General features: G+C 38.5%; 1 protein-coding gene across 2 annotated transcripts; it reads left to right on the top strand.

Annotated features, from left to right (window-relative positions):
* The first annotated feature begins 9,669 nt into the window (after positions 1–9,669).
* On the top strand, positions 9,670–57,499 carry DPY19L1 (dpy-19 like C-mannosyltransferase 1). 2 transcript variants are annotated; one of them, XM_052692639.1, is made up of 23 exons: positions 9,670–9,955; positions 10,566–10,634; positions 14,850–14,874; positions 16,194–16,281; positions 16,902–17,039; positions 21,969–22,089; positions 23,552–23,645; positions 29,894–29,951; positions 32,776–32,867; positions 34,811–34,910; positions 36,189–36,266; positions 39,055–39,141; positions 40,633–40,692; positions 42,033–42,113; positions 42,678–42,779; positions 43,512–43,583; positions 44,068–44,117; positions 45,764–45,788; positions 47,537–47,656; positions 52,663–52,837; positions 53,684–53,783; positions 54,204–54,329; positions 55,616–57,499. In XM_052692639.1, exons 1-23 carry the CDS (start codon positions 9,703–9,705, stop codon positions 55,770–55,772), a joined length of 2,271 nt encoding a protein of 756 aa, XP_052548599.1. In that variant the 5' UTR covers positions 9,670–9,702; the 3' UTR covers positions 55,773–57,499. The 2 variants fall into 2 exon arrangements, with proteins under 2 accessions (XP_052548599.1, XP_052548600.1); XM_052692640.1 differs by lacking the exons at positions 9,670–9,955; positions 14,850–14,874 and having other exon boundaries at positions 10,579–10,634.
* Positions 57,500–61,615: the final 4,116 nt, after the last annotated feature.

Raw genomic sequence — 61,615 nt, forward strand, 5'->3', positions numbered from 1 at the left:
AGTCAGGTATGTAATAATAGCATTTTCCAAACTCAGTGTTTCCTGAGTGTTTCCTCTTTCTTCTCCTGCTTTCCCAAACAAATGTTGCAGGTTTGGTCCAGATCTGTTCCGTCTGCAATTATTTTCCTTTTTAAATTTCTTTTCAGGTGTTGGCAAAGTTTGAAGGGACTGTCGTGCATTTTCTGCAGATGAGTTGATTCTCTCTGAGTTACATAGAGCCCCCCTGACAAACAGCTATGAAATGGCAGCTCAGAGTAAAATTAGTGTTTTCTTTGGTATGGAGGATCTGGGTGGTCTGTAGCTCACAGCTGGGTCAGGGGATACATGGGATGATTTTTTTTTCATAAAGGCTCACTGGAGGATTAGCTGGTATATAATAATAAAAAGTGGGGCAGGAAAGGATCTTCAGAGGATCATCTCTTAGGCTCAAGACAGGACCAGTTCATAATTAAACCACCTCTAAAAGATGTTTATCTTATTTGTTCTTAAGAGCCTCTAATAATAGAGATTCCACAGGTCCTTTAAAGAGTCTGATGCTTAACTATTCTTTCACTAGAAATCAGCCCTAATGTCTGACGTGTCCATGAGCGTAATTTTAGCCCTTCACTCCATATCCAGTGCTTCTGTCTCTTCTTACATCAACCTTTTGCCTTTTCTGAAAACTGATATTGCATTGCCACTGATTGCTCTTCTCTGGGTTATTTTTCACGTCCTTCTTGTATAGACATCAAGGGTTTTTCTGCTCTGTGTATATGTTTGGAGGGGAGGAATCTGCTTTGCAACTACTGTGACTGATGTAAAACAAGAATGACAGTAAGGGATAAAGGAGATTATGAGGAAAAATCCCTATCCTTCGTGGGTTTACATCTTTCCTGAAGTGCAGCGCTCACTATCAGACACATTCCTTTAACTAAGATCTTACAAGTACTAACTGGAGTCAATAGATGACTTCATGAGTGAGATATGAAACTCCTTCTCACACACCCCAGTGTGACGCTTGCTTTTCCCACAGCTGTGCAGTGATGGTGATTGCTTTCACTAGAATGTAGGAGTTTGGGGTTTTTTTATTTAAATCATTTTACAGTAAAGCAACAGTTTATTCTGTATTCTTCCTTCTGCAACTTTTCTAATACTGCTAGCAATAAGTTTTGTAATAGCAGCTGCAATCGTGGAGGTTTCACGCTGCTTGCAGAATGCACTTCTGCTCGTGGCATGTAAACGTGAAGTTACTTTACACTTGGCACAAGGAATCTATGAGTTACGGGCAACGAGGCTCTTCCTGCTGTAAATTGGGTAGAGTTTTTTCAGGTATTGCTTCAGCAGATAGGGAAAAAGAAACTTTTCTAAAGGAAAAGCATCTTTTAAAATTTCATCGCCTCTCCTTGATTGCCATTTTGCATTTCTCTTCTCCCCTGCACGACCCTTCAGTGAGTTCTTGTCCCAGGAAACTGCACTAAGTATTCATTCCAGCATACTCTTCTGCTCTTTGGCATTCTTTCCTCCATTCACTGAGTGGCAATTTCACAAGCATCCTTCCAGTGAAGGATTTAATCACAGAAACCCAAGATTGCAAGATGGTCCAAGGCTTCTCTGCAGTAGAGCCTTGGCTCTGCTCAGTATCAGTGAAATCATTTGGGATTTTACCACGTGGAAGTTGCATGGCAAAATGGCTAAATAAACTATGTCTGCATCATTTGAAATATGCTTTACTTGCCCAATAGTGCTGTTTGACTTTTAGTATTTTATAGACATGAGAACGTGTGCACAAACCCATCTGTGTACATATATAGATATATGAATATGTGTACACTCAAAAGTGGATTGCTTAGTGAGCACATTTTCCTATCACACTAATGTGAGAAAATGAGTGCTGTACCATACTCAGGATTTAGTCCATCATCAATGTATACATCAACATATACCAACCAGTGCACTCTCTCATCAAGGAAGAGCCTCTGAACTCCTACGTGTCAAGCTATGGGTAATCATCTCCAATATCCCCTACAGGAAACAAGCTGTGGTGCCTCCAGGAGCTGGAGTGGTTGCACCTGCTTGGTGAAACAGTAAGCCAGCTGCTGCTGGCTGAGCACTACTAATTGTTCTTCAAAGCTTTACAATGCTTAGTATACAGAACAAATAGTATATTTTAAAAACAAATGTTTTGCACCTCCAAACCACAGTCCTTCAGTTCTATCTACAGCACGCTTCTTCAGAAGCCTGGCTAGGGATTTTTTTCTTGGCTATTGCTTCTTCCTTCTGTTTAATTTCTCTCTGCTAAAATCATAAGAAAGCAGGATTTCCTGCTTTCTTATGGGAGGAATGGGCGGGAGTCTGGAGTGAAGGTAGATGGGGGTAGTGTGAACATGGGGAGGGGAGGGAGTGTCGGAAGGAGACTGTTGTCACTTGGGAAAGGTGGGGTGGTGGGAAGGCAATGATGGTCCCACTTGCAGGATTGTGTGTAGAGCTCTAGCAAACGCCCACAAGAGAGTGAAGCTTTCTGCAGCATCCTACATCACTTCTAAAAGGGAGACAGAGGAGGCGGACACAAACAGGTGAGGAGTATGTAAGGGACGTCTCTGTAATGGGTCATTTCTATCTGCAGAGCCAGGATGATCACCAGGAGCTATACAGGTCTGTGACTGAGGTAGTTACAGTTTGTATTTGAAACATGGGCCTGATTCTTCTTACTTTGCATGTACAGCATTTCCTTATACAGAATTACTCAGCATTCACAAGTGAGACGTGAGACAAGCTCTGCATAGATCATTGGTGTAACTTAAATTAACTGTGACCCTGACAAAGTGGCTTGTTGCTGCTTGTGGTCAGCAACAAATAAATATGCCCCAGCCAGCCTGCTTTGGTCCAGCAAAACAACAGAGATTTGTCCTCCAAGGCTAGATGGAAGTATCTTGAAACAGAAATTCATCTGTTAATTCTGGGGGAAAAAATAGCTTCTTAGTGACTATGTCTGAACAATTGGTGTACTTCTGGGCTTGTGTTTGTTTTGTGATTTATTTAGGTGTTTATTTCCTTCTCAAGGTGATGCAGGCGATGCCGTTGACAGTAGAGGGCACTGTGACCTCAGAAATAAGCTGGGAAATGCTTCTAGCTAATCGTTGGGATAGAAGGTGAGACAAACAAGTACTCAAACTGGAAGGGAGCACTACCTGTTTCGTGGCAGCTAAAGAGACGAGAGGGATAATGTGGAAAAGCAAGGAAGGACAGAATGACAGGGTGTGTAGTGCCATGATGCCTGTAAGGGAACTCTCTACATGGAGAACAAAAAGCAAGCTGTTGTTACCAAGGTCTCAGAAAGTGTGATGAATGCACACAAATAGTCAGGACCGTTATCTGCGGTGTTTTATATATATATATATATATATATATATATATATAATCTTGATAATCTCTGGCAAAATGACCTGATTTACCAAGAGAGCAGATGTCATGCAGTTCTTGATCACATCAGTCACTTCAGCTTATCACAGAGAATGCCCTTGTTTAGTTGTAAGCAGAAAGAAAGCAACACTCCCAAGTTATGGTCTCGTTTATCATTTAAGGGGTGCTTGTGTAGGAACATCCTGCCTCTAGGCTGGTCTGCTATTTGGTTAGCTTGTCACAAGCACTTTTGATCGCTGTAGATAATTAATCTACCTCTTCTCTGCCTTCATTTATCAGGGCAGGTAAAAGACATAATGAGATCCACGCAGATGTGAATATCGGGGTAAGCAAAAGGGAAACATAAATAAACTTGCTAACATCTGTACAGGCAAGGTTCAACTCCATTAGCGTTTCTGATAACAGCTGTCTGTAAGTGTTTCAACAGTGGGCCACAAGCTTCCCTTGCTCTCTTGCCAAAGTAGATTTGCCACTAAATCCTCAGCAGTGTAGGTTTACTGACAGATACGGCAACATATGTCAGAGCCCTACTGTTTCTCACATCTGGCTGCTCTGCCAGTTGTTAAATGAAAAGCTATTCTGTGAGCACTTCCAGATCACTGCTGTCATGTTACTCAGAAAATTCTAAGTCCGTTGCATGGCTTCCCATATTTCCACCATAAATGGTGTTTGCATCCTCAGTTTTGCATCGAGGACACCTGCAATGAAATATAGTGATGGCTCAGTCCGTGTCCATATGATCTCGTTCTGGTATCGCTTAGCTCCTTCTAGTCACTTCAAGCTGCTTCCCCTGTCTTCTCTGACACATCTTTTGGCAGCAACTGCTTAGAGGTGTGCCAAATACACACCAACTCCACACACACACACACACACACACACACACACACACACACAAAAAAAAAAAAACAGAAAGAAAAAAAGAAAAAAGTGCAATGGCTGGTAAATTCATGTTAGAGTCACCTGGATCCATCACTTCTGCTTTTAATAGTGAGTTACTTGCCCTATACTTGCCCTATAATTTTCCCCTGCAAATAGAGCATAATGAGATGCAGTTGCTGTGGCTATGAATCACTTGATCTATGCCAAGTTAGCATGACTACCTACTGTGGCCAAATGCCACGCAGCGAGAACGTGGAGTGTACAGCAAGGGTTCTTCATTCGGAAAGCTGTAAGGAGATTAAATCATGCAGGGGAGTTAAAAGTCCTCAGAACAGTGAAGTATTACAGAAACATTCCAGGTCCTGGCTGGGAGGAGATGATCAAACTCTGTGTCACATGGAAGGGCGCTGGCATATCTCCCAACTCGGCTGCTTGGCAGAGCAAATGGAAGGCTGTGCTGCTGCGATCACTGTGTCTGCAGCACGAAGGGAAGGGTAATTGGAAAAGTTCCCACTGCAGCTCAAATCTTCTTCCTGATATTCACAGTATTACTTGTTCATTATTCTTTAATTAGTTGTGGAGAGATTGTTGGTTTTTGTTGGTTTTTTTTTTTTTTTTTTTTTTTTTTTTTTTTTTTTTATTTCCCCAAAAGCCACAGTTTAAGGTTGCATGAAAATGGTATTGGAAACTAAAAGCTGAGAAATCAGAAAAAGCCAAGTGGAGAATAACTGAGTCACTAATGTTCTTCAGTGTGGGAGCAGGCAGTTTGAGACTCAGAATCATATCCATAGAAATAAAGGAGGTCAGTTCGGTGTCAAAGAAAGGAGGGTTTTCAGGACCTCTCATTCTAAAAACGTGATTTTGTTTCAGGGAAGGAAGCTGAGTTAATTGTTCTCACTTGTTTATGGTAGAAATGAGCTTTCACTTGCATGAGAAGTTAGCCATAAAGGCACAGATGTTCCAGTTAAAAACACAACTGCAACTTTAAAGGTTAGAGAAGACAGTTAAGAGAGATGAGTAAGCAGAGATCAGATTGCTAACTCACTAGGAGCCCATTTTTCTCTCTTCAGGATACATGCAATGTATGCTTAAGGCAGTTAATTTAAAGGAGGTATTTGTATTCTGCAGAAAGAGAACTGGCCCCAAAGAATTGTTAAAGAGCCCAAAGTACATGCTATGATTTGTTTGCTGCTGCATTCTAGTTTTGTTGTGTGGTTGGGTTTTTTTGGCTTGTTTGCTTGTTTCCCCTGGTGGATTCAAATTCTGAAGGCAATTCTGCTCCTTTAGCCTTGGGAAACTCCTAGGACTCCTACCCTTTGAACTCGCCTTTACAAGAAGAGGTCTCAATGACTTCTGTTCTCAGTGCTTTCCTTAAGTAGGAATTTGTCTGTTCTATGACTGAAGCTTAAGGCGTAATAATTGTCAAACATGGTCATATGTTATAGAGCTCAAAATGCTGTAACTGCCTGGATATTTATTTACCCGAGGCTTTGAGCTCCACATTGCTGTAGCTATGTCACCTTTGGTTCTCAGAATAGCCTGTTCAATGCCAGGTTGAGTATTCCTAACCAGGCTGCAGCCATACATTTGTTGGCTGAAGAGACGTACTTTACACGTTATGCTGTCACTGCATGCTAACCTTGGATTAAATAAAACGAGCAAAGGGAGGCAGAAGTGTTCTATCTTGCTACATTGCAGTCCTGCTATTACTAAGTGTGCTCCTGGATGTGTGAAAGTGTGGGGGCTTAAGGAAAACTCCATAGAAGCAAAGCCCTGTGGTGGCTGACAATGGCAGATCAACCTTCCTGTTGCTGCAAAATCTGCACAGTATGCTCTCACTGGAACAAAGCAGAGCGATAGGAGAAACGTTACTCCGAATATAAAAGAGAATTGTCAACTGGCACTCTCATTCAAATCACCTTGGGAGAGAGAAAGAGCACTGACAAAAAGCTGCAGAGTGAAGGTCTCACTTGAGGGAGAGTGAGATAAGTGGTGTAAGAAACAGTACAGGATGAGAGTGAGTGGAGGAAAAGGGGGTAAGCTGTGGTGACAAAGGTGTGCAACATTCAGTTTGCACATTCAGTGTTCTAAGGAATTTATACTGCCAGAGAATATGTAGGAACTGTCAAGGCAGTGTGTTTTATTTGAGGACTGACTGCGAGTTATCTTTATTTGGAGTGCATCCAAAACGTGATCCAACTTAGCATCTAAAGGCTGCTGAAAAGTGGGATTTTGAAATTAGAAAGGTCATTACAGCGATCCTTCATGGAAAGGTTGGGTAAATAAGAAAAGCTTAGTGGAAACACAAACGTTGTCCACTATGTGCTTTGTTTTGGGACAGGAGAAACCGTGGAATGACGTCTTGCAGATTTTGCTGTTCGTAGGCAAAAGAAGTGAGGATAAGCTGATTAAGATGATGTCTTTCTCATGGCCAAGTGTATTCTTCAGCACCACCAAGAGTTAAGAGGAATCAGATTTACTTGGAGCTATCAAATTTCTTTCTCCCCCCCCCCCCTCCCCCCCCTTCTTGTTCTAAATAACATGTGCTGGCTTGCTGGGATCACTCATCTTTTTGTGATCTGCAGGATTAGGAATGAGCTCCTTCATATGAAAAATGGTGCTGGAAATAAACAGTCCTCCTAGAAAATGATGCAACTCTTGCAGTGATATAAACCAGCGTTTGTTTCATGTTACTGCTGTCTTTTAAAGATTGAATAAAGTGTCACTTTATGTTTAGAGGTGTACTGCAGCTCATTTGAGGTAATGTGGAAGGTTTTCTTTTGCAATTCATAGTTGCTAGAAACAGACACCTCTACGTTCAAGAAAGTAATGTTCTTTCTTGCGCTCTTATAACGTTGTAGATTGAGTTGTTTAGTTTAGTAGTAAGTGCCTTTGTAATCATGTTCTGTGGGTGGTATCTTTTGCTATAAATTGCCTGAAGAGTTTTAATAGCAGAAAACAGCCTGAAGGTAATCGATTTGCTGCAGGCTGGAGCAGGCCCAGTTAATCTTAATAGTCCTGCCATCCCACAGCAATCATTTGAACCTTAACAATCTCAACCCTTCATGTTACTAAGAGCTCCTTGACTATATTGATTTTGGCAAAATTTAAAAATAGGTTGCAGCAGAACAGATCATATTAGTCTTTTTCTATGCCAGTTAAATGCAGAACTCCTTAACTATCTGAAGACAGTACATTTCAACCACTCAGCCAGCTCCTCTGGTTACTAAGTTCATGACAAAGCTGCGTGTTAAAAATCAGACGCGAGCAGATTGTGGAACTTTTTTAGCCACGTAGAAAGAAGTTGGGAATATGGTATGCAGCTTTCAAATGTTCACATAGTGCTCTTTTTACGCTTTTGTTTATATTTAGTATACAATGAACACAGATAAATGTTTATTGTACTATTAATCTGTTACAGTAATTCGCGTTTGAGTGATAGAATCATAGACTATCTCAAGTTGGAAGGGACCCATGCGGATCACCTTGCCCTCCAGACCCTTCCCCATCTTCATAGCCCTTCTTTGAATACTCTCTAACAGTTTTATGTCAGTCTTATTTTGTGGCACCCCAAGCCACACACAGTGCTGGATGTGAGGCCACAGCGGGACAACTTCCTTCACCTGGCTGGCAATGCTCTGCAAACTTCTTGCTCTGAAAAAGGGCCTATGTGTCTGACAGACTGCCTGTTTTGTCCATTTTGTCTGTTTTTATGAAAGATATTTCTTCCCACAAGCCTTGCCTTGCTCATTTTGTGAGGTGAATGTTAACATTTGCTGTTCGTAATTCCCCCCCCTCTTCCCCCCCCCAAATACCTAGGAGTAAAATAATTATTTTTCCTAAGAAATGTGTCATAAGTATCTGTAGACATATAAACCCTAGGGAAATGAATAGGAAAAGGGACAAAGTACAGCATGAAGATGGATGGAAATAAAAAGACAGTGAAGGAAGAAGTAGTAGGGTAAAAAAATTACAGGATTGGAAAGAGTGAAAGGGATCCAACAGGAGAGGCTGCAGTAACGGAGAGGTGTATTTTTCTCTGTTTAATCAACAGTGTCAAAAAGTGGTAATTAAATTGGGATATCACTGTTGGATGAGTCACTGTCCGACCACTGTTGTGTGCCGAGCAGAAAAGCACCGGTGGGAGGAAAGGCAGATTTGCTGTCTATTCATTACCCTTAAGAAAACAGCAGTTCCGGTTGCCTGTGTGGGAGCTGCACTAATTGCGACTGCGATTTACAGAGGAAAACTGCTTCAGAACGTTGTGAAGAAACCTTGGAGAAGCGGAGGGCAGGGCTGCTACCTAGCTGGGCAAGCAGCCCAGTGCACAAGCTGCAAGTGCAGCAGCATGAGACCTTGCCATCTCCGAGTGAGCGCTGCCTGATAGAAGTGCTGACCTCGTGCTATAAATGCAGAGGCTTTATAATCTTCAGCCTGTCAGCCCCTGTTTATGGCCGTTGCAGGCTTGCAACAGTGTTTTGTTTCTGTATAAAGACGTGATTGCCTGCCTTCAATTAGATCTCAAGTGCAGAGCGGTGCTTGATTCCCTCCGTATTACTTCAGATCAGTGCCTCTCAATGCGTTTTTAACCTTTGAACCCTGAGCCGTGTTCTGGAAGGAGCTAATGCTGTTTGTGGCCTTTCTTTGCTGGAGGGAGCCCTGTGGAGCTGCCCTGCTTGTAGGGAAGGAAACTCGGTTGTTGGCGGGTATCTAGCACGTGGCAGCACAAAACCACTTTCAAAGTACAGGATGGGGGGAAGGAGGAGGTGGTTTGTGTGTCTGGGTTTGTGTGTACACAGCCAAGCCACCCTCCAGCAGTTAAAAAGACAGGTATTTAAGGGTGTGAAGCATTCCAGAGAGATCTCTCATCTTTTCGGAGGTATATGTGAATTTCACTGAGGCGATGGCCACGAAACCACTACGGTTCAGCTGCGGGCAACAAAAAGGCAACAAAAGAACGACACCAAGAGGAGTAGGAAACTGCAGGTCGCGCGGAGCAGGCGGCCCTTTATGGCGAGGCGAGCGGGAAGCTCCGCGCTCCCCCGCCTTTCCGGCACCGATCCGCCCGGGGGCTCCAGCGGCCGCAGGCAGAGCGGCGCGGTGAGGGGCGGAGGGACGGAGCGTCTCGGAGCTGCGGGGCGGCGCGTGCGTGCGCGCGGGGCGGGGAGAGCTGTTACCGCCTGCCGCCGAGCGCCGCCCCCGCCCCCACGTGGCCAGCCGGGCGGAGCGGGAGCGGAGCGGCGCGGCGGAGGAGCGCCCGGCCGCCCCCCTCGGCCCGGAGCGCGGAGCCCGCTGGCTGCGGCCCCGCCCCGCGGCCTCCAGGCCCTGCCCGGGGGTGGGGGAAGCTCCCGACGGAGCGCCGCCCACTCCCCCCCTCGCCTCCCCTCCGGCGCGGCTCCCGGCCCCGTCGGGGACTATGCGGAGATGGTCGTCCCGACCGGAGGCGGGAACAAAGAGTCGCCGCCGCTCAAGCCCGGGCAGTGGTCGCCGGGCTCCGGTCCCGGGAGCGGCCGCGGGGGCCCGACGCGCTCTCCCGGCGGGGCCCGCGCCGCGCGGCGGGCGGGCGGCGGTCGGCGGGGCGGCAGGGCGGGGCCGGCGCCGGCGGGCGGCGGGCAGCGGGACGCGCCGGGCCCAGGGCCCCTCCGGCGGCCGCGCGTCGACGGAGAGCGGCTGCGAGGTGAGGCGGGGCGGCGGGCCCTCCCGGAACTCTACCGCCGCCCCCGGGCGGGGCTGAGCCGTGGCGCTGGGGGCTCCGGCAGCCCGCGCCGCTGCCCTGTGCGTGTTCGCGCGGGCAGATCCACGCGGGGTTAGGCGGGAGCGGGGGCAAGGGGAGGGAAGGAGCGCTTTGCTGCCGCGACGCCTCCGGCCGTCCGTGTGAGTAACTCCGTACGGCGGTCCCGCTGACGGGCTGTGCCGAGCGCCTCCGCGTTGCCTGCTTGCCTCTGGGTTGGAAGGATGGAGGGTGGCTCGCGCTGTGAAAGTCTGACCTGCGAGAGCGAATCGCGGATGCGCCCGACTCCCCTTTTCACCAGTTAATTTGTAAAAGTTATCTCAGGATTTAAAAGCACGGTGGTTCGTGTGTTCTCCCGAATAGTCTCCCTGTGATGGGAAGGCTGTCCGTGATGTTTGCGCAGCGATTTCATACTCACTGTATGAAATTCTTGCGGCGCTTTTGAAGTCTGGTCGAGATTTTTTTTTTTTGCAGCACTTTAACGCTGCGAAGTTTGAACCGATTCGCAGAGGCTGGTTCTCAAGCGGTGCTTAAAATACTTGGTTTCTTTTGACAGCGTTTGTTAATGATGGAATGGGTGCCACTATAAGAGCTGACAGCAAGATCTGGCTCACTTTCATCCTGGGTAAGTAGAAGGAATATGCTGGGGAGAAATGCCCTCTCTTTTTTTCTGCAGCTGTAAGTTGTATCAAAATATATTCAGAGTGTGAGTTGAAAAGAAAAAAAATAACCTGGCTCCTGGCTTACGCTGCAAAAGGGAAGGGAAATACCTTCCTTCATCATTTTTTTCTAAGTTTGTACAGCAGTTGATGTGGTGTCAAGACATTTGCTTGAAAATGGTGGTTCACGAGAGATTTATAGATCTCCCCTATGCGGTCGTTAATTACGAAGAAAAAAAAACTGTTGGTAAGCAATTAGTCAGACCAGCTTGTTTTGCAAGGCTGGAAGAACCTAAAGCTGGCAGGGGATGTAAATTTAAATGTTATCTCTGGGAATATTTGGGAGTAAATGACAAAATGGCTAATGGCCAAAATCTTGAAAAAAGCATCCAAAGTGCTTGCAAAATTATATTAAAAATGCGTTCCTGATGTCAGCAAATGTTATTAATGGCATATTTAACAGATGCAGAGTTATCTGTTCTCTGAAAGACTGTCAAGGAATTCCAATGGTGCTGGCAGTATTGATGACACTGCCAGTGGTCTTTGTTGCCAGAGGGAGTTTCTTCAGTTTGATGAATTACCTTGCAAAGGAGTGGCAGAAAGGCAGCACTTAGCTTACAAACTAATTGATGAATAAACTGCTCCTGAATTGCTTTGCTAACTTCTGTTTATTCAGCATTTCCTAGACTAACGCTTACTTGTATGACACAGAAACATTTAACAGATGGTCAGAAGAGGAAGAATGCTTTCAGTTGTTTGAAATTTGAGACCAGATTAAGTAGAGAGCCGTATAATTTCTGGAGTTTGAACTTGGCTGCAAAACTCAGGTAGCCAGCTGAATGCCTCAGGGAGCTATTTGTAAATAGCTCCTTTTAATGGACCAGTAGTAGTGAGTCTGTTATGAATAGCAGCGTGGTATTTGCAGTAGTAAAGGCTGTAAATATACTAAGTTTTAGTGCTATTTGAATATTTGTTTTGCTTTTTTTTTACTTCAAGGTCCAGGTTTTGTAAAGAGAAGCTTCTGCAATTGGAGCTAGTGTTGTTATAGAGTGTTATTTTTTTCCTCTAAAGACTAAGTCTAACATAGGTGCCATGTTAAAGTTGTCAGATTTTCAAGAACATTGTTCTACAATGCTTTTGCCACACTTTTTAAATGTCTCTTGAATTGAGGCCTAATTCTGATTGCGTGGAATCTCAGAATCCTGAGTAAGGGGCAGAAACAGCCCAAGCTGACACGGTTCTTGTTGTTACCTGTTGTCCTTTATTCCAACCGTAGTCCCTTTGGAAATGTGGACAGTATTAATCAGTTTAACTTGTGTTTCGTATCCTTTTGTATTGCTGTGTCTTAGTGGTTATTGTTCTCTTGGTAAACGAATTGTGTATATCACAGCTTTCAAAGAATGGCTTCTTTCTTCAGTATTCAACTTTCAGAACCTGATTGCATCTCTTATGTCTTCACGTTGGCCATTCTTAGAACAGAAAACACAGGATACAGATAAACACAGGAAGACTGAACTATCAGATTTTACGTAATAACCTCAGTCTGCAAAAATCTGATCATATGCTTTGCTTTTTACGATTCTTACGTAGAGAGAAAATGGCATCAGCAACTTCAGCTACACTGTAGTTTGAGATGTCTTTCCAATGTTAGGACTCTAGTTTCCCTTCACTTCCCAGACATTAATGGGATCAGAGGATGGTAATTTTAAGAGAATTGATCTGTGTGCTCTCCATCAGAAACTAGCTTATTGTACATCTGGATGCCATCTGTTGACAGGTGTAGATTTGGACTGGTAATGCAAGTCTATGAATTTTGTGCATTGACTTTAAATCTAAGTAGTGACTTGAATTGCTGAGTGATTGTAAAAGGTCTTCTTTTTATTCATACAAAAGGGTAATAGTGGGAAGTTTCATAAAGATGTTTGATATTAGAAAATCACTCTGATTGAATGTATTTACACTTATTGGATTGATTTTCAAATGCAGCATTTACAGGAATAACATTTGAATACGGTGTTTTCTCTGTGAAATAAGTGGACATTTGTGTTTTGAAATCTCATTTGCTTTATAAATGGATGTGTAAGCTGAAAACACTGTGTATTTGGCATATTTGGAACTGTGTGAATTCTGAGGTCATGAACAGTACCAGCAGCTGACGTGCATTTATTGCACTCCTACTGCACATACTTACTTAACATGTTACTTAATCTGTTTCAAAATGGATGTTTTTTTTTCAATAGTTGAAGTATGTGTGAGTATATATGTAAACTTATTTCAGCATCTGATTTTATTGGGAATCTTAAAACTGTTGCTGAGAAATGAAATGATGCCTTATTCTTCTGTCTGCAAATGTGATTCTGGGTAATAAACAAAAGGTAGGGACTCTTCTGTCTCTTTCTGCATAGTTGTTGCAAAACATGCTTGTTCATCAAGTGTGGTTTGCTCTGTTGCTCTTGTAGCTAATGTGCTTACCTGAAATTCCATGTATCATCTGCCTTTCTGAAAAAAATAATTAACAACTTCTCCATGAGAACTAATGTAGATATTCTTAGCATAAAAAAGAAGACAGCTGCTGAAAGCTTAAGACATTGAATTGCACTTATTGAGGACTGTACCGAGAAATCCTTCTGTTGTTTTATTTTTTTTCCTAGAAAGTATATGTAAAAAAGATACAAATCTAAAAGAAAGCTTATGCTGTTCATTTTTTAATGGATATCCATGCCTCTATTTGAGAAAACAACTGAAGTGGAGTTGAAGTGCTCTTTAAGAAAGTCTGAAAGTGGTATGGTGTAACCTTAGCTAGCATGTAAAAATATGTAGCTTGAAGTAAATGTTTTCCTTTATGATTGTGGAGGCAGGTATTTAAATATATTTTTTCCTTTTAGATTTTTTTTATCTTAGCATTTTTTTCTGTCTTACCCATTTTCATTTCGCTTATCTCTGTATACAAAGCTTTAGCACTAAAATTGAAGTTTGTGAGCATAGCCTGTTGCATTGTCACATGTAGTGACAAGAATAACAAGCACTGCCACTGACAGCAGGAGCAATTGCAGGCTCTGTGTTAGAGGAGCGTGTGCCTTGGGGTGCCAAGGGTATATTCAGTCCGTATCAGTTTTGGTGCTTGCAGATGACTTTTTTTCCTGTTGTTCCTGCTTCTTGCCAGAAACAAACCATCATACACGTGTAGCACGCAGTCTGAACCGTGTGAACAACTGAGATGTGCCTTCAGTAGCTCTCTGACTGCAGAGTGAGCGTGGAGGTACTTGCTGTAAGGCTCCCCTTTGTGCTGTGCCGTGCCCAGCCCTCCTGCCTGCGGCTGCTGGAGTGTGGGGATCAGCACCCTGGAGAGAGGCGCGGGCTCAGCACCTCTCGGCCCCCTGCTCCATGTAAGCCGTGTAGATAACAGGGCCCTCAGCCACAAAGGTTGCCTTGGGCCGAAGGCCACCTGTCAGCCTGTCCTTTCTATGGTGGAGAGGCACTGTGTGCACCGAGAGCAACCAGGACACTTCAGTCTAGGAGTGCCAGACAGAGGTTCCACTGTCTGTTATTCATTCCTTGCTCGTGCTGGGTTTTCTTCCACTGTGAACTTTGGATGCAGTGGGAATGCTGCTCATGCAAAGTAGAGTGATTTCTGATCTCTTTGGATCTATCTTGTATTGCTCAGAACGTCAGACTCGTATGATGTTCATCCACCACTTTATCACGTGTTTTTCACGTCCAGTGTTCCTCCATATTACCTCCTTATTCTGCAACTAAGTGACAATGCAGATAGTCTCAAAATGGTCAAATGGAACATTATTACAGGCAGTGTTTACCATGTTCAGCAATTAAAGTCTCAATTAGACTTGGTTTGACATCTTAAAAATGTTCAAAATACGTTATGTATAACTTACCTGTGCTTATCACTCGTGTTTCTTCATAGCTGAAATGGCTATTTTAGATTCTGATGGATCACACTGAATGATGCATGATACAGGTGGGAACACTGCGTATTGCTGAATGTCATTGGCATGATTTCAGATTTTCAAAGAGCTGCCCATGAAATTTAATTCAGATGTGCTATTCTGCTGCTGCTCTGGAGGCTGAGTACCTTCTGAGCACCTCTGAAGTAGTACTGTAAATATTTAAAAGAACACAGTTTAAATCTTTGAGTAACTTGACACCTTTTGTTTCCTTTACAGCTGCTTTTGCAGGAGTCCTACATTGGTAAGATTCTATTTATTGTTTGAGGGTAATGTGATACTTCAAAGTGTCATTTTGACTTATATTTAGACAAGCTATTTGGATAATTTATATTTAGATCTTTCCTCTCAAAACCAAGTTGTCACCTCTAAGATGCGTAATTCTGTTTTTATGAAGCTGATTTGAAAGCTTTCTTAAGCTTGTTCAGCTAAGAGTGAAGCCTGCTTTCCAGCTGGTAAATTATTAGACTCATAGAATATCCAGAGTTGGAAGAGATTGACAGGAATCGTAGCTTAGCTATGCACATTCAGCAGCTGCATTTCCTGTAGCAGATTTTTTTTTAACCTGGGTGGGTTCTGAAGGTCCAGGTAAATCCTTTCAACCTCCTCCTTCATTCTGCTTATTTACATTTGCTTTAATTTTTCAGTCTTGTTATATTTTCTTTGACCTTTGTCTAGCCAATGGTTTCTTTGTATGTAGAGAAATGGATTTTGAACTAATTTTTGTCTGTTTAATTACTGCGTTTCGGGTTCCATCCTAAGCCTCACCTTTAATTTTTGTATTCTAGACCTGAAACAGAATGGCTTCTATAGTGATTTTCACCCAGCTGCTTTTGTAGAGATAAAAAGTAACAATTTCTGCCACTGTATTTTTGTTTCTTAGCTCAAGAAGAGCCTATTGATTTTTGGTAGCCTGTTTCTTGATAATTTCTATTCCAAAGGAGGATTGTGTGCAATGCTTTGCCTTTTTTTCTTTAATCCATCCTTTCCAATGAAGAAGCTTCAGTTGGACAAATTTTGCCTCCAGTTATTTGCATTTCTCCTGTTTTTTTTACATTTAATGTTGTAGTTTATCCTTACTTAAATAACATTGATAATTTCTATATATAATAACAGATATCTGAATTAAAAAGTAATAGAAAAAATAGAAAAAATGAACACTGCTTCCATGTGCATCGTAGTAGTGCCACCAGTTTTTAGTCTATGCTTCTTTTTATTAGTCAGATACTTGAATTTTATTTACCAATACGTATTCTTGCTAATTTGAATAGCATTGCACTTTTGTCTTTAAATGTCTACGCTTCTGTTAAAATGCATTTGAATATTGTAACTAATTCCATAATAGCATTTAATGAGTTGTCTGTGGATTCGTGTTTTTTTTTTCCCAGTTAAAATTATCTGAACAGAAGAGAATGTTGATATGACACCTGAGTAAAATAGCAGTTTATAAGCAGGCTTTGGGTCTCAGTAAATGTCTTGCCAGCTCTTATTTGGTATATATGACTTAATACAGGTTCTAAAACTTCATTGAATTTTCATTGTTTTTTGTTTTTATTTAAACAGGTGGCACATAACAACTCTGTTTGAGAGTGATCGTCACTTTTCTCACCTGTCAACACTAGAAAGAGAAATGGCTTTTCGCACAGAAATGGTTAGATTATCTCCTAATAACAGATGAAATGATTGGAAAAATTCATGATCTCGTGATCATGGGTTTTGCCGAATTTCTTAATACCTTCTGGATAAGAAAAACATTTTTCTGTCTTGTAACTAACATACCTTACACTTTCACATTTCTCTCTGCTGATCATTGCGTATTTTTCTCTTCACAGTTTGCTTAAAATAGGAATTAAAAAAATGATTGTGGAAAACCTAAAGTACAAATCCACAAATATCTTGTGGAGTAGCTTTGATTAAAAATGTGGCATAGCAAGAGTATGAAAGTCATTTTTAATTAATGTTTGCATATATGTATTTCTTTTGGCAGCTTTTATTTAGTTTGAGAACTATGAAGTATTATGCTAGTGCATAGTTAACTAAACAAATGAGAGATTATGATGTGTCATGAAACAAAATGGAAAGAAGCCCACGTTGTTTCAGTAACACTAATAGAGAGGATTTGGTAAATTGGGAAGTCTTCTTGGGTCAATTTGTCCTGCTTCTTAGAAATACGAAATTGCTTTTAAAAATGAACCTTGTACATGGTGATCTGTGAAGCAGATCAGAAATAATCATTCTTCTCCCCTTGTAATCATTCTTCTCTCCTTGTAGGGTCTTTATTATTCCTATTTCAAGATCATTATTGAAGCACCATCATTTTGGAATGGACTGTGTACGATTATGAATGACAGACTAACTGAATATCCTTTAGTGATTAACACCTTACAAAGGTTCAATCTCTACCCAGAGGTAAGCAGTGTTTTAACAACAAGATTCTCAAAGATTTGAGAAATCTTTGGTTTCTTTAGGCTTGATTATAAATTTATAAGAAATGTTACCGTGGAAAGTGCAGTTGTAAAGATAGATTGAATAACAAAATGTAGCTGGGATATTGCATTTCAAATTTAATATCTGAAAGTAACTTTGTATGCTGTGGCCAATTGCCATTGTTATTTACTGTTCTCAAATGTCACGTACTTCGTATCAAAGGTGAATAATCTGAGCATTTTAATATATCGTGCCCTACAGTTGCAATCCAGTTTTATCTTCTAGTGTAGTTTTCTTAGCTCTGGAAGTAGGTTGCTGACTTTGTGCACTTCAGGAAATAGGACATGAAGTGAAAGTGGTACGTGACAATGGCTGCAGGGATAAAGATACTCAGAGATTGTTTTTGCTTGCATTTTGTGTTGGACAGTGAGCTAATGATTAATCACAGTTTACTGTGGCCCTTAAATCCAAGAGTGGTGTGAATTTCTTCCGGAACAAAATACATTCCTCTTTAGAAGACTAATTGCAGTTGTTTTGTATGGGTTTGTTACCTGACTAGATAAAGCTTTTAGTCCGGCTTTTTTGGTCACTAAGAAGATGTCAGTAATTACAGAAATGTTTGATCTTCTCTCTTAGGATGTTTTTTGCCTTTGTCTCTCAAACATTTTGCAAAGGGGAAACTCCTTTGATTAATCTTCTTTTATGTAATTCAGGAACAACTTGTTTCTTGGAGAATCAGGGAGTAATAGTGGCTGTAATTGCCTGGTTACTAGCATTTATTCTCCTGCTCTGTGAGAGCAGAGCTGCTTCCAGGAAATAAATGTGTAAGAGTTCCTGGCTAACGTGTATGTATACAAATCTCATTTAGCAATTTCTTTTGCTTTTTATTTCCTTGCTAAGGAAGAAGTAACTGCTATAGACTAATGCTTCTGGTATCCTCTGTTGTGTCTTGTGGTTGGTTGGTTTGTTTTTAACTCCAAAGGGATTGCAATTCAGTTATAGAAATGCAGTGTTACACACAGTGCGTGCTGCATATGAATAATATATTCTCTTTAGCTGAGAAAGATTTATTTACTTCAGCTACAATCTGACATGGAAAAGACAAAGGTAACTGATCAAGCAAACTTACTCTTAACAGAATCCTCAGTATCACCATGAAATATGGTATGTTGGATGCTGAAAGCAAAACGAGAGTAATGAAATACGATGGCTGACATTCTGTTAAACATTTAGGAGATTGCGGTGCAAAATATGTAGGCTTGTCTGTTCATTTAGAGTTTTCTAGGTTCTTACTGCCACGTTGAATTTGGTGATACGTTATGAGTTCATTCATCTTTTCTGTGCCTGTGTGGGCATGAAAAGCAGACAGTGGTCTTCTCAGCTCCTTTTAGTCACTTAATGCATAATATCTAGCTTCTGTGTAAATATTTCACAATATTGTAGAATCACAGAATGGTTTGGATTGGAAGGGACCTTTAAGCTCATCTAGTTCCAGCCCGCATGCTATAGGCAGGGTCACTTCCCTCTTGACCAGGTTGTTCAAAACCTCATCTGGCCTGGCCTTGAATGCTTCCAGGGAGGGGCATCCACAGCCTCACTGGGCAACCTGTTCCAGTGCTTCACCACCCTTTTCTTAAATTTGTTTCTTGAATTTTCTTGTTTTTATGTAATTGCTTCTAAAAAGTAATTGATAGGAGCAACTTGACTTCTAACACTTGTTGTGCAGATTTATCTAGTTTGACTTGTGATGAGTGGTAGGAAAGTGCTTTGTGGACTTATTTGTTGACAGTTAATTTTTTTTCCTCCTGATACCCAGTATCCAGTTAAGCTTTTGGAGAGTGTTTCATTTCCATTTTAATTTTTAGGAGCTTTCTAGCTTTTTTGGTGCTGGCATTAAAACTGAATTTTAATAGTAGTAAAGGCTCTTCCAGTGGCTGTATAGTGAGTGATGGAAAGTGACAGAGAGCTAATGTGTTAATTTCATGCTAATAGCAGTTTGCTGTCTGGTTGTTCACCTTTACAGGACAGGAGGTATTTGTGTGTGGCAGTAGTGATGAAAATCTGAGTTGGAGAAATGAATGTTTCAAAGACCCTGTGTAGTTTGGGGTTAAGTATTAATCAGTGGCAACCAGTAAAAGGGATCAATTTTCCTACATGGTCTTTAACAGCAAAGGACTGGTCCATAGAGGTATCCTGGGTCTAATGGCCAGTCTTTTCTTTCCCAAGTTCTGCATTTATCCAGTACAATACAGTGCAAATTCCAAAAATGCCACTGTGTTCTAATTGACCCAGCAATTTTGGCTACTGGCTTGCTTCCATTTTCGTGCTCACGTTTGAACTGTTTCATGTGAAGCAGCTTTTGGCAAGAATGTTTCTGTTCTTTGTATGAAGTAAGTAAAAGTCTTGGGAGTGGGGAGACTGGGGTTAGGGGAGTATTCATGTGTAATAACATCTGCAGCTGACATAAGCACTTGTGACATAAAAAGATTAAGCTGTAATTTTTTTTGGTGCAGGATTTGTTCAGCAAGAATGCTTTATTCGCTCACTGTAAAGTCAGCTTCGGGGCTGGTGATGCAAGTATGATGGACAGATGTCTCTAAGCTTGTATTTGCATTCTGTTGGCAGTGTACAACCACACTTAAGTGTTAAGAGAAATGATTTGGTGTTGGTTCAAGTCCTGTTATTGCTTATGTGGAGTAGGGGTGAGTGTCTCATTTATATGCACATATGCACAGTCAGCAGTGCCAGGACACAGATGTTCAGGAAACCCTCAGGAATTCAGGGTGGTGTACTTTGCAGGTCATGATGTTAAGGCGAGGAGTATGGGTCTAGACAAAAAGGTGTAGGTATATTGTGAATATACAAGGTTTACATTATGGGAATGTGAAGAGCATGGACAAATTGAGTTATGATATCTGGAGTCCTAGTTTGAGAACATAATCTAACCATAGAACTGCAGAAAAATTGAATGAAGGGGTGTCTGAACATCACTTAGTAGCACCGCTTTGTTTTAAGTGAGATGAAGTAGGTTGCTAAGGACTACCTTCGATTTGGTTTGGAGTGTCCCCACCTCACTGGGCTTCCAGTGTTTGACCATCTTAATAATAAAAATAAAATAAATCTTGTATGTAACTGGAGGGTCCTGTATTTCTGCTTATGCTTATTGGCTCTTGTCCTGTCACTGAGTGCAACTGAAAAGTTTCTCAGAATTCTTTAGAATCATAGAATGGCTTTGCTTGGAAGAGACCTCAAAAGATCATCTAGTTCAGAGCCTCAGCCTTGGACAAGGTTGCTAAGCCCTAAAACAGGCAGTAGATCAGGTTGTGTAGAGGCCCTTCCAACTTGACTTTGAACACCTCTAGGGATGGGATGTCTGCAGCCTCTTGGACACTCTGTACCACCACCATTTTCCCCAATATTGAATCTAAACCCGCTCTCCTTTAGTTTAAAACCATTCCTCTTGTCCTATTGCTATCTACCCCTGTAAAAAAAGTTTATATCCATTGTGTTTATTATCTCTCTTTAAATACTGGAAAGCCATAATGAAATCTCCCAGGAGCCTTCTTCAGATTGAATAAGTCCAGTTCCCTCAGCTGGGGCTGCTGTTGCAGCCTGGAAGTTGAACAGGGTACTGGGCTTCATCAAAAGAAGAGTCGCCGTCAGGGTGAGGGAAGTGATTTCTCCACCTCTGCTCTGCCACTGTGAGACCTGGGGCCACCAGTACAGGAAGGATGCTGTTGGATTGAGTCCACAGGACAACCCCAAAGATGGTCAAAGGGCTGGAGCACCTCTCCTATGAAGAAAGATCGAAGAAGCTGGTCCTGTTTTGCTTGGAAAAGAGAAAGCTTCTGGGATACCTCATTGTAGCATTCTGTTGCTTGAAGAGAACGTACAAGCAGGAAGGGAATTGACATTTTATGTGAAGCAGCCTGACATGGAAGTGTGTATGAAGCAAAGATGTGGAATTGAATTCTGCCATGTGGAAAAAATGGACCCGTTCATTGTTGCTTGCTGAACATTAATGGAGACCAAACTGTGTGTGAATACAGTGAGCCTGCCTACAGTGGGGCTCTTGTTCATTGCTGGTGAAAATGCATAGCTAATGGTGGTGACTATGCTGAAAAACAGTGTTTTGTAGCTGAGAATTTGCTCTATCAATTAGTGTTGTTGTGCTTTTTCTGTTTTAGTTTCCATGGGAACAAATAGAAGGCATTACTTTCAACATGATCCATGTTTACTTTATTACCTAATGATAGAAGACTATAGCATTTTATGAAATGTAGCTATTTCAGTGAGAACTGAAAGCAGAGTAAGAATGAGTGCCTCCTGCACTTCTACCTGCTGTTGGCTGAGCCCTGGGCAGTGGCAGGGCACTAGCAGCTGTCTGGATCTGGCTGTGATCTGACATGGGGCTGCTAGTTGGCTGTGCTCACAGAGGCCACCCTTGCAGCCCCCCACTACCAAAACCTTGTTCCATAAGCCTGATGCACACTTTATCAGGGCTCAAGTTAATATTTCCTGTATTGTATTCTCTTCTTGTCCTTCTTAAAGATGTGACATAACAGTTTTATTAGTTGGGCAGGGAAAGAGTAGGTGGAATCATGCTTCCTGTGCATGCTTTTTTTTTTTTGGGGACCAAAACGGGACTGGGACCAATAATGCTGCAGTGGTTAAATATCTTTTCAGTCTAGGGACCTTTGGGTTGTAACTTTCAGAGCAGCTTGACTGGAACGGTCACGTTATTTATTTATGAGCTCAATAAATCTGTTCTATCTGACAGAACATCTTGGTAATTTTATCCAATGACTTTGCTGTGAGATGAATCACAGATTTTCTGTGTGTAAAATACTGGTGTTTTCTATGTCAGGCGTTGAGTTTTTGGAAACCTGTAATCCTTTTTTTCCCACCTAGGTGGTCCTTGCCAGCTGGTACCGCATATATACTGCTGTTATGAATTTCCTTGGTGTACCAACAAAGACGTGTTGGACGATAAACAGAGGAAAAGATCTTAGTCCTGTTGAAAGTTGTGAGGGTGAGTTGCATTTTGTTTGACTTCCTTCCTGCAAGCGTTTTGTTGTGGCTTCTAAGAACACCAGCAAGTAGAATGTGGACTTTATTTCTTAGATATTGCCCCTATCTAGGCTGAACTTGTATAGTGCCCTTCAAATGTGCACAGCTGTAGTTTGAGCCTATACTATATTGTGCTGTTATAAGATCTGCTGTGTACAATTGAAGGCTCCGTAGATGCGTGAAATTTTTGTAGCTGTTGTAGAATCTGCAATTTGTTCTAAGACAAAAATTTACCCTCTGTTTTCTTTCATAACCAGAATGTGAGAGGGAGGGGAAAAGGATAACTACAAGGCTCCCCTTTGGCTAGTATTTTGTGTTGTGACCTAATATTCAGACCTCATATCTTGGATTTGACACCAAACCTCGGATGCTGCCACTTTCTAGCTTGTTTAAAAATTCTTTTTTGAACGTGTAAGGTGTTGTCTTTTGAACTGAGCATTATGCAATGGAAGTACTTTGCTGAGAAATGCAGTGGAGACATCCTACAGTCAGTTCGTAAAGTTGTTTGGTTTTATCATTTCAAACGCCTTTGTGTGGTCACATACCAATATTTTTCTTCTTTGCACCAAACTACACAAGCTCTCTTCAGAATGGTTCACTTACACATTTATTTGTTGTTTACTGCTTGTGACAAAATTAAATTACTGTTCCTGGTGTTTTTAAGAGACAGCAACAGTAAAAACGCAAAAAGCCACCAACAACCAAATCCTACAGCTATTGAAGCTACCAAGTTTGCTGGGCATATCATCATCTTTTTTTCTTTCTTTTTGTCTTTCTTTTTGGAGAACCATCTCGCTGTAATTTCGACAGTGTTGAATAAACATTTCTGTGTACCAGACTGAAGTTTTGCTAGTTTCTCTATAGTGAACAAGGCTTTTTTAAGCTGTTGTGAAGAAATCATTAGAGGCTGGAGGTTTAAAGAAAGAATAAGAGGAAAAAGGATAGGCATGTGAACACGGAAGTGTTTGTGAATGGGTAAATTGAAAGACGTGCATTATTAGAACTTCTCTTGGCAACTAATGGAAGAAGAAAAAGCTAAGAGCATTATGTGTGATACATTTAAAGATATGCTTATGCTGAAGTGAGAGCATAGGGAATACAAACTAGATCTAAAAGCCTTTATGAAGTCAAAGCATCTTAGAGAATGTTGCTATGGCTATGCTTATCCTTTCTATACATTTCAGGGTTTTTTGGAGGTAGTGCTTCCCTCCTGCCCAAATACTATGCCTTTTTCTCCCCTTCTAAATTTACTTATTTTTAGGAGTGCAGTCTTTTCATTTTATCTTTCCAGTAATCTTTGTGACTTTTTTTTTTTTTACCCTTTCTTTAAATATGTTAAGTTAGCAGGGTTCTTTATTATAATGGTTGTGTTTTGTTCTCTAAACTATATGACCATTCATGTATATTTGCTGTTTGTTTATTAGGGTGGGGAGACCCTGCTTCCTTTTATGTTGCTGTGATTTTTCTTTTGAATGGACTGATGATGTCACTGTTCTTCATATATGGCACATACCTCAGGTAAGGCAGTTGAGACCGAGTTATTTCATTGATATTACCAGTTTGCTTTTACAGTAAAACAAACAAAGTAGATAGTAAAATATTTTGAGGATTTGTAGTTTGTTTGTACAGTGCATTGCAATAAAAATACTACCACATTGTCACTAAAAGTTACTAGGACAAACAGTATTGTTTATTAAAATATATGCTGATGATACTACAAAAACTTACAGGAGATTTCAGTGAAGTGGCATAATGTTGATAGCACTGGGTTGTGGATCAAACTAAATACTATGGAGTTTTTAAGCCAGTTTTTGTATCTCTGCTCTTAAGGTTATCAGTATAACCCATGCTTAAAAAAATACATTGAATGACACTGCGCTTTTAACCAAGACTGGAGTCTTTACAATGCTTTTCTTCCAATAGTACTGAATTTCTTTCAATTTTAGTATAATGGAAAGGATAAAATGTTTTGGAAGATAATCTGTTACTTTGCAGACATACTTCCCTTTTTCAGTGGATTTCTGTTTTCAGTATCTGTCCTTTAATTTCAGGAACTGTAAGATTCTTTTGTATGTAAAATTGGCTCCATGTTCAGCAGAAAAATAGAAGCAGGAATATTTGTACCTCTATTTTCATTTGCCAATTTTGGAGAAATGCAAAAAGCTGCTACGTTTTCCTCTAGTAGATGTGATTTTTTCTCCTCTTCTTTGCCTTCACTACCTTGAATTCTCTTGCTCTCACTGAAGCATGTGGTGAAAGTTCAGATAAAGAAAAGTGGGAGCCGAATTGACAGTGGAAAGAGGAAGTTGCCTAGTGTAACTGTCAGGCATTTTGTGGTAAAAAATGTATATTTGTGTTCCCTAATGTGGAAAATGAACCTCTCACTTTTTGAGGAAGTGGGTAAACTTTGAATCTTAATATCATTAACTTGCCATGTTTCTTTAAAGGAGGATGTATGTAAAGCAGTGTTACATATATTAGTGTATAGAAAACTCAGTACTATCTTAATGTTGCAATGCATTACTCAAATAACTCTTGAGTATCCTAAGCAGGTCAATTGTAAATGATCTGCAATTTAGGTAGTCAAGATGACTAGAATATAAATTAGAGTACTTTCAGCTGGGATTATGAAAAGTAACAAGTGACTCTGCAGTTTCCTGCAGGTAGGATTTTGTCCTTATTTATTCTCAAGACATTAATATTTGGATACCAGATCTAGATGGCTGCCTAGATATTGCATAGGTTCAAAGGCTCCTGTAAGCCAAGGAAAGCCATCTTTAGGCTTTTCTCAAGGGTATAAAAAATAAAGGAACTGAATCTGGAGCAATGCCTTTCTACTGTGGTGAAATAGGTAATCTTATTGATTGGTGTAGCTCTGTCCCCTTAAGGTGATCTTTAGTTGGTTGGTTTTTTTTTTTTTTTTTTTGTGACTACTTGAAGGCTTCTTGAGACTTCTTCTCATAGTGCCTGGCTTATTTGATGTTGGGGAGCCATCCTCTAGTATTGTCTAACTGGCCCTATATGATGGAGTGACAATGCTTGATGGACAAAGCAAGGGCAACTGATGTCATCTACCTGGACCTGTGGAAGGCCTTTGACATGGTCCTGTGCAACATCTTTATCTCTAGATTGGAGAGATGTGAGTTGGAAGGGTGGATTGTTCAGTGGATAAGGAATTGTTTGGAAAGTCACAGCCGGGAGGGTTGTTGTCAATGGCTCTATGTCCAGGTGGAGGCTGGAGATGTGTGGTGTCCCTCCAGGAGCCTGTCTTGGGGCTGGTACTCATTTTTATCAGTGATATAAATGATGGGATTGAGTGCACCCTCGGCAAGTTTGCAGAGGACACCAGGCTTAGTGGTGCAATTAACATGTCAAAAGGAAGGGATGTTCAGGTTTGGGCATCTCGGTGCAGAAGGGACATCAAAGTGCTGGAGCAACAAGGCTTGTGAAGGGCTTGGAGAATATTCCCTGTGAGGGGTGACTGAAGGAACTGTTTAGTCTGGGAAAGAGAGGAGGCTGAGGTCTTGTCGCTCTCCTCAAATATCTGAAAGGTGCTTACAGTGAGAGTGAGGCTGGTCTCTTCGCACTGGTGACAGGATGAGGGGAAATGGCCTCAAGTTGTGCCAGAGGAGGTTTAGGTTGGAAATCGGGAAAAACTTCTTTACAAAAGGGTTGTTAAGCCCTGGGACAGGCTCTCTGGGGTTGAGTCACCATCCTGAATGTGTTTAAAAACCATTTGTGGTGCTCAGGGATATGATTAAGCAGTGGGTTGTTAGGGTAGGATGGTTAGGTTATGGTTGGACTTGATGATCTTGAGGGTCTTTTCCAACCTGAGCGATTTTGTGATGCCATCCAGAGGGTCCTGAACAAACAGGAAAGCTGGGCCCATTTGAACCTAGCGAGGTTCAACAAGGTCAAGTGCAAGGTGTTGCATTTGAGTCAGGGCAATTCTAGGTATACATACAGACTGGGAGAGGAGCTCCATGAGACAAGTCCTCTTCAAAAGGTCTTAAGGGTCCCAGTGAAGGAAAGATTTAACATGAGCCAGCAGTATGTGCTTGCAGCTTAGAAGGCCAATCATGTTCTGTGCTGCATCAGAACAGGAGTAGGCAGCAGGGTGAAGGAGGCAATTGTCCCCCTCTACTCCACCCTTGTGATGCCCCACCTGGAATACCGTGTTTAGATCTGGGGCCCCCAGCACAGGAGGAATGTGGAGGTTTTAGAACAGGTCCAGAGGAGAACCATGAAAATAATCAAAGGGCTTGAGAGCCTCTCCTGTGAAGACAAAAGCTGAGGGAGCTGGGCTTGTTCAGCTTGAAGAAGAGAAGGTTGGAAGGGGTTCTGCACAACCTCATCTACTGTCTGTTACAGGAGTTGACAACACTGCCCACTGCAGGGGGGATTTGAACTAGATGGTCTTTGAGGTCCCTTCCAACCCAAGCCATTCTATAATTTAAGTTTGTGAGCAACAGACATCTCAAGCTTACATATTTTTTGTAGCTATTTTTTTCCCATGTGTTCATGAGATGAATCATCTTTTTATTCCAGCCTTGATTTGCCTTTAATCTCTTTGTAGCTGGTTAGGAAAGATGATAGGTTAGTGGAAGACCACTTTCTTATCATTTATTTCTAGTCTAGCTTGTGTTCTCACATCTATGCATGCTGTAGACTGTTGTTCAAAGATTTCAGCTAGCAGAAATGTAGTTGGCTTTGTAGGAGTAGGTTTTTTTGTTTTTGATGTTTAACTCCCTTAGCCAGTTTTTCTCCCCAGCTTGGAATATGACCAGACATTGTATGTCCCTGTCCTAGCACTCACTGTCTATGGCCAATGTTAAGAAGGGGAGCCTTTTAGAAGTAGCTGATGAGCTGGGTTTGCTGTAGCATGAAACTGCAACCACTGCTTAGTCAAAGACACTTCAGAATCTTTTTGTATGGTTTGTCAGTTTCAGGTTTAGGAGCATTCTCTCCTACTACAGTTGAAGGAATTTGTTGAAAACTTGTTCTAAGATTGTTGGTTTTTTGTTTTTTTTTTTTTTAAATGGACAAATGAATGGTATTTATATGATAAGCACTTTATTTAATTGTAAGATTCACCCCCGTTCCTTCTGCTCTTGCAGTTGAAGGGCAGAAAGTGTAAAACAATTGTGAAATACTGCATCTCAAGGAGCTACCCATAAATTTCCTGTATCTCCTTCTGAAAGTACTTTTTTGTTATTCTGTTTCTTGCATGTTCATAAAGAAGGAATTAGTGCAATTCCCTAAAAGCTTTCCTTAGGCTTCAGCTTATGGTACGTAGGAATCAAAGTTCTTTCAGTATTTCACACCTGATTCTACTAGACAAAGAACTAACTGTTGAGGTCATCTGGAGTCCTTTAAAAACAGAATAATTTAGATTTATTAAATAATTAGTAAGTTTTTATACATGGGTGGATGTAGCTTCTAGTGGAAGGGCCAACAATTAGCTAATTCAGGCATACTTAGGTTTATGGAATATGCACGTTATACTTGCATTAATTCACTTTTTCTCAGAATATGTTGATTCAACAAATGGTGTATTTAATGGCTGCTTTGTTTGGCATGAAAGTAACATAAGTTAAATGAATCATAGAATCATAAGGTTGGAAAGGACCTGCAAGATCATCTAGTCCAACCGTCCTCCCATCACCATTGCCACCACAAGCACTAAAACAGATCTCACAGCTCCTATTCCAGGCACCTCTTGAACACTGCCAGGGATGGTGACTCCACCACCTCCCATTCCAGTGCCTGACCACTCTCTGAGAGAAAAAGTTTTTCCTCATGTCCAACCTAAACCTCCTCTGGTGTAACTTGCGGCCATTTCCCTGGGTCCTGTTCATTGCCTAGGAGAAGAGGCCAAACCCCTCCTCATCACAACCTCCCTTTCAGGCAGTTGTAGAATGCAATGAGGTCTCCCCTGAGCTTCCTCTTCTCCACACTGAACAATCTCAGCTCCTTCAGCTGCTCCTCATAAACTGAAACTGAACACAATACTCGAGGTGCAGCCTCACCAGTGCTGAGTACAGGGGCTGATCACCTCCCTGCTCCTGCTGGCCACACCATTTCTAACACAGGCCAGGATGCTGTTGGCCCTCTTGGCCACCTGGTCACACTGCTGGCTTGTGTTCAGCCGAGCATCAACCAACCCCAGGTCCCTTTCCTCTTCACAGTCACCCAGCCACTCATCCCCAAGCCTGTAGTGCTGCATGTGCTCAAAGTGCAGGACCTGGCACTTGGCCTTATTGAACCTCGTCCCATAATGTTCTATGTTAAAATCAAAAACAGATAATAGTAAAATTCAAAACATTCGTATATATTGGAAAGAAAGAGATTTGTTACTTACATGTATCAATGATACTATGTATTTCCTACATGGCCCAAGACAACTCCTTCACTCAGCGGCAGTGATTCCTCTTCACTCAGACAGGCTGAAAGGTTGGACACCCAAGCTTTGATGTTTCATCAAACTGTCAAAGCTTTGCAGAAAACCTGAAGGCTTTTTTCTTTTTCTTTTTTTTTTTTTTTTTTTAGCAAACTTTCGTTTCTAAAACTAAAATTTATTTATTTAAATATTAAGCGTATTTGTTTAATCATTTTGGACTTAAATATTGATGCTTTTAGTATTTGCAGAGTGAAAGGTTATGTTTCATGTGTAAGAAAGCACGTTTCCTGGAGATTGTTTTAGCACTCATCTGGTATCTTTAATCCCAGGACTCAGTGATTCTGTTTGGTCTGCATGTTAGTGATGGGTGAAGGATCTGAGAGGATATAAAGATTTTGTTGGTTTTTTTTTCCCTTAATCTTGAGCAGCTGGTTGATACTTTTGTTAAGCAGCAAAAATAGTACTTTCCAATTCAGAGTAGAAATGCAAGTTCTTTTCTCACAAAGAGGTTGCTTGGTTAGTGCCACAGAACATGGGTAATAAGGTTTTATCTGTTTGAAAAGATTTGTTATCCATGCTATTTTCAGGTGAGAAAAACAAAGTACTATCTTGGGTTTTAGTGTTGGCTCCATGGTGCTTGTTATTCAGCACATAGATCTGATTTATTTAGAAACCTATAAAAATTCCTTAAGGGCTTAAAAAGCTTTTACACATCAGTGTCACAGTACTGCACATAAGAATTAGGCTTTGTCTTATACTGACTCTTCTATATGAATTCATTTTTATATATGTTTGCTACCATGCTTGGTTTGATTGTCCTAATAAGATCTTAGGTTCAGACTGATATTTGCAAAGTCCTGTGAGTGACTGCGTGTGCAGGTTCTAGAATTTCCTGATCAGTGTCCTAGGGAAGAAATATTTCATTTATACTGCTTGGGATTTAAAAATGAATAAAAAATGCTCTGCACTTCTCAGGAGCAAGTTCTATGTACAGCAGATTAAACACCAGAAGTTGAAGGCTGTAATTCGTAGGGCTCATTTTTACATCAGCTCATCATTGCTGGTGTAATGATCACAACCAAAGCTTGTGACAGGCAGAAGAGCAACTTCACAAGTAATTTACATTAAAATTGGTGCTCTGCAGAAGAGAGTTGATGTATGAAGAGGTGTCTGCTCTGGAGTAAACACTAGCTGTCTAGCTAGTCTTTTAATATCTTCTGTGCAATGTGGATTATTTTTCTGCGATGCCCAAAAGCGTTTTTGCTTTCCCCAGCAAACTTATAGATAAGCAAATGCACCACATTTTTGAAGAAGCATCAGCTGTTAGGAAGTTCTCTTGTATTTATATTTCATGTTCTTTTCACAGCGGGAGCCGTCTAGGAGGCCTCATTACCGTGATGTGTTACTTTTTCAACCATGGAGAGGTAGGATTACCACCTTATTTTTCTTCCCTCTTATTGAAGAGTAAGATCGATCTCATTTCCTTAAAGACAATTATGCTGCTGATTTAAATGAGGATGAATGTAAAAGGCTAATAGGAGTAAGACGTTACTGAATGCAAAATAGGTTACAATTCGTATGATGTATAGCACTGTAATGTATCACTTCAGATTTAAATAATAAATAAAAATCAGAAGGGAAGTGTAAAGTAATTCTGAGATTCACGTCTTAGTAGCACAACAAGTTCAAGTTTCAGAACATCAAAATCTTTCTTCCCTGTTCCAGACATAATTGGACTTAGATGCATCATGTGCATAAGGCTTAGAAACAGTGGAAGTTTTCTTTAGATTGCTATGTATTTTATCTGAAATTCATGAATTCACATAGTGCAAATAAACCCCTGTTCTACTGCCATTCTTTTTGGATGATAATTTGGAATTAGTATTTTATCCTTTTGCTAGAAAGCTCTGACAAGAGTATACATTGTTTTGGCACACTGTGGCATAGTGAGCTCTGCTGTCCTACTTGGCACAATCTAAGAGACTTCATGTTCTCTCTTCAGATGACAGGGAACACACATAAATCTTTCACAATTATGTGCACTGATTTTGATGGTAATTGGCAGACAACTTTTCATTTATTTTACATTTTTAAGCACCTGTTTTACGCTATTAATTTAACATATTAGTGGAATATCAGAACAATAAGCAGATAATCAAGTGGTACTGATTCTGGTAATATCTTTGATAAAACAATATTTTTAAAAATGTCTTTAAGGTTCTGGGAAACAAAGTAGAAGGGAGATGATTGTATAAACATGCTGTAATGTTTCATAAATTCATTATTGTCATGTTAAGTTTTTGCCCTTCAGTAATAAAGAATCTTTCTCATTTCTAGTATGAATCTATTGATAGCCATTTTCTATCCATTGGTATGTCAAAAATGTCCTCTCCTTGAAATATTTTCTCCTTCCATAATGCTTATGTCCAAAGCTGTGTACTCAAAACATTTTTATACCCTGGTTAGCCTTCATGTAAGGTTTCTGAATGGACCAACCCTTTCATTTTCCATAAGATAGGAAGTTACCAGGCTTCTTCTGCATCTCTTCTTGCAATTTGTGAACACAACTCTCTTTTCAGCAGTCCTCTCAGGAGTATATATTAACATCCATCAAAATATTTTTCTTTTTTGCAGAGAGGAAAGGGGATTAAGCCTATGCTAATTCTTTTTTGCCTTTTGTTACTTACAGAGTCAGCTTTGTTTTGTGTGCAACAGAAGATAGGTAGAGGGGCTTATGTGCTTTCTGCATTGAAATTGCTCTATTTACTTCAGATTGTATCATGGTAACTGAGAGCCACAATGCAAAATGGTATTTTGGGCTATAGGAGTACCTCCCTATCTCCTGTAGGTTGTGTTTCTGTATTTCCTGGGCACAGGTTCAATGCTGTTTGTCCTACAGTGATAAATTGCTGTCTAAGGGAAATGGAATTAGACAAAGGAGAGTGGCTAATACTATTGTGAAAGCTACGTTTGTGGAAGAAAAGCTACAGAAATAATTTGTCAAAGCATGCTTAGTAGTTTTGCAAAAATTTTGCATGCTAAATAGGATGAACACAATTCTCTCTGTTGCAATAGTAAGTAAATACAGTTTGAAGATGTATTTCGTTCAAACTATTTCTGCTAACTATTGGGTGAAAGCCATCTAGGTGCTAGCTATGTAGTTGTAATCAAAGATTTTGCTTACCTTCACTTATAAACCTTGGATTTAAATGTGATTGTGTTTCATTCGTCCAGATGCAGAGTGGTTTGGTGTGTTGTGTTCTTTTGTTGTTTTTTTAAACAGCAGATGCCACTTAAAATATGATTTCCTGCTGGTAGACTGCTTATGCATCTGAAAGAACGCTGTGCAGAATTGAAATAATCTGAAGGATGTTTTTTAATCATATAGGAACATAAATTTTAGATAGTAAGTTAGTATTAAGTAATGTTCCTAACTTTGAAGTTATAATTTTTTTTTTTTGATGACCAATGCCATGTGCACACATTTTCTAAAGAGCTGAGTATAAGGGTCAGAATATCAGTGAAGCAGGTGAGCTGTTTGTCACAAACCCAAAGAGATTAATGAAGAAGATATTGGGTTGATTTAATTGCATTATCTTTGACTTCAGTAGGCTAAAGAGTGAAGGAAACAATTTAGAATAGCTTTGTAAACTTCAGTTTGGTTTTAGTAGCCTATCCTGGAGAGCAGATTTTATAAAAGTTTTCTGTCTTGCTGCTGCTAGAAATGTAAAATGTTTGTAGCCTGAATGGTCTAGTGTGGTGAAGAGTGTGATGGTTTTTCCTCTCCCCACTACATTGTCCATGTAGGTGTGGCAAGTGACTGCCTGAAGTTGGGAATAATGTCAGTTAGCTGAATGACTTGTTAAGTTCAGCAGAAGCAGAGACAAGCAGAGGCTCTCCTGGCTGTTTTCTTAGAAGTTCTCTATCTGTCACACTTAGTTTTGGAAGAGTAGTAATTTGTCTTTTTGTTAAACAGTGCATCATCCACCTCAAGTCTGAAAGCTGCATCCTTTCTCCTTCTCTTTTTTGCATCCTGTCTTGTTGGTTTTCTTCTTGTGGGGTGTTTTGTTGGCTTGTTTATTGTGCTGTTGGCTTTTTGTTTTCCTTTGAGTTTTTTTTGGGTTGTACATAAAAATTTGGGGTTTGCTTTACTGAAGAGTTTTTGGTCTTTCATTTTCAAATACAGATGCATTGCTTTATGAAAGTACAGCACCAAACATTATCAGCTAACCCAGTTCTTATTTTTAGTGCACTCGTGTCATGTGGACTCCCCCTCTTCGTGAAAGTTTCTCATACCCATTCCTTGTGCTTCAGATGTTGCTTTTGACCTATATTCTCAGGTACCTCAATTTATACTTAGCTTCTAAAAGTGAGTTAAAAAAAATGGAATGTGGGAGGAAACATATTTAAATGCATTTGTTTAGATATTATTGTGCTGTAGGAATATCATTAACATAGAAACTTTCCTGTGGCTGTTACATTGCAGATGCTGCACTGGTAGAGCTGTAGTCACGTTACTCATTTATTAAAAGGAAATTGTTTCAACTTGAAGACATGATTAAAATAAATATCAGAATTACTATGTTGGGAAACACATGTCTGAATTAAAAAAAACAAACAAACAAACACACAAAAAAGAGAATTTTTGGTTGATGTCACTTCTATCCCATGGAAAGCAAGCTATACTCCAGGAATTGGTTTTGTCCCTCTTGGAGAGTGGTACGTTGATTGCACTTAGAATAAGCTTATGCTATGAAACAGCGAATGCAATAGCACCCATAAGCTATTATGTTCTTTCAATTCATGTGTTTATTAGTTCAGTCTTTCAAGCAATCTAATGATAATAATGCAGAGATGCTCTTGAGTTCATTAGCCCTGCTTTTCTGTGGTTGTTTCTGGCCTGCAGTGTGACTGTGTCTTGCCTTTGGTTTGAAAAATAAGCATGGTTGTTAATACTGAGGGTTTTCCACTGAATTCTCTTGCATCAGATTTGCAGTGTATTTGTGTTTCAACTGAATTTTGCATAACCACAGATTTTCCTTCATTAGGTTATACTGACTTGTAGTTATTGGTGATTAAACCAAAAATGCATCACTCATCTGTCACTATCTTGTATTTTTTAGGTAAGAAAAAAGATACAAAATAAAAGATACAAAAATATTTTAAAATACATCATTAGGAGTAGTTTGTAGAATGATTGCTAGATTATTTGAATGGTAAACATTCATTTGAGGCTAAATAGTTAAATGGGACTAAAAACAGGGAAGTTAAATACACTGATCCATAACTACGACACTTTTGATTAGATAGATGTGCTACTGCTTCAAATCCTGGTGTGTGAAGTAGTAATGGAGCTTGTGTGCCTACCAATGACCAATGAAGGGATTTCAAAAAGTTGGCACGATGTTTTAAGACTTAACTTTCAGATTTTCAGTTCGAGTTCCTACTTCAAGAGCCATGCATGCTGGTCTTCTGACATAATGGAGGAACGGTCTTTGAAACAGAGTCTAGAATATGGTGGAATCATGCTCAGCATGACTTCCAGTACTTAATCAAAAGACTTTTTAGGAGAAACTGAAGAAAATTTTACAGAATTTGCTGAGACTTCTGTAATCTGTTGGGTTTGGGTTCTTTGCAGCGACTGTTTATGATCTCCTAATCTTTCGGAGGCCACTTGGTGTGAATTTTGAATCATAGCATGTTTCTGATATGATCTCTGAGCTAGAGTTAAATAATAAAAAAAACCAAACCAACAACCTTTCAGCAGGATATGGAAAACAGGCTATTTTCAGTCTGAGGTGAGTTTTGTGCATTTGTCATTGCCCTGGAATCCTGTGCTAGGATCGCTGGTGAAAAGTTGTGGAGAGGAGATACGGAAGAGATGAGAGAGAATGCTGGAAGAGTGAAATCACTGTCAGATACAGACTTTTATGGGAATAATTGTGATTCTGGCTGAAATAAAAGTAGTTGTGACCTGACTGCAGTTGCTACACGAGGGTGGACTACACAGAGTGCTCCAGGTTGAATTCTGTATTGCATGCTCTCAGAAAAATACATGCTTGGAAAAGGGTGACTCGTCAAATCATTAAGAAACATTAGAACTGTTGTTTTTGGGAAGTTGAGGGAAAATGATACTAAATTTACTTGAGTGTTACTTTGCAAAGACTGTTATTGCTTGCTAACTTCCAAGGTAACTTTTGTTTTCATTCCATGCATTCTGATAGTATGCAAATATCTGTGTAGTTTTAACTTACTGATACCTATTCTGTCTCTTTTTCCCAAGGATTCCGAATGTTAATAAAGGAAGCTTGATTGCACTGTGTGTTTCTAATATCTTTTTCATGCTTCCCTGGCAGTTTGCTCAGTTTGTTCTTTTAACTCAGGTAAGACCATATTCACCTCTGTATGGTCTTTTTCTTTAGTGTAACCAAATTGACTATTTTGTACAGGCAGCCATTGAGTGTACAATTATCTTGATGCTTTCATTTCAGCTAGACTTGCTGTCAGGGAAGATTCACTCCATTTATCACACCAGGTTTTTTCTAGTCTTCAAATTTAAAGTTGCTCCATTTAAAAGTCTTTTTTTTTTTTTTTTTAACCAGGACTAAACAAATTTCTTTTTCCTTAAAAGCAACCTTCAGCATAGGATCATTACATTAGAACAAATGCAGAACATAAGAAAACTTTGTACGCTGAAATACAAAAATAAAAAAGGCATTGGATCTTGCATTGCTTTGGGCTCTTCAGAATTTTTTGAGTAGAGCAAAGTTTGCATGGATCTGACAGCTGGCATAATTTTACATGGTTTCCTATTTAATTTTAAAAAACCTGACAGCAGTGGCATAATTTTACTGCATGAGGGTTTATACAGTTGAGGTAACTTAAACAAGTGCTACAAGAAATGTAGTAAATGCTAATGTGAGCAATAGGTTACTGTCACGCAGCACAATTTCTTAATGTTTAAATTGACTGCAAAGTAATGTGTTGTTTAAAACCTGTCCATGCCTCCATACCTTTTCAATTGTCTGCTGCACTCAGAAGAGGTGTTGATTGATTCGAGTTGATATTTTTGAACAATCTGTATATACTGTGTATGCAGATTTTCTAACTGGAGATGAGGAAGCCATTTAACAATGTAAAATATAAGAAATGCATTGCTGTACTCAGTTTTAGATGCTGGCCTTGAAATTTGGTATTATGGTTTCATGATTTTTCCTTATGTTTTTAGCAAGCTACCAAATCAGTGAATCCAGTTTTTTTTTTTTTCAGCACCAAACTGTGGATGCTTTGCTGAAAATGTGGGGCTAGATGATGTTAATTAATGCTTATGTTTGTGTTTTGTTTTTGTTTTTAATCCGTTTTCTCATGGGTGAAAGGTGATGTGTTCAGTGCTGTATTGTGATGACTTACATTTCTGTAAAGCTGAATACTTGCTCCTTGGATGCTCAAGTGTGTTTGATAACTGTTATTAAGACCTGCAAAATTCATGTTTCTTGAAAGAAGCAGTTATAAAATGTTGACATATTTATTTAGCAAAAAAAAGCAATGAAAGTTTGCGTATGATTATTTGAATACTTACATTTCTGTATGAATACATATCTGTTAGAGCAACTTGACCACTGCAAATTGTTTTAACTTTCTTTTTTTGCTTTTGATTCTAGATAGCTTCATTGTTTGCTGTGTGTATTATGGGTTATATTGACTCCTGCAAATTACAGAAGATACTCTCTGTTCATATGGTATATATTTTTTCTCCAACTTAAGTCCTACCAAACTGTTCAGAACTTCAAAAGGCATTGTGTCTGAAGTGTTTCCCTTAGTTATAAGACGATTGAAAAGATAGAAGAATAGAATAGAATCGTTCATTTGGAAGGAACTGTCAAGTATCATCAAGCCCAGCAGCCTAGCCATTTAATCAAAAGCTAAAGCACCTGAATAAGAGTGTTGCCCAAATGCATCTTGAATACTGGTAGGCCTGGGGCATCAAGCTGTTCTCCAGAGTTTGACCACCCTCACAGTAAAGAAATTAATATCCACTGTGGCTCACTGTTGATGGCTTTGTGCCACTCCCACCATGGAATCTGTGCCCAGGAGCAGAGCCTGACAACTCTCTGCTTCTTCTTCTCAGGGAGTTGCAGAGAGAGGTGAGGTCTCCTCTCAGCCTCCTCTTCTTCAGGAGGACCCAAGTCTAGTCCAACCCAAGTGTCCTCAGCTTCTCCTTCTAGCCCTGTCATCAACTGTGGTGCCTCCTCTGGAAGCTTTCAAGGACCTTAGTGTCCTTAATTATACTGTGAAGCCCAGGGCTGCATGCAGTATTCAAGGTGAGGCTGCACCAACACTAATTACAGCAGGAGAATCATTTTTTCTAACCGACAGGTTATGCTGTCTTTAATACACCTGAAATGCATTTTGCCTTCTTGCCTGCTTGACTGCTGGCTCCTTCTGAGCCTGCTGGCACCTACCTCCCATCTGTACTGGTGAGAATCATTCCATCTCACATGAAGAAGCCAGCATTTTCTTTTGTTGAACTTCATGCTATCGATGATTGCCCAATGTGCCAATGTATTTAGATCCCTTTGCAAGGCCTCCCTTGCCTCAATTTAAATTGGATTTAAATATTTGATCTTGAATGTGTATATCACAGTGACAGAAAGGACAGTCTGTCTGATGAATTGGAATTTCCAAACTCCAGAACCATTTTCAACCTAAAAGGTCTATAAAAATATTTTCTATCTCTGCTTATTCCATGAATTCAAAGGTGCATTCACAAACAGCAGATTGGAAAATACACTAAGTAGTAGAGCATGAGCAATGAGAAGTTGAAAAGGTAGCTCTCATTTCATGCCTTTGGTTAGTGGAAACAATAAATGAGGTGTTTGCAGTTCAAAATTAGAGAATCCCAGCTCAAAGTGGGTTTTGAAAACTACTGAAGTCTGGATTGCACAAAGATGTTGTGGTTGTTTGGAGAGCTGTTCAGAAAGGATGACAAAAAAGGTATCAATTTGGGGGGAAAAAAAAACCTTTTGTAAAACTGATGAGAAAGTCAAGAAAGGCAGGAGATGACAATAAGTAAAAGACAACTGAGCTTCAACATGATACACCTGAACTTTGTTTTTAAGGTTAAGAAAATGATTGAGTTCTGCTGCCAGGAATTTTTGCTCCTTGAAGAGAGGCTACAGTCATAAATATATAGGAAGATGTAAGATACAGTCATAAATATGTAGGAAGATGTAAACAACTTTTTGAAGAGTTGTGTCCATTTTTAGATGTATATTTTTGCTAAAATTACGCTATGCAAACTTGGTGAACGGAAAGCGAATGTTTACCACATGAAAGAAGCTTAGAGCTAAACTGTTTCATATTTTTTTTCCATACTCTTTGAAATATGGTAATTGGTAAATGAAAGGCAGTAATAAGTTCTGTACAGTCTAATTCCAATTTAAGCCTGGGACACTAAGCACGTGTTCCTAGTCATGCTTAAAAGGGAAATTTGCAGATAAGCATCTTGGCTTAGTCATATTTTTTTCTGCAGAAATGGGATGAAATGTTTGTACCTTTTGGCTTACATCAATAAGTGTATAATATTGGTGACAAAGTGCCATAAAAAGCCTAAATTCAGTATTTGTGTTGTATTATAGAGATATATACTGAGATTGGGGAAACTGCTAGTCTTTCTTCTTGGAGTTTATGATTCCACCTCTCCACTCCCCTAGATTTTGTGGAAAATTCAAGTCTAACTGTGAAAAAAAATATACAAATGGCTGCATATTTTATTAATAACTAAGCTGTTATTACTTATTCCTGTGCATAGAAAGAGAAGGCAGAAAATTTATTATTATATTAATATAATAATAATTTTATTTATAAAATTATATAATAATATTAAAATTATTAAAGAATAATTTTATTATATTAACATATTATTATATTAGTTTATTTCAAATTAATTTAATTGTTATTATGGCTTTCTAAGTTTGGAAATTAATGCAGCTTGCTTTCTCTTAATAAGAAAGCGCAGCAGGAGGTCAGCGTGGTGCATAAAAGTTGTATTGACTTTCAATGTGCTATAGCTGTGCCCGTGATGAAATTTCATTGAATTTGACTGCAATTCTCAGTTTGTAAGAAAGAAAGCAACAAACTTGTTTGTCCAGGACTCTGTTAGATAATAGAATAGAGAGGTACTCTTTTTTTTTTTTCTAGTTATTGCATTAAGTTAGGAATAACTTCAAAAACATAACTGGTATCTCATGTAAGATGAGTTTGTCCTGTGATCAATATTTTAATGTATATGTGCTTTTAAATATAAATTAGTATAATATTCCATACTTTTCTGTCTGCTACAATGAAGTCATTATAATTATAATCAGTGTTTTCAGAACAGCTCTTCAGAATAACTCTCAACAAGTTATCAAACTTGCAGCTGTTGGGTGGGATGTGTCTTTAAATGTCAAGTTGTTAGTGATAAGGGTAATTTCTATATTTAGCAATAATTTTCTATTTTAAGTTTAATTATTTTTCTTCTTTCAGGTATCTCTCGTAGTGTGTTTTATTCTGATGTTTGGTAATTCAATGTTATTGACATCATATTATGCTGCATCTTTAGTAGTTATCTGGGTAAGTTGTTTAAGGACCACAAATCATAAGACATAAGAATGTAATGCTGTGCTGTTTTGTAAGCGTTGCTGTAAAATGTGAAATTGTTGCATTAGAGAAAATCTTCAGATGTCAAACAGATTTTAAATATATTTGGTGAATGAATAAATATTAACTGAAAAACTGCACATTTTTTTCCCCACCAAAACCTCTTCATAAGGGAGTTTGAGGTAGGGCTCAGCTCTCTTTGTTTAGGTCAGCTTAGGTTTTACAGGATTATGTACTCTGGTTAACACAGTCATAAGATTTAACCAAAAGTAATTTCAAAAAGAAAACATGAGCAAGGAGGAGTTTTGTTTCAAATGCTCTTTTATCAGTTGTGAAACTGCAGATGCAGTGCAGACGACTGTAATGTGTATTACAGTGGTTTAAGACTGTCTGAAACTGCTGTGCCATTCCCCAAGTGTGAAATTCTTCAGTGAAGGCTCATCGTGTTGATTCACTGTTTTCATTTCGACTTGAAAAGTTAAAAACAACCAACAAAAAACAACTCCCCTGATGATGTTTAGTTTCAGCATGGTTTTTCTGAAGGGGATTATGTACATGGGGAAAAAGGAGTTAAGATCAGGTGAACCTTTCTGCTTTAGTGTGCTACAAAAATACCTCAATTCCTCAGTCTTTCTGCCTCTCCTAGAAATTTGGAGCTCAGTGTTTGCCACTTAGTGGCAGTTTCTCAGCCGTGCTAAGATGAAGCTACCTTCACTATTGGTAGTGGCTGTAATAAAGTTTGGTTGTTAGGAATTTGCTCAAGTTGCTTGTAGCAACTTTTGTAATTATATCCTAACTACGGTTACGTGGAGTTTCTTGTATGTTTTTTGCCTAGGAAAAAAAAGCCCCACACATTTATTGTTACTTTAATGCATATAGTGGTCTCAATCTATGCCACGTATGGACTTCTAAGAGCACTGAAGTTAATTATATTTTTCTTAATTGCGTTGTTCATCAAGTCAGCTTAAAGTTTTCTGTATATTGTAAAATGAGAAACAGTGATTTACAGAAACAACCAATGTTTTCCTGCTTATTCTGTTGTCCTGGTTGAAAATTGTCTGTTGTTCAGCTAGTAATGTATTAATTTCTTCAGAAATCTTTCGAGCATTGGATTTGATCTAAGGAGATGTAGAACAGTGTAATACAGAATTTTGGTTATTAAAAAGAAAAACAGTCTTTCCTTAATCACATATATAACTTCAGTCAAAGTTTTTATTTTGGTGGGCTTTGCCATTGCAGAGCGAAATCACAGGACTGTGCAATCATCTGTATTTCAGGTTGTGTTGATTCTGTAGTCTGGTGTGTGGTTTTGTTAGTTTGCTTTGAATAAATGGTTGCATGTTAAAATAGACACTTAGCATCCTGGATGATTTTTTTTATTGTAACATGTTGTTATTGGATGTTATTGGAACATTTTGTTGTTGCTGTATCTTAACTGGAGATGTGCATTCATTTTATTTTTAGGGAATTCTTGAACTGAGCCCACGAGTCTTTAAAAGGAACAGAAATCAAGTGTGCCTGTGGGTAAGGAATTTCATACATCTTGAATTCCAGAAAAAGAACTATGCCCTACTGTTTCGGTTTAGTAAAATAGAGGGATGGCATCTAGTTTATTTGCTAGCAGCTGAAAATCAAGAAATACAGATAAACTACTTTTTTCAAGTAAATTGTCCCTATTTCCAGAAATTCGTTTTAAATTACTGAAGGAAGAAAAGATGTATAAGCATGCATTTATTTCACAAAATTGAAGCAGCTTTGAAATGACAGCACGTTCAGTTTTATACTACCAACTTAAATCTGTTTGCAATACCTAACATCTGTATAAAAACTCTTTAAAACAAAAGACATTTAAAGAGGTGGTTAAAAGAAGTAACAGTGCTTGCAAAAATAACAATTAAGATACTACTATACAGAGTCATTAAAACTGTCCTATACTGTCATTATGTTAGAATAAGCTTGGTAACATCAAGCAGTATCTACATAATTGCTTAACAGAGTTTAGGAAAATGTGGTCTTCTCCAAAGTTAAACTGTAGTAAAAAGAATATGGTGACAAGTATTAAAAAAGAATTGCTAAGTAGAGGTTTTAAAATAAGTTAGAATTCTGCATCTTGTAAGGCTGAGGTAAATATGACAAAGCTAGTGAGTAGGATAAGATTATAGTTGCATTTTATGTTGTATGCAATGGTAAGTTTACCAGAGAGAATTTTTATGCTGTGGAAGTGAAAAAAGAAGCAAAAAGCAGAGGCAGTCAGAAAAAGATTAGGTGCCCCTCAGGTACTCATGTTCATATGCAGCCCTTAAATATGATGATTGAATGCAACCTTGGTTACATTAGGTTAAAGATAGGCTTGTATCTTTTTATTATATTCTCTCTGAAAGTATCTGCCATTGATCCCTGTCAGATATAAGATGCTGAGCCAAGTTTTCCTACTTAATTGAGACAATCTTAAAAGGAACTAAATAAAACTAAGTGGCCTAGAATTTCTTTTTTTCTGTTACAGACATAAACATGATATGCAACTAAAAATAGTGATTGTATGTAATTCTTCTATATTTCTTTGACAGTTTCTCTTGAGATTATCTTGAAGAGGTACTGTAAGGCAGATTCCTTCAAAGGTTTGGATTAGCAGAGTAATATAAACTGATCATAGCAGAGAGGCTGTGGTAGGATTTAAAAAAGAACACAACAAGCTCCACTGTCCTCTAATCTGGGAAGTGTAATTAATTAGAAAAAATTGTAGATTGTGGTGATAACTTAGGAGTGCTTTCAACTAATCACTAAATGTAATAAGCTTTCTTAAAAAGAAAGATTTTACTTAAAAGTTTGCAGAGAGGTTGATTTAATTCTGAATGTCTTTTAAGGTCATTGAAGGATGTGCCTGGTTAGTTGGGACAGTCACCTTGAAATACCTGACATCCTTAGCATTTGGAGTAGCCGATGATGTAAGTCCTCTGTCTCTTATCAAAAATGCATTCAATTTTAGTGTCTTGGATATCTTCTGTCTACTTTTTTGTTTCATTTATTTGGTTCTTAGTTCACTTTCCTCTGAATCTAATTTTTAAGACAGTTCTGAAATGCTTGTGACTAGGACTCCTAACTGCACTTAAGTCCTCTTATAAAAGTCTGCTATTCCTTCTGTTATAAAATCTATGCTGGTGCTGCTTACTTAGGTGTAGGGGCAAGATGATGGAAGCTCGTATCGTGATACATGAGTATGTAAACTGTATTCTTTTTGAACCCAGCTACAGTGGTATCACATCTTCCATTTTCTGCTTTTTCTTTTGTCCAACATCTTACAATCAAATATATTATTTAGTCTACTCAAGTCCGTTCGTAACAGTATTGTAAGAGACTTAAACTTCTGTTTTAATTAAACATACTTTCATATACTTTTAAACTACTTAATTGCAGAGAACAGTCTCTTTTTTTTTCTTTTTTCTTTTTTCTTTTTTTTTTTTTTTTTTGCTTACTGCAGGTTTTTTTTCTTTCCCTGTATTTCCTACCAGGCTCATATAGGTAACATATTAAAAGCTAAATTTATTGGCTACAAGGATTTTGATACATTAATGTATACCTGCGCTGCGGAGTTTGACTTCATGGAAAAAGAGGTAATTTGATCAAATTAGATTATTATGGAAAAGGGAACTTTTTGTTTATCTCAGTTCATAACTTAAAATGCCTGTGAGCCGTGACTGCCATCATAAGACTATTCCTTTTCAAGTTCCAGGTGGTTACTGGTCAAATCAGAGACACTTAATGAACTTCAGCTAAATTTAAATTGTTTTAATATTGAACTGGACTAAAAGGAATTGTTTTGATTTTGTGTCTAAGAAAAGTCTTTCCTTTACTTAAAAAGAAGTATTCGTTCACGGATAAGTGGAAGGTCACAATTCTGCACATTTAAGATTTTAAGTGACTGAGGGGAAATGCGATGAGAACTACAAAGATGTGGTAGATTTAGGTTGTGGATGAACATCAGAGCTTCTTAATGTTCTGCTAGTAGACTTTTCTAGTTCACCGGTGTCTAGCTATGCTTTCAGAACATTTATAGGTTACTCAGAGTATTCAAATTCTTTTGAGATACAGCCTGCTTCTAGTCTTTGAATAGCTTGCAAAAGAAAGGGTGATAATATTCAAATGACATTTGTATTAGGACCTCTAGCGAGTGGGAATGCTGGTTGGAGTTGAAATTTGATTTTCTTAAAGCTTGCTTTGTTCTTGTTTACATTTGTTTCAATTAAGGGAGAACGTTTTATATTATATCATATTTTCTTTAAAATGACAATCATTGTAACCTTAGACAAATAGAATGCAACTAATTCAGTTTATTTCCACTGTAGACTCCAATACGATACACGAAGACTCTACTGCTACCAGTTGTGCTGGTGGTCTTTGTTGTAATTGTCAAAAGGGTAAGTGATTGACTTACAGAATCACATTTTCCTTCAATAGTCTTTTCCCTTGCTTTTAAGAGACCACTATTTATTTTGAGGTAATAAAACAGAATTTCTCAAAAATATTTGAATGCAATTCAGAATTTCCTTAGTGTAGTTATTTACCAGAGTTCCAGTCCTGAGCCAATGAGTTGATATTAAACACCAGAAAAAAATCTATGTCACTTAGCTGATGAGCACTGTAACAAAAGTTTACAACTGGTAAATTTGATTATGTATAGTTTGTGTGAAAATAAGTTACAGTTTACACAAGAACAGATGGGATAATTGCTGACTGCTTGGCTAATGAAGTATCCTCAAAAAATTTTTTGCTGAAGCATTTTATTGTAGCATTGTCTGGAAATGAGATTGCTCAGGTGTAATTTAATTTAGCAAATGTTGGAAATATTTTCTTCTGCTTTTGAACATTTATTCATATCTTTGTTGATTTTGTTTTCTTTAGGCAGTGAAATATCTTAGGTGGACTTTTTCTCATCCAGAACAGTGTGGAAGGTAAATATTGTGTACTTTGTGAATGTAAAGCTGATCTGCCTGCTGAAACAAGTTCATCTGATTTGATATATGCTAAATAACTTAAAATGTTGCATTATCCATTCAAAAGGACAAACACAGATCATGTATAGGTCACTAAGTAAATGTCTTTGATGTGCTATTCCTGATATTTTTATAGAATGTCTACGTTAAACTGCTGAAGTTAGTGTTAGACATCCTACCAAATGTTTGATTTCATCACTGATTTTTCTGCCCTGCTCCTAAGCTGGTATTTACTTGTAGGAGAAGAGTGAATAGGCCCGTAAATAGGGAATGCAAGCTGTTTCCTCCTCATTGTTGTTATTTTTTTCCAGGTTGTAAAGATACGTAACTTTCATTTTGAGAAGGGATCCCAGCTGTTTTTACTTTATCTTCTAATAGCCTGTATTACATGTTCTGTCTTTTATAGGCATTTGGCATCACTTGTACTCAAAAGGGGTGAATTTGGCCAATGGAATATTGCCATTTCCCTAACTGACAAATCTTCTTGCTCTCCTTTTTTTTTTTTTTTTGTATTTTATATATATTTTTTTTACTCAATCATTTCAGTCATCACTGCTTTCCAGAATCTTAATGGCTTTTGTCAAAATTTCAACAGATGTGAGCAGGTTTCACCATTTTGCCTTCATAGATAAAAACAAGTATAGGTAATTTTCTGTGTATTCACATTTGGTTTTGGCTTTTTCAGAAGTAAATAAAAAATCTACACAGTACCTAAATGAACAAATACCTGGATTTTTTTGGTGCCATTGCTTTATTTCTTTTGCATTACCAAGATTTCATTCTCCAAATAAGCCTTTCCAAGTATGAAATAATTCCTGAATGTAACGAAAAAAATAGTATTCAGATTTCCAATATAGATGTAGGATGGAGGGTAGGTAATGATATGCAGAATATTTCAAAGTTTGTCATAAAGACAAAAAACCACGTGCGCCATGCTGAAAGTAATGCCTCTGATTTATTTTCATGGTAACTGCATCGAAGAGCATGATGATATTATTTGATAAAAAAAAAAATTCTCTGCTACAGAAACCTATGTTTCAAAACAGTCACCACTAACTACGCATTTGCACAAGAGATAAACAAGAGCCTGCCTGCCACACTAATAAAAATCTGCACCAGCAGAGGTGACCCACTGTTGCTGCTGCCACTGCTGAAATGCACCACCCACCCCCTCACTGTGCTCACATCTACTGTTTGGTCTGCATAAACATTCAGCAAGCATCAATGAATGTCAGTGGGTGCAAATGTCTCCACGTGGAGGAATTCAGTGGCACGCCTTTGCTTCATCCCTACTTCCATGTCAGATGCTGCTTGGTCAGACTGCCCCTCTGCTGCCTTCTGTCACAGGGTAACAGAATATGATGGGATATTGATGGAAAGTTTAACTTCTACTGCCAAACCACAAATATCCTTCTCTGATGTTGTGAGCCAACAAAATAAAACAGGAGGCATTACTTTCAGAGCAGCCCTTGTAAATCTGTGCAGGAGCTGACACATGCTTACTGAATTAAGTTGTTTAAAACCACTATAGATACCTATGAAGTAAAAATGTTTTCTGTATGATATAAACACATCACATGATGTTTCTTTGTTTTACTATTCAGAGAGGAACGTTTTATCCAGGGTGAGGTAAGTTTTTTTTGGTTTTGTTTTTTCTGCATAATTTTATTCATAAGTTAATATGAATACTTAACCATTTCCAAGCTGTATTCCAATACTGATGCTGACGTGTGGTTTATTTTAAGCAAGTTGTTTGCAGTTTTTGTACTCTTGTCTTAACTTTTGTCCAGCATGTCACCAAAGAATAACTGTGGAATGCTGAATAAAAATTTACCAATGATGGAGTGGCAGTACAAAATAAGAAGCTTCGAGGCTTTTGCTAGACACTATGGAAAAACATTGAAATTGTGCTTGATCTTCAGCTTTCCCTATGTAAACTGAGTACCAGAATAGGTTTCATGCTATAATCTTGTGACTGATGAATATTTCCTCTTTAAATATTTATTTTTTTAAAAAAAGAAACCATAATAGAAAAAAAAACCACCATTGTGATGTCATTCTTTTAATAAACTTACCCAGAGATTACAGTTGAGTGGCAGCTTTCTAATGGATTTCTTTATTTTCAGTTAAGTCAGCAAAACTTTAAGAACAGTTTACTGTGGTTTGTGTCATGAGGAAAATCTCACACCATTCAAATATTATTAAAATCAAATTAAAGCACTGATTGTAAAAAATGCTTCTATGCATTCTCCACACTTCTGTGTTTTCCAAAGCACTTCCACAGGCAATGTAGAATTAGTGCTGAGTGATACCTCTGCTTTTTAACTTTGAGAATACTAAAGCAAATTGCCTGTAGTGGTGTAAGAAGCAAAGACTGTTTGCCTCTTTTTTTTCATATTTAATTAGTTTAGGCAGTAGAACAAAGTGTGGGCAAGGCCTCTTCACTTCTGTAAAGAGATTACGTAAGAAATTTTACCTCTTATTGCTTGACTACATTGTGGTTTAACCCAACAGGCAGCTCAGCAACATGCAGCCTTTCTCTCACTCCTCACCTCCCAGTGGGATCGGAGAGAAAACAGGAAAAAAAGGATAGAACTCATAGGTTGAGATAAAAGCTATTTGGTAAGACAGAAAAGGGAGAAAGAAATAACGGTAAAGATTGCATATGTGTATGTATGTATTTCACAAAATGAATGAGGCACAAAGCAATTGCTAGCCACCTGCTGACCGATGCCCAGCCAGTCCCTGAGCAACAGCTGCCCCACTGGCCCAACTCCTTTCAGCTTTATTGGTTGGGTTTTTTTTGCATTATGTCATATGGTGTGGAATATCCCTTTGACCGGTTCAGGTCAGCTGTTCTGGTTCTGTCTCCCCAGCTCCTTGTGCCCTCTTCCCCTTGTTCTTGGCTCAGCACGGCTCAGCAACAGCTAAAATACTGTTGTTTTATCAATATGTTTTTCTCCTAAAGCAGAAACACAGCATCATGCCAGACACTGTAAAGAAAATCATCTCTGTCCCAGCTGAAACCAGGACACTCGGTTTCAGAATCTTCTTCGTAGCCAGCCATCCCTCCAGCTCCTCTTATTCTTAGTGCTTCTCCATCCTGCTTCTTACCTCTACTTCCTGTAGACACTTCAGAAAAATGTCCTGTTTGCTGTCTGAAATGTGAAAATCTTTACTTTCACCTTGACCCTTTTCCAGATAAAATTGTCATTTGAGCTATACTGAAAGTGAAGTTCTTGGTTTGAGACAAATTTGTAGATATTATGCTTCTCTGTGTATATACACATACATAAACACATATATATATACATATAAAAACATAAATATATACATATTTATGTATGTAAATGTAAATGTTTCTTAATTTTTTGCAGGTGGTATTCCATGCATTGCAGCTGTTGGCATACGGTGTCCTAGCAATTTTAATAATGAGGCTAAAATTATTTTTGACACCGCATTTATGTGTTATGGCTTCCTTGGTGTGTTCAAAACAGGTAAGATCTTTATGTAGTCCTGTAGCTATCTCAGTATTTATGCTAGTAGCTAGATATTTATTCTAAAAGAAATTTCTGTGAGCAATTGCTGAATCTGAGTATCACATTTACACTAAATTGCAGTCTAAAAATAAGGTTACGGATGTTCTGTTCTCCCTTCTCTCCAAATAAATTTAAACTTATCCAACTGCATTATTATACAAATTAATGTGTTGTATTAAGTGTGAGCGTAGAGAGGTACACTGTAGATTTTATTTTGCTTGCTTGCTTATAAGCTCTTGAAACTATTTTGATCAACTATTGATTTTATTCAAGCAGTGTTTGAGTTAGTTTACGCTATATTTTCATGGCCCTTTGGAGCTCAGAGCTTTGTGTGTATGACTGGGTTTTAAAGGTGCAGTTTTACATGGTCTTACACCTTGCAAACACTTCAACCTTAAAAATCAAAAAGTCCTGTGCCTAACTCAGTTGCAACTTTGCTTGCCCAAAATACCAATATCACAAAATGTTATTAGGAATTTTTTTGAGATTTAAATTATTTAAATCTTAGAATTGACTTTCAGTATTTCAGCATCAGTATTTTTGAGATGTGAGTTTGACTGAATCTGTATCTAAATAGTTTCTTTATAAGTTTTGCGTTTGTAGAAAATGTTAAGCAATGATTTGGGAAGCAAACAGGGAGGTGGATGGAAATCTGGCCAAGTGGTTGGGTCCCAGATGTCATGATTAATGATATGAAGTTTGATTGGAGTCTATTAAATGGCTCTATACCTCAGTGTCGGTATTTGGTCCAGTCCTCTTCAACATCTTCATTAAAGGTGTGGTATAAAGGCAGAATTCTGGTGTTACAAAACTGGTAAGAGTGGCTGGTATACCAACCATGTGCATTCACTGCCATCCAAGGGGACCTCAGCAGGCTGGAGGGGTGGGCTGATGCGAACTTCATGCAGCTTAACAAAAAAGAAGTGCAAACTTCTGTACCTAAGGGTGAACAACCCCAGTCAGCAATATGTGCTGGGAGGTGACCAGCTGAGAGCTTGGCAGAAAAGGGCTTGGGATTCTGGTAGATGCCAAGTTGAACATGAGGCAGGAATGTGTCCTTGCTGCAGAGAAAGCTAATGGTATTCTGGGCTGTGTGAAGAGGAGAATTTTTAGCACTTTGAGGGAAGTAATCTGCTATGCTTAGCACTGCTAAGCACTGCTGAGGCTACAGAGGGCTATTAAGGTGATAAAGGAACTACAATATGCATCTACGAGGCAAGTCTGAAAGAGCTGGGACTGTTTTGCCTGGAGAAGAATAGGCTATAGGGGGGATGTTATCAGTAAGTGTGTGTGTATTGAGGGTGCAAAGAGGATGAAGCTGCTCTTTTCAGTGGTGCCCAATTAGAATACAAAAGGCAGTGGGCACAAATAGAGACACAGCAGGCTGTCTCATGATAGAGAAATTCTTTTTCACTTGAAGGGTGACTGAGCACTGGCACAGACTGCCTGGATAGAGTGTGGAGTTTCCATCCTTGGAGTTATTCAGAAGTAGCTTAAATGCAGTCCTCAGCAACATGATTTAGATGGTCCTGCTTGTGCAGCTAATTTGGACTAGATAATCCTCAGAGGTCCCTTCCAGCCTCGGTCATTTTATTCTATGGAAAATGTTATTCACGTCATACAGAGTGAGTATTCAACATGAAAGAGTGAAAGGTGATGACTAATACTGAGCTGAATTTAATAAGGGAACAGATTAGGGAGATGAGCAAATGTGGATGCTGAGAAATATTATGGACAAAATATAGATGAAAGGAAAGGAGAGAAGTGACAGAGTGGGGAGGCTAGCAGTGGCTGGGGAAGACAGTTACTGTGCTAATAAGAAATTTGAAGCTTCTTTTTAAAAGTCAGAAAAACAGAAAAGGAAAAATGTCTGTCATTTTCTTCTGAAGTGATTTCTAGATAGTGTCTGCTTTATAAATGAATTCAGTACAAAATTAATTTGTTCTTAATTATTCTAGTTTTATCTCTGTTTTTTCCTAGAAGAAAATTGATGGTCTCTTCTGACTTGTTATTATTGAAAACTCTTAACAGAAATTTCTAATGTGTGAATCTTAGTTTCAGTTCTCAGTCTTCTGAAGAACTGAAGAGCAATAAATTTGACCTACTCTTTTTGGTTGTTGTTTTTTTCTTTTTTCTTTTTTTTCTGTGTGGGGAGAAATAATCTCTGAAAGATAGAAAAAATACCTTGCAACAGGGAATGATTGAGAGGAATGTTTTCTATCACTTTGTTTCCTCCTCTGCTTCTTCTGTATCACAAGTTAATTGCTTCTGCATATTAGTGAAAGTCTGCTTTTGATGAATTTTAATTTATTTTTTTAAGCATCTGAGTAATTTGCAGCCTACTGCAGGGAGCCTGCTTTATAAGGGGAGTTGGACTAGATGATGTCCAGAGGTCCCTTCCAACTCCTACGATTGCGTGATTCTGTAATTGCACTACAGTCATTCATCCTGGATTGTAGATTTTTGTTTATTACTGTAATAAAGGCCATCATGACAGTTACTGATATCTGGTGCTTCCAGTGATCATTATGTTTTGGTTTTTATGGGATGCCTCGCATTGTCACCATAGGAATTTTGGAAGGATGCATTCGGAGTATTTCACCACAATTTTGTTATCAAGTTATTTCAGTTTTTTAGAATTTAATTTGTGCCACTGACTGCAATCTAGTCTGTTAGTAGAAAGGGTAGCATTTAAAAACAGAGATGAGAGAGAACAAGAGTGCAAGGTGAGATATTCTGCTTCCACAGCAGTTTGGCCCTTAGTCATTCTGCTGTTGATCCCTACAGCTGTAAAGTGACAGTAAGATTCTCAGAAACCTACCAATGCAAATGTTCTACAGAGCTGTCCCTTTGGACCAGATAGCTCATGTCTAGTGATTTCATTTTTTTTTTTTTCCTTCTTTTCAGCATCCAAAAGTCATAGTTAGGTTGAAAAAAATATAGGTGTTGAATGCTGGGAAAGGTAAGGCTTTAAATTGCTGCAATTTTTTTTCATAGAGAGGAAACTAAATGACAGTCTACTGTATGTGACAAGACCTGTAATCGTAGCCCTATCTTGAGCCTTAGGAGTCCATACCCATGTTCAGGAGTGCTACAGTTTAGGTGAATGATTTAAGTAAACTACAAATAGCTCTTTTATATTGCTGTCTGTGAGGGTTGTTTGCCTCTTCAGCATGTTCCCTACATTTGTGCTGATTGATACCTGTAAAAGATGAGCTAGATTCTTTCTGGTCTGACAGATGTCTTTGCACATGTGAACAGTCAGCATGTAAAAACAAGCAAAAGATACTAGAAATAGTTTGTAAGCGTGAGGAGTTTTTTGTTTTATTCTTTCAGACCATTGCATGAGCCTTTATATTCTCCAGTATCTCAGTGTTGTGGCTTGTGGCACCTGATTGACAATAGAGATGTTACTGTTTGCATGCATTTGTTTCCTCTTCTGTTAAGGGGAATTCTTCTATACTAAGTGAAATTCTGAGAGCAAAGAATAGTTGCAGAGACTTAAAGACTTAATGTGTATATTTAGCATAACTAAGTAAATAAAATTTATGTAATAAAAAAATAACATGAGGAACAGCATCTAGTTTAAAAAACAAAAAAACAAAAAACAACTGCTTTTAATTTTTTTTTTGGTGGTGGTGGTCTTAGGTCTTAGGAGGAAGTTTTTCACCCAGAAGCTGGTGAGGCACTGGCACAGGTTGCCCAAGGAGGCTGTGGATGCCCCATCCCTGCAGGCATTCAAGGCCAGGCTGGATGTGGCTCTGGGCAGCCTGGGCTGCTGGTTGGCAACCTGCACACAGCAGGAGGTTGGAACTCAATGCTCATTGTGGTCCTTTTCAACCCAGGCCATTCTGTGATTCTTTGATTCTAAATTGCAGATATGTTCAACCTTTCTGGGCTCTTTATGCAAACACAACAGTGGTGAATTCAGATAATTCTAATGTTACTGAGGTTTTACAAGAGCATGACAGGAAAGCAGTTTTCTTTGATTTAAAAAGCCATTGAACTCAAGTTCTATCATATTATTGAACTGAGATTTTTGCAACTGTTGGCGAAAGATGAACTTTACCCTTGTAGAATAACATATAAATGAATTCATTTTGCTTCATCCATCCAGACCTACACTGCAGTGAGGCATTTTTGGCATATTAAATTGCCGTGGATAGTGCTAATCTTGTTAGAGTGGTTAGCAAGTCTTTGAGAATGAGAGTAGTACATTGTATGTTTTTGGAGAGGTGGCTTGGGAGATCAAAATCATTTCAAGTAGTGTAGAACTAATTTATATTAAAAAAAAAAACCCCACACGTATTCATTGGTATAGTCTAGTAATAAACTTAACTGAGAAACTTTATCATTTCATATTTTAATAATAGAAAGTGGGTGAAGGTATGTGGAATGAAATATGTTTGTTTACTGAATATTTGATAGTTTTGAAATCTAAAGTCTTCTCAGAGTAGCTAAAAAGAGCTTACACTTTCATGTCTGAGTAGTTGCTTAAAGCCTACAATAAGCAATCTGTAGGGAAAATTGCAAAGGCTAGCCTTTTCAATTCAAGGAAGGGAGGAATGGGATATAAGTTAACATTAGCCCAAATTCTGCTTTTTTATTTGCATTTTTCAGAAGTTTGTGACGCTGGTTTTGCTTCTAGATGCAAGTAGAAGATAAAATACTGTATGAATACAGTTAGCATTACTGAATTCTCCTTGCAGAATTTGACGTTTTGACTAGAACTGTAAAAGCTGTACTCGTATCAAGTTTCATTTTTGTGGTATTGAAGATAAATGCACAGTAAACATAAATACTTATTGTGAGGTTTCACCAAAGTGTGGTGGAGAAGTAATAGAAGAAGAGGTGTCTTCCATTCTAATACATATTAAGTTCCTTATGGAGAAATAAAAATGAATTGTGCTGCATACATTATTACTGAATTGTTCTCAAGAAAATAATCAATTCTTGTATTTCAGTTGTTTGGATGGCTCTTCTCTAAAATCCAGCCCAAAACATTGGTGTTTGCTATTTTAGCACTGATGGCAATAGAAGGGTCAGCAAATCTTCAGACTCAGTGGAACATCATGGGAGAATTTAGCAATTTGCCACAGGAGGAACTTCTAGAGTGGATACAAGTCAATACTAGACAAGGTAAACTATTTAATAATGTATGTTGTTTGCTGCTTACTGTGAGATGCAGCTATAGAACTTAGTATGAAGATCTGCAAAGCTATTGTTACTGTCTTTGGCTTTGCCTTGGGACTATTCAAAAACAGTGGTTTAGTCATATACGGCTTCTATATAGAAGTTGCCTCAAATAGAGGAGAGAAAAAAAAACACAAAACAAAAAACCACAAAAAATAGTTTTGTTAGACTCCAGCCTGCCAATCTAGAGGTGCTGGCTGCTGGTGTAGTGCTTCTACAATAAGACTGGTTTTGCAAAGTCCAGTTGAAGGAGATTTTTGCTTCGTGACTCTGGTTCTCTATGTGGGTCCATGCTCATTATTTTACTAGAGGATAATTCAATGTGTCTGTGTTGTGGTTGCTTCTGTTCTTTTATAAAAGAGAAAAGAAGTATCATCAAAATATCTGGAAACAAAAAATTTAAAAGCAAGAAAATGCACTTAATCCAAAGAAGTCTTAACATTTTATTGCTCGTTTAACAACGGAGTGAGAAATGACAAAAAAAAATCCAGTATTCTCATAATTAATATATTTTGCTACTAATTCAAGAAAAATTAAATATATTATAACTCCGATCTTAGATGTTTAATTATTTTAAATACTTATATTGACATCAAGGTTTTAAAATTAGAAAGAAGAAATGATTTTGTGCATATGCTGTGTGTGCTGTATAAGGTTTTTTCAAAAGGATTAAGTACTACGTACCTCTTCATACTTTTCTATAGAATTGCTATTTTAGTTATTTCAAGAATAGTTCTCTGCTTTTACTGCTTCAGTCTTGATTTCAAACATGCCTTTCACTCTGTTTTTCAGATGCAGTTTTTGCAGGAGCAATGCCTACAATGGCAAGTGTTAAATTGTCAGCACTTCGTCCTATTGTAAACCATCCGCATTATGAGGATGCAGGGTTAAGGTGAATATCAAAGCTGAGGATCTTTTTTATTAAAAAAAAAAAAATAAAATTCTAATTCTGTTAATGTGAGTAATAAGCAGTAGGAATGGCATCGTGTTATGTAGTAAATTTTGTTTCTGTATCTTTTTATCTAGCCTTGATTTCAATACATTTCAAATGCATTGCTCTTGATGTTCTCACATCTTCTACTCAAAGTAACCATGGTTGTTTCCTGCTACAGAAACATCAGAGGGCTCTGTATACTGGTTTTGGAGTCATTGCATTTGTGAGGAAATCATTGCATCAAAGCAGATTTTTTGTTAGGATTTCACTTTTTTTTAGCCCTTCTATGAAATAAAAAACCTTCCTGTGCAACCTAAAATTAAAAGTATGTTTTATTGCTATGTTAGCTAAATTTTAATGATGTTTCTCTTTCTGCAGGGCCAGAACTAAAATAGTGTATTCCATGTACAGCCGAAAACCTGCAAAAGAAGTGAAAAAAGAATTAATAAAATTAGGAGTGAATTACTACATTCTAGAGGAGTCATTGTGCGTAAGCAGAAAGAAGTGAGTAATCTCTGCCTTTCTCACAGGAATTACACACCATCCAAATATGTCCTATGAGATTTGGATCAGGCAGTAGCATTGAAATGTTAATCTCTGCTTTATTAAAAGTGCCCATAATACATTTTCCTCCAGTTTCTCCTAGCTGGAGAAGTGTGATCAACTTTAGTAACTTCATGGTCTTCGTGTGCACCTGAAAAGCTGTGTTTTATATATTCTTAAACTTCACTGTAAATTACAACAGTTCACAAAGGAAACAATTGTTCAGTGATGGCAAGAACAGACACAAATGTATAATAAAAGCCCAGAATGATTACAAGGTGCAGAGGAGAACATGGTTTGAGAACCAGAATTTTATGACTGGTGGTGGTCACTGAAAATTTTGTCACATTTAGACTCTAAGAAAAAGGTATGCTATCTTCCTTAATTTTTCTTTTGAGCCTTTGTGACAAGGGTCACTTGAATTCATTTGCATTAAGGATAAAATGAAATCAGTCTATTTTATTTCTTTGGTATTATCACTGGCAAGGTTAGGAAGCTTATAGCAATATTAACATTGAAAGGTAACTGCAGAGAATTTATATTGGTTGTGAGCCTTAATTAAAAAAAAAAAAAACAACAAAAAACAAGGATGTAGTACTTTTTTTAAGATGCTTTATTTAGTGAGTGTTTTAATTAGTGAGTTTTCTTTATATATGTCTGGAATGTAAGAAACACCCTCCATTTAATAGGAAGCTTTAAGGGTCTCTGGTAATACATTCTATATAGTAGGAATTCTTTCATTGTATGTGCTGTTCCCTCTAAATTCATTGCTGTTACGTAACCACAAAAGCAATCAAATTTAATGAATTACTAGTATATTTATTGACTTTGTAATCTGAGAAGAATTTCTACTATAAACATTAACTTCAAATAGAAGGCACAAGTAAGTATTTATAGAAAGGTTTAAAAAGTCAAAGTCAGCAAGTTTAAATGCTCTCTTTTTCTCTTTTTCTCTTTTTCTCTTTTTCTCTTTTTTTCTCTTTTTTCTCTTTTTTTCTCTTTTTTTCTCTTTTTTTCTCTTTTTTTCTCTTTTTTTCTCTTTTTTTCTCTTTTTTTCTCTTTTTTTCTCTTTTTTTCTCTTTTTTTCTCTTTTTTTCTCTTTTTTTCTCTTTTTCTCTCTTTCTCTCTTTTTCTCTTTTTCTCTTTTTCTCTTTTTCTCTTTTTTTCTTTTTCTCTTTTTCTCTTTTTCTCTTCCTTTTTTTTCCCTAATGGCATTTCTTCATTTCTCATATCTAAATATCTTCTAGGCCTGGTTGCAGCATGCCTGAAATTTGGGATGTGGAAGATCCTGCTAATAGTGGCCGAATTCCTTTATGTACCCTGATGAGCCAGGATTCCAGGCCATATTTCATCACAGTATTTGAGAACAGCAATTACAGAGTCTTGAAGATTCCAAATGAGTAACATTTCAATGCAGTGAAGCATCGATCTTTCGACCTTTTTAAACTAGTTACTATGAGGATTCTAAAGGAGAAACACATTTTTTTACTAGACTTAAAATGGAAAAGTGTGTATTTTATTTTCTACCATTTTAAGCGAATTCTGATTATAGAAATATCTTAAACCTTGCAGTTTGGATTTCTATTTCAGGGTCAGTCCCTTGAGATTTGCTATGCAAATGATTATATGTTTGCACATCTTATTTAACACTGATCCAAAAGGAGTTAAAAGTAGCTATGGAAAGTACCTTCATTCTCAGAACCAATGATATTGTGAAATGGGACTGTCAGAATGTCTTAGCAAAGCAAGTTTTCTTAAAGCTTTGGTGCTAGCAGCTTAAGACAAAGGAATGGTGCTATTGCATCTGGCATCACATTTCTCACCTTCCTTTTGCTGCCGTCGCCCTTCTGGACGAGGTGGTCCTTAGTAGAAATTCTCTTGAAAGTTGCTTAGTCTCACTAGTTGTGTCGGGGAGAAGTTCATTTTTTTTTCTTTGACAGAATTAAGAACATTGGTCATTTTGGATCACTTGACACATGCTTTTAAGCCTGCTTTTGAAATGAAAAAGTTTGTAGGTGGATTTGAAACTTTATTATTTAGGTGCATGTTCTTGGAACCTTATTGATTTTAAAAATGAAGACTAATAAGGGTAATATTTGCAGCAAGCAATAGTTTAGCTTTTTGGTGTCTAAGGATTTTTAGCATTCTTATGCACTCCGAATAAGCTGGCATAATATAAATGGAATTTTTTAAGGGAAAATGCTTTATTCAGGAAAAAAAATCTGTTTAATAGCCTTAGGAAGATACTAAAATAAATTCTTCACTGCCTTAACTAGACCTTCAGCGCCTAACTTGATAAGAAACGACTTTCAAACTTTATGCTCTGTTTTCTTCCCCCCCTTTTATTAGATCCTGCCTGGATTTTATCATTACCATTCAAGAAAAATTGAATTTAACCCAACTGTGATAGGAGTATAGTCAAACAGTGGTGTGTGGTTCTTCATTTTTTCTGTCATCTTGGTGTCACACCAACATTATAGGTAGTAAAGGACTTAGAATTCGCTTCCCAAGATAGCTATACACCTGCAGTTCTTTGATAGGCATAGAATTTCTGTATATTTATTGTCATGGGAAGTATCACAGTAATGGTGATCCTGCAGTTTAAGACCTTCTGAAGTCTCATGTTTCTTTTTTCTTTTTTTTTTTGTTTGTTTGTTTGTTCTGACATCAGTCTATTGACATGGCTAGTCTATTACAGCCCTACTAGCATCTGGTAATATTAGATGCTATAGGAATAGCATCTATCGTATGTATAAAAGGAATAATTAAATGGGAACCTATGATAGAGTTGTAGTGTAACAGCTAATCAGTATTCTAAGACTTCTTATTTTTTTAAAACCTGTCTTATTGAGAAAGGTGAGGGAGAATGGCTGAAAATACACTAGCTTTTTAACTTTTACAGAATAGATTTTGGAACAATTTATATAAGGAAAATATCAAAAAAAAAAAGGGGGGGGCTTTTGGGAAGTTGATTTTTAAAATGTTAATTGAATTCAAGGAAGGAGAAAAAAATATTTATATAAACATTGTGACTAGTGTTACAGCACAAAAAGGTACTGTATTTTTATGGAATTTACGCCAACTGTTGACATGTACTTATATGTGGTTCAATAAAAAAGAAAAAGATGGAAGTTGTTCTCACGTTTCTAATGGATGTTGCATTTCTGCTCTTATGTATTAAAATGAAGTTTAATACGGTTAGCACAGCAGATGTAATTGAAGCTGAATCCTGAATTAAGCAGTACATGGAAGTGTTTCAGATGATTACAACAGACTCACGTCCTTCTTTCCAGCCTCCTTGTTGATTGGAATATCACTGCAGGTCTATATCAAAAGACAGTGAGGAAATGCCATATACTATTTAGACACCAAATGAGCTTGGAAGACAATTCAAAGTGATGCTCTTTATCTAAATTTCTAAACTCAGGTAATCAAAAGTGAATGTCATATAGTGATAGACTGAAGAAACACTTGAAAGCTGATGTTCAAAGATGTATTTAAATAATAATGCACCTTATTTGATGCAGTAGCTGGTTTTACTGAGTACATGGCAAGACTGTTCTGGCTTGTTTTGTAAAATCTTGTCCTGTGTTGAGGGATGTTGTACTGACCTTTTCTTTGAACCAGTCTTAAATCCAAATATTATAAAATGAACACTCGCATCAAGAATTAAGATGATAAAATCTAGTAAGACATAATTAATAGGAAAAAGGGTAAAATGCAATATATGATGTGAGGAAGAAACATGAATGGATTGGATCCGTCATGTTAGAGATTTCGTGCTATCTCACTCCTTTTGTCTCAGTTGCAGGGGGAAGAATTTCAGTTCAAATAATTCTGCATTTTACACACAAGTGATCCTGTGTGGGGCCAGAAGCCCTGGTAGGTCCCTTCCAACATAGGATATTCTATGATTGCACGTTAATGTTACTCTTATCACTGCAAATTGAACCAGATAAGGGAAGTTTGAAGTTTCTTAACTGTTCACTGAAGTTTGCGAGATCCTGAGCAATAAATGTGTAATTCAAGTTCAGTTTTTAAGTGTGTGCTGACCTTGGTATGATTTATGTGCAGAACTGAAATACTTCAGTACCTGAAAATAATCTTGACATGCTTTCCATTTGATCATGTAGGTATATCCACTGGCATCTGAAATGTGCTGGCTTTGAATGTATGAAGTTCTTTATGCAGTGGGCACAATTACAGTCAGGTTTCAAACTTTTGTTAATTATGGAAACTGAAACATTTAGTGAGGAGGCAAAATGAAGCACCTTAATGAAGCACAGATGTTGAGTCCTATTCAGTACCTCCTTGAATGTCCTCACTCTCATCTACCATTTAAAAAAAATGGCTTTGCTGTTTCTTTCTTTCTTTTCCCAGCAAACAGTGAAACTAAATCTGTCAATCTATCTTGGATTGTTATGATTAAGGCAATAAGTCCTACAGCATAAGTCTCACCCCGTAACAGTCCTTCAGTAAAAGCATACAGCACTGTTGAAAGCGATCACAAATTGTTAATTATGGCTTGGGACCTGTGCTTTCCAATTGCATGGTTGCATGGTTTTTATAGATGCCATTATTTAAGTTGGAAAATGTGAAGGACTGCAATGAAACAATACGCTGTTTTTAAACCTTAAAGAATAAGGTGCTCCTGAGTCATCTCAGGACAAACGAAAATAATAGGAATTAATGCTAGAGCTTTTCCACATGAGATTTATCGATGTACCAGGAAGAGAGTGGGATTAGAGATGTGGCATGGAAACAGCTTTTAGCCAGCTTGTGTGGAGCAAAGTTAGTTTTGCTACTTGGTAATGGAAAGTTGTGATTGGGCATCAGAAGTTTGTGCAGAGCAATGGAATTAAACTTTCCTCAACCTGCCAGAAACAATGCAAAATAGAGAAACTGAACATGGGCGTTAATAAAAGCTCCTATGCTGTCTAAAGAGCGTAGCTGGTTGGTCACACAGGCTCCTATGTTAAGCAGATACCAACTGGAAATTGCTAATGAAATTCCATGGACTAAGTCATGTACTCTTCAGTGATCAATGCAAGGGAAGAAAGATGAGCCATTTTTAAGGGTTCTCTAAAGACTTTTGTGTTGAGTAGTAAAGGATTTTCCTTCCGCTTCAGGAAATCAATGACTATTCTTACAAGCTCTTCAAACTTCAGGTTCTTTACCTTTGTCTCAGTGTACGGGGGGCTACTGATAGCTCTATCAGTTCTTCTGTTTATTTTGCAGCTTATGATGACTAAAATGTGTTTTTTTCTGCCATTTCTATTAACATATACATAATCTGCTCACCACATGAAGACACGATAAATTCCAGTTTTCAATATAGTTATTCAAAGAGACTTTGTTACTTAAAATGTCATGGCTAGAAGGGATGAGCAATCAGATATTTACTTGAATAACAAACATTGTTGGTTTCACAGCCTGATTTTCCCTGCTCTTATGTGGAGTGGCAGAAAAATAAGGTCAAACAGTATTACTGTAACCTTGAAAGAACAACTTATGTTTTCTGGGTGATTTTATGGAATCCATCTGCTCGTTTCAGAATCTTTGCCTTCTCAGACATTGGCTTCTATTTCTTGATCTTGTGCTTCTGTATTACAAATGAAATTCTTACACTTTATGAAATTGTCAGTTGTTCGAGTGGGTTCATCATGCAGTAGTTTGGCAATTTTATTGCTTCCTCTTAGAGCTTGTGTAGCCAACATTTATGGCTAATAGATCAAGAGATATAGCTAGAAATCACACAGTGACTGAGTAGTATTGGGTTTATATCTGGCTAATGACTGGCAGGATTGCCAGCATTTCAGCAGAAATTGGCGGTAGCATGGAGATCATGCTGAGGCCAGCCCAGACTTTCAGAGGAGATTAGCTTGACTTCCCTGGTCTATGGATCAGGCATTAACAGTAGAAATGCTTGGGAAGTCATGTCTCATAATGTTTTTTCTTATTATATGGGAAGATGCTGATTGATTACTGTGAAAGAAGTTGACCTTTTGGCCTAAGGCAGAAGGTGAAATAAATCACTGCAGGTGTGTCTGAACCATGCTCTGTGGGCCACATGAGGCCCAGCCCCCTCTTCACCTGCTGTTGAGATCTGAACGTTTCCATGCTGTGTGAGGCATGTAGGGGTCAACTGATGAGGGACAGCTACACACCTGTGTCCCTGAACTCTCAATACCCCTATAACAGAGATTGCAGGCACTGAATCTATCCAAACTGCATATGTGCAGGCACGACTGATAGCCAGCTGTTCTTTGTGCACTGCCATGGAGGGCCTGGCTTCACCTCCAACCACTCATTTTGTGGCCAAGGAGAGAACAGGCTGAAGACAGCAGCCCTAATCAGCCTTCCATCCCCCAGGTGCAAAACCCCAGCACCAGGCCCCAAGGAGCTCACAGGCCCTCCAACGCACCCCCTGCAGTCCCAGTGCAAGTAGCACTCAGAATCCTGTCGGAATGGCCACTGAGCCCTATAAATATGGGGACTCTGCATCCAGGATCCCAGTAGCTGAGCTGAAGCAGCCAGTAACGTTTTGTCTCCAAATGAGTAAACAAAAAGTTTGGCTTTCCTGGGGTGAGGATGAAGCATCCACCTTTCAAGAAGAGGCAGCTGGTGAAGATGGGAGATGACATGGAGCCCATGGAGGTGGACCTGCTTGACAGTGATGGAGAGCCTATGGAGGTGGATCCACCTCCGGAGGGTGACCTGATAGATAGAAGCAGATCCACCTCCGTTGGAGTATATGGGTCACCAGGGCATCGCTGTCAGGCCAACCAGAAGAGATTGTGCCCCAGAGATCACCCCAGGGGTGCCACGCCTGTCCACCTCCGTCCAAATGGCTGCCTTGATGCTGGTGCTGATCCTCCCAGCCCATAAATCTGCCCTTACCTGGGAGAGCCCCAGCTCAGGGCCATCCTATGAGCTCACACACAGCCTGCATTTCTTCATCATTCTTCTTTTCACAGCCAAGGCTCCTATGAGCCTGTCCTTCCTGTTGCTTGGACAATCAAGAATTTAAAATAACAATACAAAATAGTTAAAAAAAAAAAAAATAGAAAAGAAAATAAACATTGATTCTTTTATAAAAAGAAAAACAATAATTGTCTCTCTGCTTCAGGAACCTTAGAGTTTGTACGTAGGCTCCTGCATGCCCTCCTTGCCTCCTGCACACAGAATGTAGCCTGCAGCAGGACACGCTGCCCTCATTGCCAGCCCTGTCTCAGCACCCTCTGCCA

The sequence above is a fragment of the Tympanuchus pallidicinctus genome, unplaced genomic scaffold, assembly GCF_026119805.1.
Source record: "Tympanuchus pallidicinctus isolate F22 unplaced genomic scaffold, pur_lepc_1.0 scaffold3, whole genome shotgun sequence".
NCBI classification, from domain to species: Eukaryota; Metazoa; Chordata; class Aves; order Galliformes; family Phasianidae; genus Tympanuchus; species Tympanuchus pallidicinctus.

Bases quoted from the DNA above. Each gene is read 5' to 3' on its own strand.
- DPY19L1 (XM_052692639.1), top strand. From the start codon at position 9,703: ATGGTCGTCCCGACCGGAGGCGGGAACAAAGAGTCGCCGCCGCTCAAG. The intron at 9,956-10,565 runs GTGAGGCGGGGC...TTCTTTTGACAG, and splicing joins CGACGGAGAGCGGCTGCGAG to CGTTTGTTAATGATGGAATG. The intron at 14,875-16,193 runs GTAAGATTCTAT...TTATTTAAACAG, and splicing joins TTTGCAGGAGTCCTACATTG to GTGGCACATAACAACTCTGT.